The 72,089-nt window shown below is 39.5% G+C and overlaps 2 protein-coding genes and 1 long non-coding RNA gene across 5 annotated transcripts in view; 1 reads left to right on the top strand and 2 right to left on the bottom strand.

Annotated features, from left to right (window-relative positions):
• Nucleotides 1–17,468: 17,468 nt before the first annotated feature.
• On the bottom strand, nt 17,469–48,370 carry LOC131132315 (uncharacterized). 3 transcript variants are annotated; one of them, XR_009130353.1, is made up of 6 exons: nt 47,688–48,370; nt 46,643–46,703; nt 43,614–43,677; nt 40,423–40,607; nt 27,004–27,089; nt 17,469–17,856 (listed from the first exon to the last, which is right to left on the bottom strand). It is a non-coding gene; the product is annotated as an uncharacterized LOC131132315 (long non-coding RNA). The 3 variants fall into 3 exon arrangements; XR_009130352.1 differs by lacking the exon at nt 47,688–48,370 and adding an exon at nt 46,817–46,874; XR_009130354.1 differs by lacking the exons at nt 27,004–27,089; nt 47,688–48,370 and adding an exon at nt 46,817–46,874.
• Nucleotides 47,639–55,522, top strand: nrf1 (nuclear respiratory factor 1). The gene is made up of 11 exons (XM_058077832.1): nt 47,639–47,753; nt 49,140–49,226; nt 49,314–49,458; nt 49,605–49,719; nt 49,786–49,912; nt 50,083–50,223; nt 51,332–51,490; nt 52,296–52,589; nt 52,669–52,826; nt 53,639–53,760; nt 55,342–55,522. The coding sequence occupies exons 2-11, from the start codon at nt 49,158–49,160 to the stop codon at nt 55,500–55,502; spliced, it is 1,491 nt and encodes a 496-aa protein (XP_057933815.1). The 5' UTR covers nt 47,639–47,753; nt 49,140–49,157; the 3' UTR covers nt 55,503–55,522.
• Nucleotides 55,523–69,961: 14,439 nt separating this feature from the next.
• ube2h (ubiquitin-conjugating enzyme E2H (UBC8 homolog, yeast)) overlaps nt 69,962–72,089 on the bottom strand; it is a 14,697-nt gene continuing 12,569 nt past the window's right edge. The window contains exons 6-7 of the mRNA XM_058078030.1: nt 71,322–71,450; nt 69,962–71,248 (exon numbers count right to left, since the gene is read on the bottom strand). Of these exons, the coding sequence (XP_057934013.1) occupies nt 71,124–71,248; nt 71,322–71,450 (254 nt within the window). The 3' untranslated portion in view covers nt 69,962–71,123. The remainder of the gene's footprint in view (nt 71,249–71,321; nt 71,451–72,089) is intronic.

Here is a 72,089-nt window from a genome sequence, read left to right as displayed (position 1 = left end):
ACCCTCAAACTTTGGCGTTTTATGCCCTTTTTGGGTGCTTCTGGGCCCCCTGATGAGCGTGTGTGAGGTTTCCTTTGTTATTTTCACCAGAAAAGTGCATTTTCAGCCAGTTGAAAAAATTGAAAAAAACGACATACTAACCCCTTACGTTTTTTTTTGAAAATCACAAAATTTAAAACTGGTATTTTATTCCCTTTTTGGGTGCTGCTGGGGCCCCTTTTGAGTGTGTGTGAGGTTTCCTTTGTTATTTTCACCAGAAAAGTGCATTTTCAGCAAGTTGAAAAAATTGAAAAAAACGACATACTAACCCCTTACGTTTTTTTTTGAAAATCACAAAATTTAAAACTGGCATTTTATTCCCTTTTTGGGTGCTGCTGGGCCCCCTGATGAGCGTGTGTGAGGTTTCCAGTGTTTTTTTGACCAGAAAAGTGCATTTTTAGCAAGTTGAAAAAATTAAAAAAAACGACATACTAACCCCTTAAGTTTTTTTCAAAAATCAACACCCTCAAACTTTGGCGTTTTATGCCCTTTTTGGGTGCTTCTGGGCCCCCTGATGAGCGTGTGTGAGGTTTCCAGTGTTTTTTTGACCAGAAAAGTGCATTTTCAGCAAGTTGAAAAAATTGAAAAAAACGACATACTAACCCCTTACGTTTTTTTTTGAAAATCACAAAATTTAAAACTGGCATTTTATTCCCTTTTTGGGTGCTGCTGGGGCCCCTTTTGAGTGTGTGTGAGGTTTCCTTTGTTATTTTCACCAGAAAAGTGCATTTTCAGCAAGTTGAAAAAATTGAAAAAAACGACATACTAACCCCTTACGTTTTTTTTTGAAAATCACAAAATTTAAAACTGGCATTTTATTCCCTTTTTGGGTGCTGCTGGGCCCCCTGATGAGCGTGTGTGAGGTTTCCAGTGTTTTTTTGACCAGAAAAGTACATTTTCAGCAAGTTGAAAAAATTGAAAAAAACGACATACTAACCCCTTACGTTTTTTTCAAAAATCAACACCCTCAAACTTTGGCGTTTTATGTCCTTTTTGGGCTCTTCTTGGCCCCCTGTTGAGTGTGTGTGAGGTTTCCCGTGTTTTTTTGACCAGAAAAGTGCATTTTTAGCAAGTTGAAAAAATTAAAAAAAACGACATACTAACCCCTTAAGTTTTTTTCAAAAATCAACACCCTCAAACTTTGGCGTTTTATGCCCTTTTTGGGTGCTTCTGGGCCCCCTGATGAGCGTGTGTGAGGTTTCCAGTGTTTTTTTGACCAGAAAAGTGCATTTTCAGCAAGTTGAAAAAATTGAAAAAAACGACATACTAACCCCTTACGTTTTTTTTTGAAAATCACAAAATTTAAAACTGGTATTTTATTCCCTTTTTGGGTGCTGCTGGGGCCCCTTTTGAGTGTGTGTGAGGTTTCCTTTGTTATTTTCACCAGAAAAGTGCATTTTCAGCAAGTTGAAAAAATTGAAAAAAACGACATACTAACCCCTTACGTTTTTTTCAAAAATCAACACCCTCAAACTTTGGCGTTTTATGCCCTTTTTGGGTGCTTCTGGGCCCCCTGATGAGCGTGTGTGAGGTTTCCAGTGTTTTTTTGACCAGAAAAGTACATTTTCAGCAAGTTGAAAAAATTGAAAAAAACGACATACTAACCCCTTACCTTTTTTTCAAAAATCAACACCCTCAAACTTTGGCGTTTTATGCCCTTTTTGGGCTCTTCTTGGCCCCCTGTTGAGTGTGTGTGAGGTTTCCAGTGTTTTTTTGACCAGAAAAGTACATTTTCAGCAAGTTGAAAAAATTGAAAAAAACGACATACTAACCCCTTACGTTTTTTTTCGAAAATCACAAAATTTAAAACTGGCATTTTATTCCCTTTTTGGGCTCTTCTGGGCCCCCTGTTGAGTGTGTGTGAGGTTTCCGCTGTTTTTTTTACCAGAAAAGTGCATTTTCAGCAAGTTGAAAAAATTGAAAAAAACGACATACTAACCCCTTACGTTTTTTTCAAAAATCAACACCCTCAAACTTTGGCGTTTTATGTCCTTTTTGGGTGCTTCTGGGCCCCCTGTTGAGTGTGTGTGAGGTTTCCGCTGTTTTTTTTTTTACCAGAAAAGTGCATTTTCAGCAAGTTGAAAAAATTGAAAAAAACGACATACTAACCCCTTATGTTTTTTTCAAAAGTCAACACCCTCAAACTTTGGCGTTTTATGCCCTTTTTGGGCTCTTCTGGGCCCCCTGATGAGCGTGTGTGAGGTTTCCAGTGTTTTTTTGACCAGAAGAGTACATTTTCAGCAAGTTGAAAAAATTGAAAAAAACGACATACTAACCCCTTACGTTTTTTTCAAAAATCAACACCCTCAAACTTTGGCGTTTTATGCCCTTTTTGGGCTCTTCTGGGCACCCTGTTGAGTGTGTGTGAGGTTTCCCGTGTTTTTTTTGACCAGAAAAGTGCATTTTCAGCAAGTTGAAAAAATTGAAAAAAACGACATACTAACCCCTTACGTTTTTTTCAAAAATCAACACCCTCAAACTTTGGCGTTTTATGCCCTTTTTGGGTGCTTCTGGGCCCCCTGATGAGCGTGTGTGAGGTTTCCAGTGTTTTTTTGACCAGAAAAGTGCATTTTCAGCAAGTTGAAAAAATTGAAAAAAACGACATACTAACCCCTTACGTTTTTTTTTGAAAATCACAAAATTTAAAACTGGCATTTTATTCCCTTTTTGGGTGCTGCTGGGGCCCCTTTTGAGTGTGTGTGGGGTTTCCTTTGTTATTTTCACCAGAAAAGTGCATTTTCAGCAAGTTGAAAAAATTGAAAAAAACGACATACTAACCCCTTACGTTTTTTTCAAAAATCAACACCCTCAAACTTTGGCGTTTTATGCCCTTTTCGGGTGCTTCTGGGCCCCCTGATGAGCGTGTGTGAGGTTTCCAGTGTTTTTTTGACCAGAAAAGTGCATTTTCAGCAAGTTGAAAAAATTGAAAAAAACGACATACTAACCCCTTACGTTTTTTTTTGAAAATCACAAAATTTAAAACTGGCATTTTATTCCCTTTTTGGGTGCTTCTGGGCCCCCTGATGAGCGTGTGTGAGGTTTCCAGTGTTTTTTTGACCAGAAAAGTACATTTTCAGCAAGTTGAAAAAATTGAAAAAAACGACATACTAACCCCTTACGTTTTTTTTCGAAAATCACAAAATTTAAAACTGGCATTTTATTCCCTTTTTGGGCTCTTCTGGGCCCCCTGTTGAGTGTGTGTGAGGTTTCCGCTGTTTTTTTTTACCAGAAAAGTGCATTTTCAGCAAGTTGAAAAAATTGAAAAAAACGACATACTAACCCCTTACGTTTTTTTCAAAAATCAACACCCTCAAACTTTGGCGTTTTATGCCCTTTTTGGGTGCTTCTGGGCCCCCTGATGAGCGCGTGTGAGGTTTCCAGTGTTTTTTTTGACCAGAAAAGTACATTTTCAGCAAGTTGAAAAAATTGAAAAAAACAACATACTAACCCCTTACGTTTTTTTCAAAAATCAACACCCTCAAACTTTGGCGTTTTATGCCCTTTTTGGGTGCTTCTGGGCCCCCTGATGAGCGTGTGTGAGGTTTCCAGTGTTTTTTTGACCAGAAAAGTGCATTTCAGCAAGTTGAAAAAATTGAAAAAAACGACATACTAACCCCTTACGTTTTTTTTTTTGATAATCACAAAATTTAAAACTGGCATTTTATTCCCTTTTTGGGTGCTGCTGGGGCCCCTTTTGAGTGTGTGTGAGGTTTCCTTTGTTATTTTCACCAGAAAAGTGCATTTTCAGCAAGTTGAAAAAATTGAAAAAAACGACATACTAACCCCTTACGTTTTTTTCAAAAATCAACACCCTCAAACTTTGGCATTTTATGCCCTTTTTGGGTGCTTCTGGGCCTCCTGATGAGCGTGTGTGAGGTTTCCAGTGTTTTTTTGACCAGAAAAGTGCATTTTCAGCAAGTTGAAAAAATTGAAAAAAACGACATACTAACCCCTTACGTTTTTTTTTGAAAATCACAAAATTTAAAACTGGCATTTTATTCCCTTTTTGGGTGCTGCTGGGGCCCCTTTTGAGTGTGTGTGAGGTTTCCTTTGTTATTTTCACCAGAAAAGTGCATTTTCAGCAAGTTGAAAAAATTGAAAAAAACGACATACTAACCCCTTACGGTTTTTTTTGAAAATCACAAAATTTAAAACTGGCATTTTATTCCCTTTTTGGGTGCTGCTGGGGCCCCTTTTGAGTGTGTGTGAGGTTTCCTTTGTTATTTTCACCAGAAAAGTGCATTTTCAGCAAGTTGAAAAAATTGAAAAAAACGACATACTAACCCCTTACGTTTTTTTCAAAAATCAACACCCTCAAACTTTGGCGTTTTATGTCCTTTTTGGGTGCTTCTGGGCCCCCTGTTGAGTGTGTGTGAGGTTTCCGCTGTTTTTTTTTTACCAGAAAAGTGCATTTTCAGCAAGTTGAAAAAATTGAAAAAAACGACATACTAACCCCTTATGTTTTTTTCAAAAGTCAACACCCTCAAACTTTGGCGTTTTATGCCCTTTTTGGGCTCTTCTGGGCCCCCTGATGAGCGTGTGTGAGGTTTCCAGTGTTTTTTTGACCAGAAAAGTACATTTTCAGCAAGTTGAAAAAATTGAAAAAAACGACATACTAACCCCTTACGTTTTTTTCAAAAATCAACACCCTCAAACTTTGGCGTTTTATGCCCTTTTTGGGTGCTTCTGGGCCCCCTGATGAGCGTGTGTGAGGTTTCCAGTGTTTTTTTGACCAGAAAAGTGCATTTTCAGCAAGTTGAAAAAATTGAAAAAAACGACATACTAACCCCTTACGTTTTTTTTTGAAAATCACAAAATTTAAAACTGGCATTTTATTCCCTTTTTGGGTGCTGCTGGGGCCCCTTTTGAGTGTGTGTGAGGTTTCCTTTGTTATTTTCACCAGAAAAGTGCATTTTCAGCAAGTTGAAAAAATTGAAAAAAACGACATACTAACCCCTTACGTTTTTTTTTGAAAATCACAAAATTTAAAACTGGCATTTTATTCCCTTTTTGGGTGCTGCTGGGCCCCCTGATGAGCGTGTGTGAGGTTTCCAGTGTTTTTTTGACCAGAAAAGTACATTTTCAGCAAGTTGAAAAAATTGAAAAAAACAACATACTAACCCCTTACGTTTTTTTCAAAAATCAACACCCTCAAACTTTGGCGTTTTATGTCCTTTTTGGGCTCTTCTTGGCCCCCTGTTGAGTGTGTGTGAGGTTTCCCGTGTTTTTTTGACCAGAAAAGTGCATTTTTAGCAAGTTGAAAAAATTAAAAAAAACGACATACTAACCCCTTAAGTTTTTTTCAAAAATCAACACCCTCAAACTTTGGCGTTTTATGCCCTTTTTGGGTGCTTCTGGGCCCCCTGATGAGCGTGTGTGAGGTTTCCAGTGTTTTTTTGACCAGAAAAGTGCATTTTCAGCAAGTTGAAAAAATTGAAAAAAACGACATACTAACCCCTTACGTTTTTTTTTGAAAATCACAAAATTTAAAACTGGTATTTTATTCCCTTTTTGGGTGCTGCTGGGGCCCCTTTTGAGTGTGTGTGAGGTTTCCTTTGTTATTTTCACCAGAAAAGTGCATTTTCAGCAAGTTGAAAAAATTGAAAAAAACGACATACTAACCCCTTACGTTTTTTTCAAAAATCAACACCCTCAAACTTTGGCGTTTTATGCCCTTTTTGGGTGCTTCTGGGCCCCCTGATGAGCGTGTGTGAGGTTTCCAGTGTTTTTTTGACCAGAAAAGTACATTTTCAGCAAGTTGAAAAAATTGAAAAAAACGACATACTAACCCCTTACGTTTTTTTCAAAAATCAACACCCTCAAACTTTGGCGTTTTATGTCCTTTTTGGGCTCTTCTTGGCCCCCTGTTGAGTGTGTGTGAGGTTTCCCGTGTTTTTTTGACCAGAAAAGTGCATTTTTAGCAAGTTGAAAAAATTGAAAAAAACGACATACTAACCCCTTACCTTTTTTTCAAAAATCAACACCCTCAAACTTTGGCGTTTTATGCCCTTTTTGGGCTCTTCTTGGCCCCCTGTTGAGTGTGTGTGAGGTTTCCAGTGTTTTTTTGACCAGAAAAGTACATTTTCAGCAAGTTGAAAAAATTGAAAAAAACGGCATACTAACCCCTTACGTTTTTTTTCGAAAATCACAAAATTTAAAACTGGCATTTTATTCCCTTTTTGGGCTCTTCTGGGCCCCCTGTTGAGTGTGTGTGAGGTTTCCGCTGTTTTTTTTACCAGAAAAGTGCATTTTCAGCAAGTTGAAAAAATTGAAAAAAACGACATACTAACCCCTTACGTTTTTTTCAAAAATCAACACCCTCAAACTTTGGCGTTTTATGTCCTTTTTGGGTGCTTCTGGGCCCCCTGTTGAGTGTGTGTGAGGTTTCCGCTGTTTTTTTTTTACCAGAAAAGTGCATTTTCAGCAAGTTGAAAAAATTGAAAAAAACGACATACTAACCCCTTATGTTTTTTTCAAAAGTCAACACCCTCAAACTTTGGCGTTTTATGCCCTTTTTGGGCTCTTCTGGGCCCCCTGATGAGCGTGTGTGAGGTTTCCAGTGTTTTTTTGACCAGAAGAGTACATTTTCAGCAAGTTGAAAAAATTGAAAAAAACGACATACTAACCCCTTACGTTTTTTTCAAAAATCAACACCCTCAAACTTTGGCGTTTTATGCCCTTTTTGGGCTCTTCTGGGCACCCTGTTGAGTGTGTGTGAGGTTTCCCGTGTTTTTTTTGACCAGAAAAGTGCATTTTCAGCAAGTTGAAAAAATTGAAAAAAACGACATACTAACCCCTTACGTTTTTTTCAAAAATCAACACCCTCAAACTTTGGCGTTTTATGCCCTTTTTGGGTGCTTCTGGGCCCCCTGATGAGCGTGTGTGAGGTTTCCAGTGTTTTTTTGACCAGAAAAGTGCATTTTCAGCAAGTTGAAAAAATTGAAAAAAACGACATACTAACCCCTTACGTTTTTTTTTGAAAATCACAAAATTTAAAACTGGCATTTTATTCCCTTTTTGGGTGCTGCTGGGGCCCCTTTTGAGTGTGTGTGAGGTTTCCTTTGTTATTTTCACCAGAAAAGTGCATTTTCAGCAAGTTGAAAAAATTGAAAAAAACGACATACTAACCCCTTACGTTTTTTTTTGAAAATCACAAAATTTAAAACTGGCATTTTATTCCTTTTTTGGGTGCTGCTGGGGCCCCTTTTGAGTGTGTGTGAGGTTTCCTTTGTTATTTTCACCAGAAAAGTGCATTTTCAGCAAGTTGAAAAAATTGAAAAAAACGACATACTAACCCCTTACGTTTTTTTCAAAAATCAACACCCTCAAACTTTTGCGTTTTATGTCCTTTTTGGGCTCTTCTTGGCCCCCTGTTGAGTGTGTGTGAGGTTTCCCGTGTTTTTTTGACCAGAAAAGTGCATTTTTAGCAAGTTGAAAAAATTGAAAGAAACGACATACTAACCCCTTACGTTTTTTTCAAAAATCAACACCCTCAAACTTTGGCGTTTTATGCCCTTTTTGGGTGCTTCTGGGCCCCCTGATGAGCACGTGTGAGGTTTCCAGTGTTTTTTTGACCAGAAAAGTACATTTTCAGCAAGTTGAAAAAATTGAAAAAAACGACATACTAACCCCTTACGTTTTTTTTTGAAAATCACAAAATTTAAAACTGGCATTTTATTCCCTTTTTGGGTGCTGCTGGGGCCCCTTTTGAGTGTGTGTGGGGTTTCCTTTGTTATTTTCACCAGAAAAGTGCATTTTCAGCAAGTTGAAAAAATTGAAAAAAACGACATACTAACCCCTTACGTTTTTTTCAAAAATCAACACCCTCAAACTTTGGCGTTTTATGCCCTTTTCGGGTGCTTCTGGGCCCCCTGATGAGCGTGTGTGAGGTTTCCAGTGTTTTTTTGACCAGAAAAGTGCATTTTCAGCAAGTTGAAAAAATTGAAAAAAACGACATACTAACCCCTTACGTTTTTTTTTGAAAATCACAAAATTTAAAACTGGCATTTTATTCCCTTTTTGGGTGCTTCTGGGCCCCCTGATGAGCGTGTGTGAGGTTTCCAGTGTTTTTTTGACCAGAAAAGTACATTTTCAGCAAGTTGAAAAAATTGAAAAAAACGACATACTAACCCCTTACGTTTTTTTTCGAAAATCACAAAATTTAAAACTGGCATTTTATTCCCTTTTTGGGCTCTTCTGGGCCCCCTGTTGAGTGTGTGTGAGGTTTCCGCTGTTTTTTTTACCAGAAAAGTGCATTTTCAGCAAGTTGAAAAAATTGAAAAAAACGACATACTAACCCCTTACGTTTTTTTCAAAAATCAACACCCTCAAACTTTGGCGTTTTATGCCCTTTTTGGGTGCTTCTGGGCCCCCTGATGAGCGTGTGTGAGGTTTCCAGTGTTTTTTTGACCAGAAAAGTGCATTTCAGCAAGTTGAAAAAATTGAAAAAAACGACATACTAACCCCTTACGTTTTTTTTTTTGATAATCACAAAATTTAAAACTGGCATTTTATTCCCTTTTTGGGTGCTGCTGGGGCCCCTTTTGAGTGTGTGTGAGGTTTCCTTTGTTATTTTCACCAGAAAAGTGCATTTTCAGCAAGTTGAAAAAATTGACAAAAACGACATACTAACCCCTTACGTTTTTTTCAAAAATCAACACCCTCAAACTTTGGCGTTTTATGCCCTTTTTGGGTGCTTCTGGGCCTCCTGATGAGCGTGTGTGAGGTTTCCAGTGTTTTTTTGACCAGAAAAGTGCATTTTCAGCAAGTTGAAAAAATTGAAAAAAACGACATACTAACCCCTTACGTTTTATTTTGAAAATCACAAAATTTAAAACTGGCATTTTATTCCCTTTTTGGTGCTGCTGGGGCCCCTTTTGAGTGTGTGTGAGGTTTCCTTTGTTATTTTCACCAGAAAAGTGCATTTTCAGCAAGTTGAAAAAATTGAAAAAAACGACATACTAACCCCTTACGTTTTTTTTTGAAAATCACAAAATTTAAAACTGGCATTTTATTCCCTTTTTGGGTGCTGCTGGGGCCCCTTTTGAGTGTGTGTGAGGTTTCCTTTGTTATTTTCACCAGAAAAGTGCATTTTCAGCAAGTTGAAAAAATTGAAAAAAACGACATACTAACCCCTTACGTTTTTTTCAAAAATCAACACCCTCAAACTTTGGCGTTTTATGTCCTTTTTGGGTGCTTCTGGGCCCCCTGTTGAGTGTGTGTGAGGTTTCCGCTGTTTTCTTTTTACCAGAAAAGTGCATTTTCAGCAAGTTGAAAAAATTGAAAAAAACGACATACTAACCCCTTATGTTTTTTTCAAAAGTCAACACCCTCAAACTTTGGCGTTTTATGCCCTTTTTGGGCTCTTCTGGGCCCCCTGATGAGCGTGTGTGAGGTTTCCAGTGTTTTTTTGACCAGAAAAGTACATTTTCAGCAAGTTGAAAAAATTGAAAAAAACGACATACTAACCCCTTACGTTTTTTTCAAAAATCAACACCCTCAAACTTTGGCGTTTTATGCCCTTTTTGGGCTCTTCTGGGCACCCTGTTGAGTGTGTGTGAGGTTTCCCGTGTTTTTTTTTTACCAGAAAAGTGCATTTTCAGCAAGTTGAAAAAATTGAAAAAAACGACATACTAACCCCTTACGTTTTTTTCAAAAATCAACACCCTCAAACTTTGGCGTTTTATGCCCTTTTTGGGTGCTTCTGGGCCCCCTGATGAGCGTGTGTGAGGTTTCCAGTGTTTTTTTGACCAGAAAAGTGCATTTTCAGCAAGTTGAAAAAATTGAAAAAAACGACATACTAACCCCTTACGTTTTTTTTTGAAAATCACAAAATTTAAACCTGGCATTTTATTCCTTTTTTGGGTGCTGCTGGGGCCCCTTTTGAGTGTGTGTGAGGTTTCCTTTGTTATTTTCACCAGAAAAGTGCATTTTCAGCAAGTTGAAAAAATTGAAAAAAAACGACATACTAACCCCTTACGTTTTTTTTTGAAAATCACAAAATTTAAAACTGGCATTTTATTCCCTTTTTGGGTGCTGCTGGGCCCCCTGATGAGCGTGTGTGAGGTTTCCAGTGTTTTTTTGACCAGAAAAGTGCATTTTTAGCAAGTTGAAAAAATTAAAAAAAACGACATACTAACCCCTTAAGTTTTTTTCAAAAATCAACACCCTCAAACTTTGGCGTTTTATGCCCTTTTTGGGTGCTTCTGGGCCCCCTGATGAGCGTGTGTGAGGTTTCCAGTGTTTTTTTGACCAGAAAAGTGCATTTTCAGCAAGTTGAAAAAATTGAAAAAAACGACATACTAACCCCTTACGTTTTTTTTTGAAAATCACAAAATTTAAAACTGGTATTTTATTCCCTTTTTGGGTGCTGCTGGGGCCCCTTTTGAGTGTGTGTGAGGTTTCCTTTGTTATTTTCACCAGAAAAGTGCATTTTCAGCAAGTTGAAAAAATTGAAAAAAACGACATACTAACCCCTTACGTTTTTTTCAAAAATCAACACCCTCAAACTTTGGCGTTTTATGCCCTTTTTGGGTGCTTCTGGGCCCCCTGATGAGCGTGTGTGAGGTTTCCAGTGTTTTTTTGACCAGAAAAGTACATTTTCAGCAAGTTGAAAAAATTGAAAAAAACGACATACTAACCCCTTACGTTTTTTTCAAAAATCAACACCCTCAAACTTTTGCGTTTTATGTCCTTTTTGGGCTCTTCTTGGCCCCCTGTTGAGTGTGTGTGAGGTTTCCCGTGTTTTTTTGACCAGAAAAGTGCATTTTTAGCAAGTTGAAAAAATTGAAAGAAACGACATACTAACCCCTTACGTTTTTTTCAAAAATCAACACCCTCAAACTTTGGCGTTTTATGCCCTTTTTGGGTGCTTCTGGGCCCCCTGATGAGCGCGTGTGAGGTTTCCAGTGTTTTTTTGACCAGAAAAGTGCATTTTCAGCAAGTTGAAAAAATTGAAAAAAACGACATACTAACCCCTTACGTTTTTTTCAAAAATCAACACCCTCAAACTTTGGCGTTTTATGCCCTTTTTGGGTGCTTCTGGGCCCCCTGATGAGCGTGTGTGAGGTTTCCAGTGTTTTTTTGACCAGAAAAGTGCATTTTCAGCAAGTTGAAAAAATTGAAAAAAACGACATACTAACCCCTTACGTTTTTTTTTGAAAATCACAAAATTTAAAACTGGCATTTTATTCCCTTTTTGGGTGCTGCTGGGGCCCCTTTTGAGTGTGTGTGAGGTTTCCTTTGTTATTTTCACCAGAAAAGTGCATTTTCAGCAAGTTGAAAAAATTGAAAAAAACGACATACTAACCCCTTACGTTTTTTTTTGAAAATCACAAAATTTAAAACTGGCATTTTATTCCTTTTTTGGGTGCTGCTGGGGCCCCTTTTGAGTGTGTGTGAGGTTTCCAGTGTTTTTTTGACCAGAAAAGTACATTTTCAGCAAGTTGAAAAAATTGAAAAAAACGACATACTAACCCCTTACGTTTTTTTCAAAAATCAACACCCTCAAACTTTGGCGTTTTATGTCCTTTTTGGGCTCTTCTTGGCCCCCTGTTGAGTGTGTGTGAGGTTTCCCGTGTTTTTTTGACCAGAAAAGTGCATTTTCAGCAAGTTGAAAAAATTGAAAAAAACGACATACTAACCCCTTACGTTTTTTTCAAAAATCAACACCCTCAAACTTTGGCGTTTTATGCCCTTTTTGGGCTCTTCTTGGCCCCCTGTTGAGTGTGTGTGAGGTTTCCCGTGTTTTTTTGACCAGAAAAGTGCATTTTTAGCAAGTTGAGAAAATTGAAAAAAACGACATACTAACCCCTTACGTTTTTTTTCGAAAATCACAAAATTTAAAACTGTCATTTTATTCCCTTTTTGGGCTCTTCTGGGCCCCCTTTTGAGTGTGTGTGAGGTTTCCTTTGTCATTTTCACCAGAAAAGTGCATTTTCAGCAAGTTGAAAAAATTGAAAAAAACGACATACTAACCCCTTACGTTTTTTTTTGAAAATCACAAAATTTAAAACTGGCATTTTATTCCTTTTTTGGGTGCTGCTGGGGCCCCTTTTGAGTGTGTGTGAGGTTTCCTTTGTTATTTTCACCAGAAAAGTGCATTTTCAGCAAGTTGAAAAAATTGAAAAAAACGACATACTAACCCCTTACGTTTTTTTTTGAAAATCACAAAATTTAAAACTGTCATTTTATTCCCTTTTTGGGCTCTTCTGGGCCCCCTGTTGAGTATGTGTGAGGTTTCCCTTGTTTTTTTGACCAGAAAAGTGCATTAGAAGCAAGTTGGAAAAAAATGAAAAAAAAAAAAAACGCCATACTAACCCCTTACGTTTTTTGTCAAAAATGGCCACCCTCAAAAATTGTTTTTTATGCCTTTTTTGGGGGATTCTGTTGGCAAATAATGCAACACAAACTCTGCAGTTGTAGGAAAAGGGTCCTCGTGTTTAATACAGGTCACGTTTTCCTCCCCAAGTCACGTATTCCTCTTAAGTTCAACCACCCGCCGATGGTCAGCACGATGTCATCTGGAGGGACCCTTTGTGATGACGGGCTTTTTTCGTCGAGATGAGGTGGTGACTTGGCACGTCCCATGTTTGAGGAGGGCGCTCATCTCACCCCTTCCTCACTGCCAGCCTCCTGGATGGATGTCCTTCTGCTCGGTCTGGCTCCATCCTCGACTGTGGCCCCCAGGAATGGCTTGTCTCGGTTGATGCGGTCCTCCTGAATGGCTCGTCTCCGTCGGCCCCTTCTGGAGCCCCTGTTGAGTGTGTGAGTAGTTTCCTCTGTTTTTTTTTGTTTTGTTTTGTTTTTTTTTACCAGAAAAGTGCATTAGAAGCAAGTTGAAAAAAATGAAAAAAAACGACATACTAACCCCTTACGTTTTTTGTCAAAAATCACCGAATTCAAACACTGGCATTTCATGCCATTTTTGGATGCTACTGTGGCCCCTGTTGAGTGTGTGTGAGGCTTCCCATATGTTTTGGCCAGAAAAGTGCATTAGGTCAGAGTTGGAAAAAAATTTAAAAAAACGACATACTAACCCCTTACGTTTTTTTTTGAAAATCACAAAATTTAAAACTGGCATTTTATTCCCTTTTTGGGTGCTGCTGGGGCCCCTTTTGAGTGTGTGTGAGGTTTCCTTTGTTATTTTCACCAGAAAAGTGCATTTTCAGCAAGTTGAAAAATTTGAAAAAAACGACATACTAACCCCTTACGTTTTTTTCAAAAATCAACACCCTCAAACTTTGGCGTTTTATGTCCTTTTTGGGCTCTTCTGGGCCCCCTGATGAGTGTGTGAGGTTTCCCGTGTTTTTTTGACCAGAAAAGTGCATTTTCAGCAAGTTGAAAAAATTGAAAAAAAACACAAACTAACCCCTTACGTTTTTTTCAAAAATCAACACCCTCAAACTTTGGCGTTTTATGCCATTTATGGGCTCTTCTGGGGCCCCTGTTGAGCGTGTGTGAGGTTTCCGCTGTTTTTTTGACCAGAAAAGTGCATTTTCAGCAAGTTGAAAAAATTGAAAAAAACGACATACTAACCCCTTACGTTTTTTTCAAAAATCTCAAAATTAAAAACTGGCATTTTATTCCCTTTTTGGGTGCTGCTGGGGCCCCTGTTGAGTGTGTGTGAGGTTTCCTTTGTTTTTTTGACCAGAAAAGTGCATTTTCAGCAAGTTGAAAAAAACGACATACTAACCCCTTACGTTTTTTGTCAAAAATCACCGAATTCAAACACTGGCATTTCATGCCATTTTTGGATGCTACTGAGGCCCCTGTTGAGTGTGTGTGAGGCTTCCCATATTTTTTGGCCAGAAAAGTGCATTAGGTCAGAGTTGGAAAAAAATTGAAAAAAACGACATACTAACCCCTTATGTTTTTTGTCAAAAATCACCCCCTCAATGATTGGCGTTTTATGCCCTTTTTGGGTGCTTCTGGGCCCCCTGTTGAGTGTGTGTGTGAGGTTTCCCTTGTTTTTTTGACCAGAAAAGTGTATTTGAACCAAGTTGAAAAAACTGAAAAAAACGACATACTAACCCCTTACGTTTTTTTTGTCAAAAATCATCACCCTCAAAAATTGGCATTTTATGCCCTTTTTGGGTGCGTCTGGGGTCCCTGTTGAGTGTCCAAAATTGCGAGGGATTTCGTTATCGGACGATATTGCAATATTAATGTCGTATCGGGAGTCATAAAACACTGGGCTTGACTGACGGTTAATTGCCTCTAACTTCTATTTTAAGATGTGTAGTGAAGCCTGTATTTTTCCCCAAACAGACATACTACTGTAAGAACATTATTAGGAATTGTCATAGGGATTGACCATGACTGCTTAACTATATTTCCACAGCGCAGATCCCAATGCCTAAAGCACCGCCATTAAAAGTCATCACTGCGAGACAATTAAAACCCACGGAGAGCTAATTACAGTCAAAGTCAAGCTACTTCTAATGCTGCGCCTCGAGGGGGGGGAAATTTCCCAGCAAGTTAATTATACCATTATTCTATTATTCCAGGCTGACGGAAGGGGCCTAAGCTCTTCTTGACCTGGAGGACCCACAGAGCCGCCCATCACCTTTTCACCAGTAAACAGTGCAGGCTGAATAATGGGGGTCATCATCCACTCTGGTAATCTCCTCTCTCCTTGTTCTGGTTTAAATCATTTGGCAGAAGGTTTCCCAGATAGCAATGGTGAATATGGATGAAGCCAGGATCAAGAAGTTTATGGATGTGGTTTATGGATTCATTCAAGACAAGATAAGATGAAAAGAGTCTTGCATCATATTGTGAATATGTACTTCCAGACCTTCCTGCTCCAAAAATATTCGACATAAATGACAGACTTTTATCCTGACAAGCCCTCGACCCTGGGTATTCCATCAGGAATCCACTTGCCAAAGGAACCTCGGAGCACTCCCGGTGAGTGATGTCACTCAGAGACCATAATGGAGCTCTAATGAAGTCCAAATGCCATGCAAGCACATTTACGCTGCATTATCACATCCTCACCTTTGACCTCCCATTGGAGAGAGGAGCCCTCTTGTCCGCAGAGATAGAAGTCATTATGTGTGCACTTTGTACAGACCACAGCGTGTTCTACTGGGTTAGCATACGCAGACTGGAGTGTGCCATTGGCTAATATCCAGACTTCAGCATATTTATGATAATATGTCTTCTCAAGGGCCAGGAATGTCGTCATGGCAAAAATAATATTGGCATGACAAAGATGGCATGTTGTTGGCCATGGTTGTATAAATGAAGCTGATTGGGTTGTACAGTATTCATTCACTTTGCAGGCATAGCCAAAACCATTGGCATCTTTGCCATGCTAATATTTTTGGCCATGACTGTACTTTAGAGTAGTCAGCTTGTGTACTAGTACTCGTGGAAATTCACCGCAAATGAGTCAACACAGGAAAAAATGCAGAAAATCATTTTTTTGAGATGTTGATTTTCAGTTGAAATAGTAAGGGGTTAGCCTTTTGTTTTTTGGGGCTTTTTTATACTGCACTTTTCTGCTTTGGAATGTAGTGGAAACCTCCCACACAGTCATCAGGGGTCCCGTCAAGACCCAAAAAATGCTGAATTCTTTTTGACATTTTGATTTTCTGCAAAAATGGTAAAGGGGTTAGCCTTTTGTTTTTTTTTCAGCTGGTTTATACTGCACTTTTCTGCTTCGGAATGTAGTGGAATCTTCCCACACCCTCCTTGGGGGTCCTGGCAGGTTCCAAAAAAAGCAAAAAAAATTTTTTTTTCAAGATGTTGATTTTCAGAAAAATGGTAAGAGGTTAGCTTTTGGTTTTTTTTTGGGGGGGGGGGGCGTTAGCTGGTTTATACTGCACTTTTCTGCTTCGGAATGTAGTGGAAAACCTCCCACACCCTCCTTGGGGGACCTGGCAGGTTCCAAAAAAATGCAAAAAAAAATTTTTCCCAGATGTTGATTTTCAGCAAAAAATGTAAGGGGGTTAGCTTTTTCGTTTTTGGTTTTTTTTTTAGCTGGTTTATACTGCACTTTTCTGCTTCGGAATGTAGTGGAAACTTCCCACACCCTCCTCGAGGGTCCTGGCAGCTTCCAAAAAAATGCAAAAAAAAAATTTTTCGAGATGTTGATTTTCGGCAAAAATTGTAAGGGGTTAGCTTTTTTGTTTTTTGGTTTTTTTTTAGCTAGTTTATACTGCACTTTTCTGCTTCGGAATGTAGTCGAAACCTCCCACACCCTCCTTGGGGGTCCTGGCAGGTTCCAAAAAAATGCAAAAAAATTTTTTTCCCAGATGTTGATTTTCGGCAAAAATTGTAAGGGGGTTAGCTTTTTCGTTTTTTTGGTTTTTTTTAGCTGGTTTATACTGCACTTTTCTGCTTTGGAATGTAGTGGTAACCTTCCACACCATCATCATTTGGATCCCGGCAAGACCCAAAAAATGCAGGATTTTTTTTTTTTTTCCGAGATGTTGATTTTCTGCAAAAATTGTAAGGGGTTAGCTTTTTTGTTTTTGGGTTTTTTTTAGCTGGTTTATACTGCACTTTTGTGCTTCGGAATGTAGTGGAAACCTCCCACACCCTCCTCGGGGGGTCCTGGCAGCTTCCAAAAAATGCAAAAAAAAATTTTTTTCAAGATGTTGATTTTGGGCAAAAATTGTAAGGGGTTAGCTTTTTCGTTTTTTGGGGGTTTTTTAGCTGGTTTATACTGCACTTTTCTGCTTCGGAATGTAGTGGAAACTTCCCACACCCTCCTCGAGGGTCCTGGCAGCTTCCAAAAAAATGCAAAAAAAAAAATTTCCGAGATGTTCATTTTCGGCAAAAATTGTAAGGGGTTAGCTTTTTTGTTTTTTGGGTTTTTTTTAGCTAGTTTATACTGCACTTTTCTGCTTTGGAATGTAGTGGTAACCTTCCACACCATCATCATTTGGATCCCGGCAAGACCCAAAAAATGCAGGAATTTTTTTTTTTCCGAGATGTTGATTTTATGCAAAAATTGTAAGGGGTTAGCTTTTTTGTTTTTTGGGTTTTTTTTTAGCTGGTTTATACTGCACTTTTCTGCTTCGGAATGTAGTGGAAACCTCCCACACCCTCCTCGGGGGGTCCTGGCAGCTTCCAAAAAATGCAAAAAAAAATTTTTTTCAAGATGTTGATTTTGGGCAAAAATTGTAAGGGGTTAGCTTTTTCGTTTTTTGGGGGTTTTTTAGCTGGTTTATACTGCACTTTTCTGCTTCGGAATGTAGTGGAAACTTCCCACACCCTCCTGAGGGGTCCTGGCAGCTTCCAAAAAAATGCAAAAAAAATTTTTTTGTCGAGATGTTGATTTTCGGCAAAAATTGTAAGGGGTTAGCTTTTTCGTTTTGGGGGGGGGGGGGGGGGGGTTAGCTGGTTTATACTGCACTTTTCTGCTTCGGAATGTAGTGGAAACTTCCCACACCCTCATGGGGGGGTCCCGGCAGGACCCAAAAAATGCAAAAAAAATTTTTGATTTTCAGAAAAATGGTAAGGGGTTCGCTTTTCGTATTTGTGTTGTTTTTCAGCTTGCTTCAACTGCACTTTCCTGCTGCAGAATATAGTGGAAACCTCCACCATCCTCATGGGTCGGGGGTCCTTGCAGGTAAAAAAGCAAATGTCCACTTGACCGAGGCTATGTCATGGGGCATCAGAAGGATGGGCAAATCTTGGGAGTGGAAGCAGGAACAGGAACTAAAAAGAACAGCGTGGCAGCATTCAGGCAAAGTAGTACGATCCCACGTCCTCCTCTCCTGTCGTCGGGTGGCTAAATACCCCAAATGGTAATATGGCTGCAGGTGCGCCTCGTGGCACCGCCTTCTCAGGAAGATACTGGGTCTAGGGGGAAACAAGAGGGACAAAAACGGGTCACCAAGGTAAAACAAAATAGGGCAACACAACATAACACAACAGTATGTATGGGTTTATATCCTATGTATGCATTGTATATTCATGTGAATGTTCAGTTTTATATCCTATGTATATATCAATGGATTATTTCATATATCGGCCCATCAGCCAACATATCGGATATCAGCCGATATATCATTTTTTTCCTCAGTCCTAAATATCGGTATCGACATCAGCCCTAGAAATCCCATATGAACTCTTACTGACTTGAGTATACTCATTGACCTTGTAAATCCTATACTGGGACACGATTACTAATATACTCATTTCTATAGTTTTGTCCCTTGAAAAGTATACTGTCATGAAAATGCATACTGAAATGTGAAGGGTGCACTAACTTTTTGGAGCCCCAACTTAGTGGCCTCGATACAGTTTCAAGGACCTCCATTAACAGGTGTGTCACGTTGGCGCACGGAGTTTACAGAAAGCGGCACTACAAGCGCCCACGGCATCAGAGCAGCAGGGAAAAGAGGAAAGGAAATGTCAAAAAAAAAAAAAAAAAGAGAGAAACACGTCAGTCCTTTCCCCCCCCACACACACTTTCTCACCTATTTCTCAGTCTTTTACAAACCTCTGGAGACGCCATCCAAGTTTTTCACAGAAACCTGGCACTCGACAAAATATTCTTGCACCAGGGGCTGGGAGGCATGGAAGGAAAGGAAGGAAAGGAGCGAGGAACAAGAGGCGGAGGAGTTGAACTAATTGCCTCATGATGGAATTTAAGCGTCTCCTTCATTATGAAGCAGCTTCTAAGTGTTATTGATCTTAGTCTCGGAGTCATGTGGTACGAGGGAGGCCCCGACTGCTCCGAGGCCATGCATTATTCAGGCTTTCTGACAGCACACCTCGCCGGGGCCTTACAACTCCCTGGCTAGCCGAGACCTAGGTACATTTTTTCATATGTCTGTATGTATGAATGTATGTATATATATATATATATATATATAAGCTAAATCTTCAACTCCGCACATAAAAGGGTGAACACTTGCCAAAACATGCACCCTACTGTGTACTATTTTTTTCTGGCAATGTAACATTCAGGATCTTAGAAAAAAAATGCACTCCAACACATTAAGTAAGATTACCGCAATACCAACACTATCAATAGTAATACAAGTCAAATACATTACATTACTACCTAGTAATTTCAAATTAGCGACCAATTTCCAACACTTGTATTTGTAATGGTGGTGCTCAGCCAATTGTAACAAGCAGGTTTAGACAACTCTGAATTTTTACCCGATGCTGTGCCGATGTCATTGTGGGCCGGCTTTCTCGCCCCCTGATAGGTGAATCGGAAGTCTGAAAAAAAATAAAAGCACCATTGCTGTTGACGAAATGAGACAACGGCCAGCACTCCTGATTCTGAAGGCCCTGGCAGATTACATTTATGTGGCTGAAATCTAATTTGATTAAAAAAAATCTAACATGCATACTAACTCATGGGGGGGTCCCGGCAGGACCCAAAAAATGCAAAAAAAAAAATAGCTAATTGGATAAAAAAAAAATCTAACATACATACTAACTCATGGGGGGGTCCCGGCAGGACCCAAAAAATGCAAAAAAAAAAATAGCTAATTGGATTAAAAAAAAATCTAACATACATACTAACTCATGGGGGGGTCCCGGCAGGACCCAAAAAATGCAAAAAAAAAAAAAAAGCTAATTGGATAAAAAAAAAATCTAACATACATACTAACTCATGGGAGGGTCCCGGCAGGACCCAAAAAATGCAAAAAAAAAATTAGCTGATTGGATTAAAAAAAAAATCTAACATGCATACTAACTCATGGGGGGGTCCCGGCAGGACCCAAAAAATGCAAAAAAAAATGTGCTAATTGGATAAAAAAAAATTCTAACATACATACTGACTCATGGGGGGGTCCCGGCAGGACCCAAAAAATGGAAAAAAAAATTAGCTAATTGGATTTAAAAAAAAATTCTAACATACATACTAACTCATGGGGGGGTCCCGACAGGACCCAAAAAATGCAAAAAAAAAATAGCTAATTGGATTAAAAAAAAAATCTAACATGCATACTAACTCATGGGGGGGTCCCGGCAGGACCCAAAAAATGCAAAAAAAAAATTGCTAATTGGATAAAAAAAAAATCTAACATGCATACTAACTCATGGGGGGGTCCCGGCAGGACCCAAAACATGCAAAAAAAAAAATTGCTAATTGGATTAAAAAAAATCTAACATACATACTAACTCATGGGAGGGTCCCGGCAGGACCCAAAAAATGCAAAAAAAAAATTAGCTGATTGGATTAAAAAAAAAATCTAACATGCATACTAACTCATGGGGGGGTCCCGGCAGGACCCAAAAAATGCAAAAAAAAATGTGCTAATTGGATAAAAAAAAATTCTAACATACATACTGACTCATGGGGGGGTCCCGGCAGGACCCAAAAAATGGAAAAAAAAATTAGCTAATTGGATTTAAAAAAAAATTCTAACATACATACTAACTCATGGGGGGGTCCCGACAGGACCCAAAAAATGCAAAAAAAAAATAGCTAATTGGATTAAAAAAAAAATCTAACATGCATACTAACTCATGGGGGGGTCCCGGCAGGACCCAAAAAATGCAAAAAAAAAATTGCTAATTGGATAAAAAAAAAAATCTAACATGCATACTAACTCATGGGGGGGTCCCGGCAGGACCCAAAACATGCAAAAAAAAAAATTGCTAATTGGATTAAAAAAAATCTAACATACATACTAACTCATGGGGGGGTCCCGGCAGGACCCAAAAACTGCAAAAAAAAAAAAGTGCTAATTGGATAAAAAAAAAAATTCTAACATACATACTAACTCATGGGGGGGGTCCCGGCAGGACCCAAAAAATGCAAAAAAAAATTTGCTAATTGGATGAAAAAAAATTCTAACATACATACTGACTCATGGGGGGGTCCCGGCAGGACCCAAAAAATGGAAAAAAAAATTAGCTAATTGGATTTAAAAAAAAATTCTAACATACATACTAACTCATGGGGGGGTCCCGACAGGACCCAAAAAATGCAAAAAAAAAATAGCTAATTGGATTAAAAAAAAAATCTAACATGCATACTAACTCATGGGGGGGGTCCCGGCAGGACCCAAAAAATGCAAAAAAAAAATTGCTAATTGGATAAAAAAAAAATCTAACATGCATACTAACTCATGGGGGGGTCCCGGCAGGACCCAAAACATGCAAAAAAAAAAATTGCTAATTGGATTAAAAAAAAATCTAACATACATACTAACTCATGGGGGGGTCCCGGCAGGACCCAAAAACTGCAAAAAAAAAAAAGTGCTAATTGGATAAAAAAAAAAATTCTAACATACATACTAACTCATGGGGGGGGTCCCGGCAGGACCCAAAAAATGCAAAAAAAAATTTGCTAATTGGATGAAAAAAAAATCTAACATACATACTAACATACTACTGGAAGCTGTGCAACATGCTACTGAAATGAAAGTAACTGGTGTTTAGGCCAGCAGAGAAGGCTTTGCTGGCCCCGACTGCCCACCACTGCTAAGCCCACACAGAGCGATGCACTCTACAAAACATCCAATGTAATTTTGGTTGTTTAGTTTCGATCGGTATAAAATTTGGTATACACTTTTAGGGTACGGAATTTTAGCAAGATGGGTTGAAAAAGATGGCCGCCTTGAAGTAAAACGTATCAGATGGTTGCTAAGAGTACTGGTCGCTGGACTTCGAATTGACAGCTCGGGTTTGTGCTCGACGGTTAGTACTCTTAACTCGCATTTGGTGGACCGTGGTTTGAGCCCTTCCGAGTGGGGGCGGACCGTACGGGTTACATAATAATTGCAGGACCCACAGGTCCGACCTTTTTAATATCGTAGATCACTACAACACAAGCTAAAAGGGTAAAGGATAGACCACCATCGTTGTAGTAAATAATCAATTTCCCTTCCATCTTTCGCCAATAGCAGCACCTGATTTGGGTTAGAATTAGCTCCTAATTTAAGTCTCACTTAGTATCAACTTTTCGAGGGGGCAAGGTTCTATTGTAAGCTATAGAGTGCACTACTTTATATTGTCATGGATTTTGTGGCCTCGCAAGAGTAATTTAAACATTTAAACAAGCAGCCTGCAGGAAGTGAAACTTTAAATAGCAGCAAAAAGAGTCTTAAATAAAACGAGCCTCCAATCAAAGAAAGTCTAATCTAAAAGATGTTTGATTTACGGGACGATGCAATAAAGAGCATGTCAATATGAAGTTTGCAAGATAGAACCAGACAGGGGGAGCGCTTCAAAAGTCAGGGAGGCTCAAGTATATTCCCTGAAGGACACCAACGAGGAGCATCTATTTTGCAAAACCATTCATCATTGTTTAGCCCGTTCTGACAGCGTCTGATATAATGTATCTTTGTTTTCACTGACTGCAATTATCCGGGAGATCAATGACGGTTATCAATACCTTGCAGCAATTAACATTTAATATCCTTCCACAGCCACTTTACTCCATTAATGGCTGATTGATTATGGGAGGCTTGGGAATGGCAGGGATCTGTCAAATGGGGGGGGGGGGGGGGGCACATTATAAAGGAATTTCTGTTATTGCAGTCTGGACTTGTTTTGCTTGCATTTCAGCCTCATATCAAGCAAACATCCTCCCCCTCCGCCAACCACTTCATAATCTAATCAGCCGTGATGTATTTTCAGCGCAAGGAGCCGCTGCTTTCCATTTCAATCAAATTCAGCCCTTTCAGAGGGGGGGCCATAATGCAATCGTTCTGTACAAGATTCAGACCCAATTTAAGCCCTATAGACAGCGGACGGATGACTGATAAACGCTATTGCTGCACCTCGCTCTCCATGCCGAGGCCCTCCTTTGTTGCCGCCTATCATAAACAAGAATCCTTCAGGCCCGATTCTGAAGCCAAGTCCACAACCTGCTGCTGCCCTACGAGGGCAGTCCTTTTTAATCCGAATAATCACAGGGTTCAATTGAATTAATCATGATTAATCACTATTTGCCACTATATGTCTGAAGTATGCCCATTTTATCGACAGACAGATTAAAGACAGGAAACGGCCAATATGTATTAGTGCTGTCAAATGATGAAAACATTTTTAACAGATTAATAACAGTTTTCAATTGAATTAACCATGATTATTCACTATTTGCCACTATGTCTGAAGTATGCCCATTTTATCGACAGACAGGACACGGTCATATCAAGATGCATTAGTGCTGTCGAATGATGAAAACATTTTTAACAGATTAATAACAGTTTTCAATGGAATTAACCAGGATTAATCACTATTTGCCACTATGTCTGAAGTATGCCCATTTTATCGACCGACAGATGAAAGACAGGACACGGTCATATCAATATGTATTAGTGCTGTCGAATGATGAGAACATTTTTAACAGATTAATAACAGTTTTCAATTGAATTAACCATGATTAATCACTATTTGCCACTATGTCTGAAGTATGCCCATTTTATCGACCGACAGATGAAAGACCGGACACGGTCATATCAATATGTATTAGTGCTGTCGAATGATGAAAACATTTTTAACAGATTAATAACAGTTTTCAATTGAATTAACCATGATTAATCACTATTTGCCACTATGTCTGAAGTATGCCCATCTTATCGACAGACAGATGAAAGACAGGAAACGGTCATATCAAAATGTAATAGTGCCGTCAAATGATGAAAACATTTAACAGATTAATCAGTTTTCAATTGAATGAATCATGATTAATCACTATCACTATGTCTAAAGTATGCTCATTTTAACTGTATTTTGTCAACAGAAAAATAAATGACGGGCACGGCCATATCAATATTGCTGTCAAATTTTAATAAATTAATCACAGTTTTCAATTGAATTAATCAGGATTAATCACAAACATGCAGATTTTTACCGATTTTTGTTTTTATCCACAGAGAGATAAGTGACAGGACACAATCAAATATAATGTGTTAGGGCTCTCAAATTATTGATTTTTTTTTAAACAGATTAATCACAGTTTTTAAGCTAATTAATCATGATCAATCACTATTTGCACCATTTTGCATTAATTACCATTATCTGTGACTTGTTGTGTGCACCTTGTATATAAACTTATAAACTTAATGACATTAAAAATAATTTTGTTACTGCTATTAACAAGATATTTTTGGTAGCCCTATCCCCTAGAAATGGTTAGGCTTATTTGAACAAAGTATTCTAAAAAAATTAAAAAAATAAAAATACAAAAATTGCATATAATGAGAAAAATCCAAATTCTATTTCTATCAAGCCCCATCGCACCAAATAATTCTAAACTCTTTCTTGCAATTTCATAAAATAGTAGTGGTGTTAATTGGCGTAGGTTGAAAATGCCAAAGTCAGGAACCCAGTCAGGTTCATCTCGTCTCTGCTGAGTGGACGCCCCAGTCGGTGTGCAGTGAGGTGTGAAGTAGATCGGGAAGGTTTCGCTTAATAAACACTTTGTTTTCTGCTGACGATTGGAGGGCGATACGCAGACAGATCAATAAACTGATTTGTTCCGGGGGCCTCTTTCCCCTTGGTTCATCAGACTTGTGCTTCTCCCAGGGGGGGAAGGGAGGAAAGAGGATGCAGGGGACGGAAGAAGAGGACGGTGATTGGTAAGCGGAGATGAAGAATTGAGATGCAGACAGACGACGATAAAGATGGTAATATGGGGAGAAAATGGTAGAATAGAAGAAACGGAGAGGAATTAGAGGGTCAAGTATGAAAGGTGGAGATCGCCCACAACCGGATCGATGGCTTAGAAAAACTTTTTCTTCAAAGAGACAGAAATAGTTACCTGTTTTCTAAGTAAAAGCACCCTCTACCCACACCCTTCTAATCCATTTCTCAGGGCAACTTTATTCACAGAGCGGTGATAAGAGATAATAGCAGGGCAATTTTGTGTCTTTGCCACAAAAGCAAAATGGGCTGCCGGTCCATAATGGCAACAAGCAATTGTCCCTGCAAAGATTTCCACAACCATTACACCATTGTTCGCCTTTGTGGGATACATTTTCGGTCAGCGCTACAAATAACTGTCTGGACCATCGCTTCTCCAATTGGACCAACAATTACACCTCTCATCATTTTTTTCCTGACGCGCACCAATTAGCACGTTGGTTTTAAAGTTTGTGAACCGTAGGGAAGTCGCTGTGATCTCTTCAGGTTACATCTTTTTTTTTTTTTTTTAAAGAAAATTATTTGGGGCGGCACGGCGGTCGAGTGGGCGAGGAGACCAGGGTTCAATTCCACCCTCGGCTATCTCTGTGTGGAGTTTGCATGTTCTCCCCCCGTGCATGCGTGGGTTTTCTCCGGGTACTCCGGTTTCCTCCCACATTCCAAAAACATGCTAGGTTAATTAATTGGCGACTCCAAATTGTCCATAGGTATGAATGTGAGTGTGAATGGTTGTTTGTCTATATGTGCCCTGTGATTGGCTGGCCACCAGTCCAGGGTGTACCCTGCCTCACGCCCGAAGACAGCTGGGATAGGCTCCAGCATACTTGCAACGCTTGTAAGGATAAGCAGCTTAGAAAAAGGATGGATGTGGGTTTTAGGGCTGCGTGGTTAGCACACAGGCCTCACAGCTAGGAGACCCGGGTTCAATTCCACCCTCGGCTATCTCTGTGTGGAGTTTGCATGTTCTCCCCCCGTGCATGCGTGGGTTTTCTCCGGGTACTCCGGTTTCCTCCCACATTCCAAAAACATGCTAGGTTAATTAATGGGCGACTCCAAATTGTCCATAGGTATGAATGTGAGTGTGAATGGTTGTTTGTCTATATGTGCCCTGTGATTGGCTGGCCACCAGTCCAGGGTGTACCCCGCCTCTCGCCCGAAGACAGCTGGGATAGGCTCCAGCATACTTGCGACGCTTGTAAGGATAAGCAGCTTAGAAAAAGGATAGATTTGGGTTTTAGGGCTGCATGGTTTAGCGCGCAGGCCTCACAGCTAGGAGACCCGGGTTCAATTCCACCCTCGGCCATCTATGTGTGGAGTTTGCATGTTCTCCCCATGCATGCGTGGGTTTTCTCCGGGTACTCCGGTTTCCTCTCACATTCCAAAAACATGCTAGGTTAATTAGCGACTCCAAATTGTCCATAGGTATGAATGAGAGTGTGAATGGTTGTTTGTCTATATGTGCCCTGTGATTGGCTGGCCACCAGTCCAGGGTGTACCCCGCCTCACGCCCGAAGACAGCTGGGATAGGCTCCAGCACCCCCGCGACCCTCGTGAGGAAAAAGCGGTAGAAAATGAATGAATTAATAAAAACTTGTTTGGATTCTCTGAACAGTACAAGAAGGCTTTTCCTTTCACCTTGCATTGAATTTTAAATCCAGAAAGGTGCAATATAAGGACAGGGTGATTCCAGTTGACCTATACGCATGGACAGGCTTTCATGGAAGTCCATATGCTTGGATATTTCATAAATTAAACACTGCAGTAGCGTTTAAGTCACCTGGAAATTGGCTATAGCACTCAGCCGGTCGTGTACGCCATCACGACCTTCTGCTACAGTGCAAAAATTGGACCCACAGGGCAAGAAATGAATATGATAATCATAAAAGAAATAAATAAAAAGCATGGCCACAGGTGTGCAGATAAGACGCATAACACATCGACGCAAAGTATAGTCCACAGACTTCATTCGTCCCCGTAGAAAAGAATATCCACTCTGTATTAACCCATCAAATTTAGCCCCCGGCAGGTGGATTTTTGATGCGGTAATATCAGCGCGGTGGTGCCGAGCGACGACAAGGTCAGTGATGACTGGTGCGAGTGGGGGGCGGGGGGGTCGCCGGTAGCTGTGGAATGAGACGTAAAGCTGCCTAGATTATTGATTGTGGTTTCGCAAACCTAGGCTAGTGAATATTCGCATTCAGTGGTCCTGGTCCAGGGTATTGAATCCATCGTAACCGGACTGAATATGCAGTTCACACTACTCTCTTTTTATTCTCTTTCAGGGGTCCCTACTACATGGTCGTGCCATTCTCAGGGGGGGGAGAACGCAGTTGAACGAGCTGTATTTGTTTGTCTATGTGTGTGTGTATATGTGAGAGTAATTACCTTTATTGTTTTATGAGTTCTTATCTTGACACATCTGCGGGTTGCGCATCCAGGCACCTCCAGGACCTCGGAGTCGCTAGGGGTCTCTGATCAGGGACACAGGAACATTTCTTATTCAGCACATTCAAACACTTTCTATTGTCTAAGCAAATGGATATAAGGGTAATAACTAACACTATAATTCATTCTACCTACATTTTATTCTAACAGACTAAGACTAAGTGGGACACACACCGGTCGGACTATATAGAACTTGGTGCAAAATCCGATCTATTTATTCTCTCATTGGGGAGGCATGCCCAGAAAGAAATGTTTTGGCTCTTTAGTGGTGTTGATGGTTGTTAAGGTACACCGGAATGAGGACTATGCCCGCCAAAGATCGTCTTTGGGTGGTTAGCCATTGGTAAACATCCCATTCAGATGTAATCATGGTCATGGAGCCAACTTTATTTGTTAGCGTCACTGGGGGTCTCTGATCAGGGACACGGGAACATTTCTTCATCAGCACATTCAAACACTTTCTATTGTCTAAGCAAATGGATATCAGAGTGATAACTAACACTATAATTTATTCTATCTACATTTTATTCTAACAGACTAAGACTAAGTGGGACACACACCGGTCGGACTATATAGAACTTGGTGCAAAATCCGATCTCTCAATGGGGAGGCATGCCCAGAAATAAATGTTTTGGCTCTTTAGTGGTGTTGATGCTTGTTAAGATACACCGGAATGATCGTCTTTGGGTGGTTATCCATTGGTAAACATCACATTCAGATATAATCATGGTCATGGAGCCAACTTTATTTGTTAGCGGCTAATAGGATGTGGGGAAAAGGGTGGTGTCGTAGGTACATGACTTGCCTCACTCCGGGTTTGACACCACTAAAGATCCAAATCATTCCTGTCTGGACCGCCCTTTAGCTGTCCTAAGCGTCTTCGAAGACTCCTGGTATTAGACCACTGCCTTCGATGCCCGTCACAATAATGGACAGACAAATACGTTAGATTGCGCGGATTGTATCCAACACAACCGTCATCTTAAAAAAAAAATGGGGAAATTGAGGTTTAATCTTGTCAAACGCACAACATAGCAATCACGAGGGCTGATCTGGAGGAGATGGATTATAACCCGATAGTGTTGCCGCGTCTGGATATCATCATGTGGCTCATCTGAAAGATGACAGCTAAAAAAAAAATTAAAAAACAAAGGCAATGTACGAGGACGACAATACGAAGGATGTATAAAAGTTATTTCGGTGTATTACAACTCATGGCATTCTGTTCGGACGGATGCGAGCGAGAAACCGTTGACAAAAAATGCCAACTACGACGACAAGACTTGGGTTTGCGACAAAGCAGGCGTTTTGATTGAGTTTCGCTCCTCGATAAAAGGTGTCTTGCATTATTTATGGCCGCCTGTAGAGGCCATTCATTACTCACCCTTCAATAGCTGACGCAGATTGTTGGATAGTTATCTTGTTAGAGGAAAAAAAATGTATTCAATAGGCACCCCGCGCGATTTTAATGGGTGGTTAGGTAACGCCGAAGCTGCTACCAAAGCGGACGCTCTAATTAACATCAATACGGGCGTCTGATTGCACGGTGTTGACTCAGGAGGGCTGATTTTTACATACAGGTACAGCGCAAGGCATATTTCCATAATAAGACTGTGCCATGAATGTACTTATATTACACTGTGCTGTATATAACGTGGAGAATAAAGCACGTGACAATTGACGCCTCGACTTAATTAACCGCCGGGTGCGTGGTCCACAAAAAACATTGCCATTGACAGCTATAGGGCTATAGGGCTAATGTCCAAGGTTTGGACATTAATTGAATTAGAGCATTTGATCCTGACTTGGCTGCACGGGGGTCTAGTGGTTAGCGCGCAGACCTCACAGCTAGGAGACCTAGGACTCCAAAAACATGCGATTTAATAAATAAACATTTATTTAAATGTTTCAGTTTTACAAATCAACATCCTAAATGTGTATATAAAGTACATTTTGCAGTTAAAGTTCAATAATGATGTTGCTTTATTCAAATTAAGGCTACCTACACCTACCAAAAATGCTAATTGGTTTGTTCCATCTGGCAGGGGCCAACTTTAAGTGCAGCTAGAAAACACTAGCACTCAACACGTGTTTGATTCTAACTTGGCTGCACGGCGGTCTAGTGGTTAGCGCGCAGACCTGAATTCAATCCCACCCTGTGCGGAGTAGTTTCCTCCCACATTCCAAAAACAAGCTAGGTTAATTAGCGACTCCAAATTGTCCATAGGTATGAATGTGAGTGTGAATGGTTGTTTGTCTATATGTGCCCTGTGATTGGCTGGCCACCAGTCCAGGGTGTACCCTGCCTCTCGCCCGAAGACAGCTGGGATAGGCTCCAGCACCCTCCACGACCCTTGTGAGGAAAAGCAGTAGAAAAGTAATGAATGAATGAATTAGAGCATTTGATCCTTACTTGGCTGCACAGGGTTCTAGTGGTTAGCGCACAGACCTCACAGCTAGGAGACCTGAGTTCAATCCCATCTCTGTGTGGAGTACTCCGGTTTCCTCCCACATTCCAAAAACATGCTAGGTTAATTAGATATTCCAAATTGGGCATAGGTATAAATGTGAGTGTGAATGGTTGTTTGTCTATATGCCACCAGTCCAGGGTGTACCCCGCCTCTCGCTCAAAGATAGCTGGGATAGGCTCCAGCACCCCTAGCAACCCTCATGAGGATAAGCAGTAGAAAATGAATGAATAAATGATCCTAACTTTGTATTCCTACTGCATCCTCAGGAGAACACACTAAGTGATGACACCTATCTTCATTGAACAGCAGGCCTCTTTGAGACGTTTTTGGGCTGATTTTGACATTAAAACACGGCAAGGGCGCTCTAGAAAGCAGCGGTCCTCGAGAGGAAGAGGATGCCGCGGGATTTGCTCCCGGTAGATGCAAGCGCTTTGAAGATCAGGCAATCCCACGGTCACAGTCTGGCCAAGTTTTGATCACTTCCCAGGAAGGGCAGAGAAGAAGAAGAAGAAAAAAAAAAAAAAGTTCCAAGCTTTGCAAATTCTGTCTGAACCGAGTTTGTCAGCACTCAGCTGGTCTCCATCCATGACAAAGTACTTTAAATCAGAAGCGCTCGTGTTTACTGAGGTGTTTGTGCATTATATATCAGAACACATCAAGACAAATCCTAACCTGCATGCGCTAAAAAACCCACTTCTCCCTTCAGTGCACACACCTAGAAGCAAAAGATGGAGAGCATGTTTGTGAAATTGGGTTTGAGGCTGTCAAGTAAGTTATGGGTCAAGTCAAGAGATTTGACTTTGTCGAGGTAAATTTATATACATTTAAAAAAAGAGCGCTGAGTGATCTGCGTTTAGGGTTCATTACTCTGCAGATGCCGGGTGAGGCCGAGCCGGAGTTAATTCCTACCATTAACTGAGGCCTATCCATCTTCTCGACGCCTCCATTTAAATTTTCTTTTAAAGGATGTATGGTCTGTATGAGCCCGTGGCTTTGCGTGCAAATACGCTGAAGAAAAAAATCTTTCATTTTGATACTTTCATTAAAAAAAAAAAAAAAAAACGGGCTCACATTCCCGGCTAAGTTGATGAATTAGTATGAAGCATTAATGTCAGACATGTGCAAGTATATCTGTAACGCAAATAGGTGTGTTTTCATCTGCTTACCAATGGAAAAACATGTGATTTAAGAAATAAACATTTATTTAAATGTTTCAGTTTTACAAATTAACATCCTAAATGTGCATATAAAATACATTTTGCAGTTAAAGTTCAATAATGAGGTTGCTTTATTCAAATTAAGGCTACCTACACCTAGCAGTGGCCAACGTTAAGTGCAGCTCGCAAACGCTAGCGCTCAACACATGCTTGAAAACGTTGTCAAAACTCACCACTGTGCATTCATCAGCGTTTGGGAACAAGGATGAGGTGAATTCAACAAGAAAAAACAGCAGAAAAATGGAAACAGGAAAAAGTATTAATTTTATGAGAATAATATATATTATTATATACAATAATATATTAATATTAAGAGAAAAATACATTGAAATGTTTATTTTTAATTACTTTAAGTCATATTAAAAATGATTTTAAAAAATAAATATTTTTTTTTAAATTTCTGGCGAATTAGCTTGGAAAAAGCTGTAACATTATGAGAGTGAAGTCAAAATATTGTTGCAATAAAGTCATAACATTACTAGAATAGGAAAGTGGAAACTGTTGGAAAATGGAAAAAAAATACAACAGCAGAAATAGAAAAAAAACATTATTTTTGTTTATTGTTATTTTACCAGAATAAAGTCAAAAAGTTAAGAGAAAAGTCCTATTTTGTAATATTATGAGAAACAATAATGTAATTTTAGTAGCATATTGTTGAAATATTAAATAAATAAAAATACTAGTTATATTTAAAAAGTATTATTATGAGAAGCAAATGAAAAATAAAGTAATTAACAAAAAAAATAAGTAAAAACAGGCCAAGGATTTATGACAATAAAGTCAAAAATATTAATATGAAGTTATAATAATATGAGAAAAAAATAAAAAGATTATTATATAAATGAAATTATTTAGTCATGAATTATTAAAATGAAAAAAATTGTGAAAATATTGGATAATACAGGATGAAGTTGATATTAATCATAGTCTTTGTCACCTATATTATACCACAAAGCTGATATAACTTCTTAGCATGTTACTTTACAAAATATCCAAGTGGCAAATAATAATAATAATCATCATAATAATAAACATGTGCTTGTCAGTCCCTTAAAAGTTCATTCATTCATTCTTTCATTTTCTACCGCTTTTTCCACATGAGGATCACAGGGGGGTGCTGGAGCCTTTCCCAGCTGTCTTCAGGCGAGATGCGAGGTACACCCTGGATTGGTGGCCAGCCAGCCAATCACAGGGCACATATAGACAAACAACCATTCACACTCACATTCATACCTATGGACAATTTGGAGTCGCTAATTAACCTAGCATGTCGGAGAAAACCCACGCATGCACGGGGAGAACATGCAAACTCCACACAGAGATGACGGAGGTGGTGGAATCGAACCCTGGTCCTCCTAGCTGTGAGGTCTGCGCGCTAACCACTCGCGTGTGTAGCAAATTCTGTGTCGATTCAGCAAAACACCCTAAAGTAACCGCAAGGTGTGCATGTTTTGACTAACTATCACCCTTTTGTATGCAGCACTTCAGGAGTGGAAGCGTTTGGAGACAATTCCGTGTGGTGTCATGGAAACCGTTGTTGACTACTATTTTTCTCCCTAACAATAAAGAACACTTTCAATCTGCCTTCCTACAAAGTTCAGTGATCTAGTGCTACATGTAGCTCAAACTGTACGCCACCTGCATTGGATGTAACCTTCAGCAGCCTAAGTAATTTCCAATACATATTAATGAAGCGGACTGAATCGATGCCCTTGGAACTTTATGTGAGCCAACAGAATGCAGTGACAGCAGCACAGTGCGTGTTTGTGTGCTTTTGGTCGGGGGGGGGGAGAAAAAGGAGGGGAGGGGGAGCCATCATCTATCGAGTGAGTGCAGTGACTATGAAGCCTGGATGGACGAGCCATCATTGCTCCATTGCCTCATTATAGTTTGTGTAAGCAACTCTAAATGGACGATCAATGATGTAAAACGCACAGATGATGTTTGCAATCACTCTCGAGCGTGCATAAATGTGGAATTTGCCCGCAATATAACTCCTGCTTCATCGAGGAAAAAGGCCCGGCTTGTTCATCAAGGGCGGTGTGGAGCACTCACACGCGACGGGGGCCACTTGCAGTTTTGACCAATAAGCCACTCGGTGAATTCCAAAGTTAAACACACTCACAGTTTCAGACCTCGGCAGCAGGGGCGAAGCTTGTAGGTATTCCTGTGCACGATCACGCTGACACCCTGGGGCCATTTATTATGGACATCAGCGTCAAAGGTCGCTAAGAAGACAAAGTGATAGCCGCTGCTGATTCAGCAGACTAAAAAGGACGAAAAGGACGAAAAGATATATTTCAAACGGTGAAAATTAGAGCCAAGGCCAAACAGTACTTAGTGTGGACTAAAATACACTAAGTGTATTTTGCTGTGCTTATTTTTTTCATTCATTCATTTTCTACCGCTTTTCCTCACGAGGGTCGCGGAGGGTGCTGGAGCCTATCCCAGCTGTCTTCCGGCTGGTGGCCAGCCAATCACAGGGCACATACAACCTAGACAAACAACCATTCACACTCACATTCATACCTATGGACAATTTGGAGTCTCCAATTAACCTAGCATGTTTTTGGAATGTGGGAGGAAACCGGAGTACCCGGAGAGAAAACCCACGCATGCACGTGGAGAACATGCAAACTCCACACGAAGATGGCCGAGGGTGGAATTGAACCCTGGTCTCCTTGCTGTGAGGTCTGCGTGCTAGCCACTTGAACGCCGTGCAGCCCCTAATTTTATTATTAATTTTGTTTCATTCATTCATTCATTTCCGCTTATCCTCACGAGAGTCGCAGGAGCGCTGGAGCCTATCCCAGCTGTCTTCAAGCGAGAGGCGGGTTACACCCTGGACTGGTGGCCAGCCAATCACAGGGCACATATAGACAAACAACCATTCACACTCACATTCATACCTATGGACAATTTGGAGTCGCTAATTAACCTAGCATGTTTTTGGAATGTGGGAGGAAACCGGAGTACCCGGAGAAAACCCACGCATGCACGGGGAGAACATGCAAATTCCACACAGTGTGTGTGGGATTGAACTCGGGTCTCCTCGCTGTGAGGTCTGTGCGCTAACCACTCGACCGCCGTACAGCCAAGTATGAACATCCATCCATCCATTTTCTACCGCTTATCCTCACGAGGGTCGCGGAGGGTGTTGGAGCCTATCCCAGCTGTCTTCGGGTGAGAGAGTACACCCTGGACTGGTGGCCAGCCAGCCAATCACAGGGCACATATAGACAAACAACCATTCACACTCACATTCATACCTATGGACAATTTGGAGTCGCTAATTAACCTAGCATGTTTTTGGAATGTGGGAGGAAACCGGAGTACCCGGAGAAAACCCACGCATGCACAGGGAGAACATGTAAACTCCACACAGAGATGGCCGAGGGTGGAATTGAACCCGGGTCTCCTAGCTGTGAGGTCTGCGCCTAAATTACTTTTACACATTTTGTAAAAAAAAATTAAAAAAATTAAAAAGGGTGTTGTAAACCCAAACAAGGTTTGCCTTGGGTCCCCAAATGACTAAATACGCCCCCCTAACAACACGCGTCGCCCAAGAAGCACTTCATCCACGTGTTAGTGACTTATTTTGGGCTAAATATCCCACAGAAGCACAAGAAGCATTCAGGTAGCTTTAGATTTCGACTTTTAGCCTCTACTTGATTGGGTGGCTCGGGGAGAAAATGGAACGCTGTCCCGCCAGGTGCTTATCTCTGACCGGAGCTTATTACCACTGCCACCACACTGCTTTTTACTCGAACACCGACGGACGGGGACGGGGACGGGGGAGTGAGGATTTCCAATCAGCCTTTGAAGCGTGATGTTTAGAAAAGTTAGTGGAACTTTAGAGAAGTTCAAGCAAGAGAACAAAAAGGGACGTTTCTGGCACAGCAACCAAAGACCTTGTTGATTAATGTCCCAAGATGCGGAGACTGTTGATATATTTTTTTAAAAAGATTAAAGACACACCTTTTTAATCAGGCTTTTAACTAATATTTTTAAACTTTTCTTATGTTTTTATCTTTTTAGTCCTATTTTATGCTCTTAGTCTTCAGCTTTTAACTCCAGTGTTATGTTTTTATCTTTTTAGTCCCATTTTATGCTCTTAGTCTTCAGCTTTTAACTCCAGTGTTTTGTTTTTGTTTTTTTAGTCCTATTTTTTGCTCTTAGTCTTCAGCTTTTAACTCCAGTGTTATGTTTTTATCTTTTTAGTCCCATTTTTTGCTCTTAGTCTTCAGCTTTTAACTCCAGTGTTGTTTTTATCTTTTTAGTCCTATTTTTTGCTCTTAGTCTTGAGCTTTTAACTCCAGTGTTATGTTTTTATCTTTTTAGTCCTATTTTTTGCTCTTAGTCTTGAGCTTTTAACTCCAGTGTTATGTTTTTATCTTTTTAGTCCTATTTTTTGCACTTAGTCTTCAGCTTTTAACTCCGGTGTTTTGTTTTTATCTTTTTAGTCCTATTTTTTGCTCTCAGTCTTCAGCTTTTAACTACAGTGTTGTGTTTTTATCTTTTTAGTCCTATTTTTTGCTCTTAGTCTTCAGCTTTTAACTCCAGTGTTATGTTTTTATCTTTTTTGTCCTATTTTATGCTCTTAGTCTTCAGCTTTTAACTCCAGTGTTTTGTTTTTATCTTTTTAGTCCTATTTTTTGCTCTTAGTCTTCAGCTTTTAACTCCAGTGTTTTGTTTTTATCTTGTTAGTCCTATTTTATGCTCTTAGTTGTTTTAATTCTGTAAAGCACTTCGTGTTGCATGTCTTTGCAGGAAATAAAGTTGATTTGATTTGATTCGATTCAAGGAATGATGACTATAACGTGGACGTTCTTGTGTCCAAGCTGCAGATATAATCGAATGGAAAGTGCATGGCCATGGCTACCATCCAGTGGGAGAGGAGGAGCCTGGCTGAGATGGTAGCAAAAAAAAACAACAACAAACGAAAAGTTTGAAACCCACAAAAAAAAGCAAGCTTGTGTCCTGCCGAGGATTACAGATGGCTCTCAGAACTAAATGAAGCCGACTGCCAAGGAATTGGACTTGCAACACATCAGGTGATGCATGAGAGAATGGGGCGGCAATATGCTGAAAATGGCTTTCAAATGAGTTTTTAAAAAAAAATATATCTAAAAATAAATGGAGAACGCTCAACAGACAGCGTCCCCATATGCCAGCTGGATGGGGGCCAAGTGAGGAGTTGCCCTCTGCCTCCATTTCTCATCATCTCCGCCTCCTCTGTACCTTGGCATCGTTTATTTTCGCCCCCCCGTCTCATTCCCAGTGGCACCCTCACGCCAGTACACAAACATACACACAATACACATTTATTCATATCACTCTGAGGACCGAGGAACCAAACAGTAGAAGTAGTCACAATTTGAAGGTGCCTTTCATGCCCAATGGATATTTTTCTATAAGAATTATTAATTATTATCGCGAGAACCGACATAGGCAAACTAAGTCCCTTTGAACTTTTTTCTATTTTTTTTAAATAAACCCTTAACATCAACCCCCAACATCACTATATTGACACTTACTATGGTACCCATTATGTCATTGGATGCTCATATCACCTCGTACTTCGGTACAAGGTACATTATTAAAAAAAAAACTTAAACTGTATTATGGAAAGCAGGAAGTGAACAAATGTAACAGTTACTGATTGTAAAAGTACCAGATGGAGGGGTAGGATTTAATAAGCTTTGCTTCTTCCTACTCCTTTTGGACATGTGGAACTGTGAACTGATTATGTGATGCATTCAATTGTAATCTGATGCATGTTCAAATGAAATTAAGCCATTACCATTGCCATAACATTAACAAAAACAATCAATCATCGGTTTTATGCGATGTTTGGGGAGTCTCTGGAAATCTCTGTTTAAATTCCAGAATCAAGACCGCAATGCACTATTGCGGGCCCTCTGACACTTTAATAAAATAAAAAAAAATCCAAAATTACAGGACTTTTAACCAGATGGACCGATTAAATACACAAAATAACACTCAAAGCCATTGGTCTTCTAAAAGCAGGCTTCGCTATACATCTGAAAATAAAGCTGTTCCAACTATGAAGTGACATTATTTAAAAAATCTTAAACTGTATTATGGAAAGCAGGAAGTAAACAAGTGAAACTGTTACTGATTGTAAAAGTAAACTGTATTATGGAAAGCAGGAAGTGAACAAATATAACAGTTACTGATTGTAAAAGTAAACTGTATTACGGAAAGCAGGAAGTGAACAAATATAACAGTTACTGATTGTAAAAGTACCAGATGGAGGGGTAGGATTTAATAAGCTTTGCTTCTTCCTTCTCCTTTTGGACATGTGGAACTGTGAACTGATTATGGGATTTACTAAATTGTAATCTGATGCATGTTCAAATGAAATTAAACCATTATCATTACTATTATTATTATTATTAGAAATTGATGTGAAACAGTAAAGGGTAGGATTAAATAAGCTTTGCTTCTTTTGCCTTCTTTTTGGACATGTAACACGTTGAACTCAACCATTACCATGGGTAATTATCGTTTTGTACACATACTACCATACCCGTGTGATATACTACAAAAATCATGTCACTTTTTACCATTAGCATGCTAAAATATGATCAATGTATCAATGTAAAATCGTCTGATACTAATCGGTGGCTGATCTGTCTCCAGTGGAGCTTTTCGAAAAGCACTTTTAAAGTGTCAAAATTTCCGCCTCAAGGCTAGAAGGCCGACACACAATTGTGGTACCTCTGAGGTGCATTTTAAAATTGGTGAAAAATACCCTAATACAGTCAAATAACAACCGAATGCACTTTTCCCTCACAGTTTTAGCCGTTTCTGCACTTTCACATAACCGTCACTGATATGCCTGCATGAGCTGAGTGGACTTCAAAATGGAAAATGGAATGGTTTCTTTTTTGGTCTGTCTGAGATGATGATGATGATGATGATGATGCGCGCATTGGAGAATCCGAGCAGTTTATGAGGCACTTTATGCGGTGTCTTAATGTGCTCCACTTCAATGCAGCTCCTCGGGAAAATAGGCTATTAAAGTTGATCATGAAAGCATGTCTGCCATCAAAAATGTTCCCTTTTTTTTGTGCGTGTGGTATTTGCCTAAGAGGGATGTTCCCTTTCTCATTTAAATGACAACAATGATTCCCACAATGCAAATTGACAAAAACTGAACACGCGCTGAGCATCTCTACGCTGTGTATTATCTAGTACACTATGTCTGGCTTTGCAGGAGACAAATCAGGAATTACAAAATGGCGGGATAGCAGGACGGAAGACCTTGCTCTCACAGCCCAGATGTCCAGATACTAAACAGCTCAAATGTATTTAATCCCGAGCCTCCTTCTGGTAGATTAATTTAAACTCGCAGATGCCTTGGCAAATCCACAACACTCTAAAATCAATCGTCGGCTATAGAAGGAACGTGCGCTATTGTTCCAAATCCCTGCGGCACCATTTGGCACCACCGGTAGCGCTAAAAAAGATGCAAAGAGACGGCTGTGTCCAAAACGCTTGCAAAATAAAGTCGGTGTCGTTTATTGGAGAGTTGTCGCCGGGGCCTTCGTACAAAACGGCATAGCGAGAACATCACAAAGATGAGAGAGCGACACGCTGTTTGCCACTGGCCTTTTATTAAACATGACAGCTGGGGGGGCTCGGCATCGGGACAGCCCCCCTCCCGACAAAGACAAATGGGAAAAGGTCAGTCATTTGGCGCAGGATGACACACTGAGGGTGTATGAAAAGCAGTCATGAGCCGCTATCAATTCCGTGGATGCACATCTTGGCGAAGGGATGTGGCGTGGTCGCACGCTCGCAAAGTACCGGTAGTCAACACGATTATGGTAACGGTAATGGTTTAATTTCATTTGAACGTGCATCAGGTTACAATTGAATGCATCACATAATCAGTTCACAGTTCCACATGTCCAAAAGGAGTAGGAAGAAGCAAAGCTTATTAAATCCTACCCCTCCATCTGGTACTTTTACAATCAGTAACTGTTACATTTGTTCACTTCCTGCTTTCCATAATACAGTTTAAGGTTGTTTTTTTTTTTAAATAATTAGTTAATTATAGTAATCGTCTGGTCGTCTTGTATTTGTGGTATAGACATTTATACATGTAAACAAATCTACATCTCAGAGCTTTTCTTCCTGTCGCTCATACAGGTGACAGGAAGAAAACGTTACGGTTACCTTGTACCTCAGAATCAGTCCCCAGGGATCTTGGTCAATTTAGTCGAGACTTTCCACGATGGATGGCGAGTTCATTCATTCATTCATTCCCAACCGTCTTCAGGCGAGAGGCGGGGTACACCCTGGACTGGTCAGCAGCCAATCACAGGACACATATAGCCAAACAACCATTCACACTCACATTCATAGCTATGGACAATTTGGAGTCGCTAATTAACCTAGCATGTTTTTTTGGAATGTGGGAGAAAACCGGAGTACCCGGAGAAAACTCACGCATGCACGGGGAGAACATGCAAACTCCACACAGAAATGGTTGAGGGCGGAATTGAACCATGGTCTACTAGCTGTGAGGTCTGCGCGCTAACCATTCGATGGATGGCGAGTTCATTCATTCATTCATTTTCTACCGCTTTTTCCTCACGAGGGTCGCGGGGGCGCTGGAGCCTATCCCAGCTGTCTTCGGGCGAGAGGCGGGGTACACCCTGGACTGGTGGCCAGCCAATCACATGGCAAATATAGACAAACAACCATTCACACTCACATTCATAGCTATGGACAATTTGGAGTCGCTAATTAACCTAGCATGTTTTTTTGGAATGTGGGAGAAAACCGGAGTACCCGGAGAAAACCCACGCATCCACGGGGAGAACATGCAAACTACACACAGAGATGGCCGAGGGTGGAATTGAACCCGGGTCTCCTAGCTGTGAGGTCTGCGCGCTAACCATTCGATGAATGGCGAGTTAATATGTCTATATCAGGAACCAGCCATAAAACCCATTTCATCAGGATGAACATGCATCATGTTCTCATTTTCATTTATTTGGGGGTTTAGGGACCCCCCTCCCAAAAGATGAGAATTATCATATATAATTATTTTAAACAACTTTCTCTAACTTCTGGTAATGCCACGTCATTTGTTATTGTTTAGAACTCTATCCGACTGTTAACAGTCGAAAAAACGAGTGGCGCCACATCGTCCTCAGTCTACTCTGTATCTGGATCGAAAAAGATGCCAACTTTCAAAAACAAGTCGATTGTGAATGAGTGTTTCATTAAGCATGAAATCCCAAGGTGATGATCCATCTAACATGACCCGAGGCTTTGTCATAACATTGTCACGGCATCCCATCAACACGAGGGGGGGCACTAATAAAAGCCGACACGGTCTCAATTACTCGGTCCGCACATATATACATATCCAAACTATCACTGGCGACATGAATACTACATTAGAAGTGCATTTGGGTATGAATAAGCTGCGAGGCGCATTCATTACGCAAACCTGATTAAAGCACCGGACCCCTCGGGCGTCGGCGGGCCTAATGATCCTGCACTGCCTTTTGTTATTTATGTCAGTAGAGAGCCAGGCCACTCAGCAGCGGCACGAGGTGTCTTGTTGCTGCCCGATGAGGCCTCATTAATAACGGAGGAGAACCTCTCGATATTAGAATGAAGCTTACCTGTGCTGCAGATGAGTCCAGGCGCTATTTGGCGTTATGACGTCCACTTGTGCGTGACAAGATGATGTATGTTGCACAGCGTCCGCCGCTTAATTGCCATGTTTGCCGGCTCTCGCCCTCCCTGGAGATGTTCAATGTAGATATTTGCATAATGCCGGGGAAACAGATGAGTCCAGGTGCTGCGACTGGAATCGGAGAGGGAGAAAAGAGAAAAGAAAGACATCATTCTGATTTTTTAACAATGCCTCAGAGGTGCCGCAATAGTGTTGTTGTCCGAAATCTCGCCTTATGGTGGTAGAATTTAGACAGTTTTACAGGGCTTTGAGTAACTCTGACTGCAAAGTGAGTCTATTCGCTGGAGAAAATCACACTTACTGCTCTCACGTTCTTTGCTCACAGAGTAAAGTTAACCCCCCCACCCCACAGAAAACTTTGGTAAAATAGTCTCATTTGTTTGTGCTGTCATACTTTTTGAGTTATTAAAGAATCCGCCACCATGGATTGAAATAAAAACATTTGCGCTCTTTTGTGCCATTAACAACTGTTTGGTAATGCTTTAATTCCATTTGAACATGCATCAGATTACAATTGAATGCATCCCATAATCAGTTCACAGTTCCACATGTCCAAAAGGAGTAGGAAGAAGCAAAGCTTATTAAATCCTACCCCTCCATCTGGTACATTTACAATCAGTAACTGTTAAATTATATTAGGAAAGCAGGAAGTGAACAAATGTAAGTTTTTATTTTAATTTAAATATTTATTATTAATATTAATATATTATAGTATTACATATTATTACATAAAATATATTTATATTTTAATATTAATTTACTTATTAATTTGATTATTAATTTATTGTTATTATTAATTATATTTTCATTTATAATTATTTAAATTATTAATTTATTTGATATTTTTTATTTTTATTCTTTGTCACATACCGAAAATTAATATATTATATTATTATAGATATTTATATAGTCATATTAATTAAATTATTAATTTATAATATTTGCGGTCATACGGAACAGTCCATTGCATGAGAATATCAGCAAGTTGAAGTATTTGTGATTTTAGAGTTAGTATGTTCTCTGCAGGCGGCATTATGAATTATCCTTACCGACCTTTTTTGCAGTACATTTAGCGAGTGAAGATTGCTTATATTATTTATTAGTTATTAGCCCATATTGTGCTTTCATAATTTTTGATTTTCCCAAAATGAACCCAAAATAGTCTCATCTTTTTCCACCTTCTGCTGTTTTGTCCAAATAAAATGTATTTGCTGAAATTTATAGTTTTAACAATATTCACCGGCAATTACTCATCAGAGAGCTGAGCTTTGTTTTAAGATATGTAGCGAAGCCTGGTGAAGTTGGGGGTTTCATGACATCCTAAAAACCCAGAACTCGTCTCTCGGGACACATTTAACATCATTTAAAAAGTCTATTTTGCATCATGGGGACCTTTAAAGTCCAATAAAGCTGCAATGACTCTACCACCGAGATGTCCTCTGATAGCATGTTTATAAACTCCACCCAATCAATAGTACACAGAGTGCTACTACATGCACTTTCCCACTAGTTCAAACTTCCTGTGCTCCCTGCGCCCATCAGATAGATTCCGGATCATCCCTGCTGCTGACCAGGCAATAAATTATTCAGTTGAAAATAAGTCCAGCATTAAAAATGCAATGACTCGCCAAGCCAGGAGTAACTCACTGCAGCGCTTAACATGTAGGGAAAAAGGGGATTGATTTGTTGGTTTTTTTCTTTTAAGTGTGCATTTCTAATGTTGATTGTGTTTGTTTTGGGCGCGGGGCGGGGGGGGGCTGGGGGGGGGGCATGATACAGATGCAGAAGGTTTACAGTTAGTGCCTAAAAAGTTTCTGCGTACTTGTCGGTAATGCATGCATCAGCAGGGATCATTGCTGTATAAAGACAAAGTCGGCATGGTCGCTGACTCTTAATTCTGCTGACTCCAGACTAGTGGGGGGGGTGAGCAGCATCCTATTATCATGCAGCTTTAATGGCCTTGACCCTTGGACGCAACTCGGAGATGATTCCTCGGGGGGAAGGCAGGTCAAAGTTTGTATAATACGAGAGTAAAACCCCTCGGTGAAAGATGGCAAGGTTCCATTTTTTTTTTACACTGCCACCCTCACATTAACGGTTAACAGTACAAGCTCCGGCTACAGGACTTGTTCTTTAACCGCCATGGGGGGGGGGGGAAATCGATGGTGTTAGAGAGGCCGAGCACGTACAGGAGCCTCGGCTGCTAAATTAGAGAAGCGCACAAGTGCAACACACAAACAGGCGCGCTATAAAAGTAACTTTTCATCCTTCGTCAGCTCTTTTTCCACTCTGGCTTCAAATGGTTTAGCACCAGGGACTCTTGTCTGGGGAAAATGCAATTGAGGACCAAGCTGAAAGGACGCTACTCTGTTATTTACTGGAGAAAAAAAAAAAAGCCTTCTGCGGTTAAAGTATCTCTGAAAAGCGCCAACACACACCAAACACTTTATTGTATCTTATCGTGGGACAATACTATAATGTACTTTACAATAGTCAGTGTACATTTGTATAGCGGTATCGATTTACTATCCACTCATTTCAGTATGTGGAATCAAACTATGGAATGGACCTCAAACAATGCATATATATATATATATATATATATATATATATATATATATATATATATATATATATATATATATATATATATATATATCACTATATTGACACTTACTATGGTACCCATTATGTCATTGGATGGTCATATCACCTAGTACTTCGGTATGTGACAAAAAATAAAAATTTAATTTTTTTAAATAAAAATAAAAAATACAAAATAAATTAATAATTTAATTAATTATGAATTAAAATATTATACATTAATAATTTAATTCATATGAATATATAAATATATAATAATATTATAATAATATAATATATTAATAATAAATATTTAAATAAAATAAAAAATAAATTATATTAGGAAAGCAGGAAGTGAACAAATGTAACAACGACTGATTGTAAAAGTACCAGATGGAGGGGTGGGATTTAATAAGCTTTGCTTCTTCCTACTCCTTTTGGACATGTGGAACTGTGAACTGATTATGGGATGCATTCAATTGTAATCTGATGCATGTTCAAATGAAATTCAACCATTACCATTATCATACACACCTCCAAGATGATCAAGTGCCTCGCCAAGGAAGACGATGCAGTGGCCAAGTATGTCTCCTCACACCTGAGGGAAAGAAGGTAGAGGAACACAAGGTGTCAAGGAGCACATCCACCATGGAGGAGTGGAAGAGGATTCCAGCTCCAACCTGTACAGCTGTGTTCAATTCCACGTCCAAGAGGATTAGTGATGGGAAGACAGCCATTGTGCTCACACTTAAATATTCACACAATTTCGACATGTTGACTATCAGGCATACTCACTTGTTATGCAAGTTGTTTAGACAATAGCGTTTCCCTCAATTAACCGCTGCTCCCCAGCGCAGCCAGCACTCATGCATGTATTGCCCCTCGAGACATTGGATGTCAACTTTTGACATCCAATTACATCAGTTTTTTTTTTTTTGCTCACGAGGCGCAATGCCGCCACAGAGCTTGCACAATTGCGGCGACCCCACGTTTGGCAGGTGTTGAAACGACTTATTGGCGGCACAACACAAGGCGAGCCGAGGCCCAATTATCTTGGTCAAAACAATCAGCATGTGTGAAGAGGCATGGCGGTACACCTGCGACATCACTTGTTGTGTCAAAGCACGCAAGACACCCCCCCCCCTGCTTACACGTTTGCCATGTGTTTATCCTCATATATTCATTTCTGCCTGTTTGGTGTGTTGTTCTTTTAGGTTGCCATACAAGGATATTTACTCAATAGACGATGGTACTACAAGGAGATTGTTTACCTACAACAAACACTGTTGATATTCCGAGTCCAGAGATTTCGACATGCAAACCAGCAGTCGGCGTCAAATAAATTTGCCCCCTCAAGCATGTTGCAGCTTTTCTTCCTGTCACTCTCACACACACCAGACACCTGCTGGAGAAGCGTCTCAAAGGTTGTGAGCAAGTCAGCAAACTCGAATGATGCTAATTTAGGAAATTAGACATGCAAAAAATGTGTGAATATTTCTAAATTATTTTTTAAAACATTGAAATATATTTAAAATAAATTATAATAAAATTAGTGAGGTTAATTAATTAATAAAAATAATTAATAAAACAATAGTGAATGTTGGACAAGTGTCTCAAAGGTTGTGAGCAAGTCAGCAAACAACAAAATCGAATGATGCTAATGAAATTAGACATGCAAAAAATAATGTGTAAATATTTATGAATTATTTTTTAAAACATTGAAATACATTTTTTAAATTATAATAAAAGTAGTGAGGTTCATTAATTAATAAAAAAAATAATTAATAAAACAATAGTGAATGCTGGAGAAGCTTCTCAAAGTTAGCAAACAAAACCGGATGATGCAAATTTAGGAAATTATGTGTGCGTAAATATTTATTTTATATTTTATTATTTTATAATTTTATATTTATATATATTGATTTTTTTAACATTGAAATACATTTTAAAAACTATAATAAAATTAGTGAGGTTAATTAATTAATAAAGAATTAATTGATAAAATGATAATGCGCTTAATTGTGTTGTTTTAGAAAACAATATTTGGGAGAAATAAATAATGGCTTTTAAATTATTTAAATTACTTTAATAAATTCTTTGGGGGAAATTAAAATATAGAATAAAATGATCTAAAATTTTTATTTTTTAAAAAAACTTACGTAACTTTACATTAGCGTTAATTTGATTCACCTAATTAATTCATTAATTTTATCCATCAACAAATGTTAGAAAACTATATGTTGAAGTACATACAATTAATTTTGATTGATTTGAATATATTTTTTACATAATTTCCCAAGGGCTGCACAGCGGTCGAGTGGTTAGCGTGCAGACCTCACAGCTTGGAGACCCGAGTTCAATTCCACTCTCGGCCATCTCTGTGTGGAGTTTACATGTTCTCCCTGTGCATGCGTGGGTTTTCTCCGGGTACTCCGGTTTCCTCCCACATTCCAAAAACATGCTAGGTTAATTGGCGACTCCAAATTGTCCATAGGTATGAATGTGAGTGTGAATGGTTGTTTGTCTATATGTGCCCTGTGATTGGCTGGCCACCAGTCTAGGGTGTACCCCGCCTCTCGCCCGAAGACAGCTGGGATTGGCTCCAGCACCCTCCACGACCCTCGTGAGGAAAAGCGGTAGAAAATGAATGAATTAATTTAGAATAAAAATTTAGAATAATATAATAATAGCAGCATTAAACGCTACCAGCTATTGTTCATACTGCGTACAGGAGCAGCAGAATCATGCACTGTAAGATGGACACAAAAGCCCCAAACCCTTTACTACTACTACTACTACTACTTTTCTTGCACTGTATCCACTTCCTGCCTCACTGAGGGACGTATAATACAGACGTAATCCACACAGAAGGACAAACCCAGCTTGCGTAACTTTTGCACAAAGCCAAGCAAAGCAAAGCAAGCTACTAGAGAGGAGTAATCCTCAGCATGAAATATGCATCAAAATGTCATCTCATTTACTGGGCATGACTCTGCAGCTCAGCAGTAAACTTTTACTCCATGAGGGTAAAAGCATGGAGCTGCAGCGCCCCCTACTGACCACACAGTGCATCTAAATCATTGGTATTCTTGCTGTGTGTTGAAATGGATGACACAGCGTTGACCCAACAATCACACGATCTTGGCTAACTTGACATTTAAACCAGCGCAACCCTGCGGTGAATATTAAAAAAGTGTGTTAAAAATGATAATCATGCATAAAAAGTGCACATTCATGGCCGCGAGCACGTGCATTGCATTAGATTGTTTGTAATATTTTGCCGTTGCCTTCAAGAGACTTCAGACCTCAGCATTATAGTATTGATTGCACACCTCCCAGGTTGTGAGCCTTATCTACATTGCATAATAATTAACGCTGCAGTGCCCTTGGTGGCCCAAAAGTTGAGTTAACTATTCTTAAAAAAATATATTAATAACGCCACAGGAAAACAACCTGCTGTATCAGGATGTGCAATGCAACACTGTCCCCTGGAGGCATGCGGTATTCTTAGCATGATTGATGGTGCGTTTAAAGTTATTGTGTAGCTATGTAGATTTACTTACCCATTTACCGTTTTAGTAAACGGCTCGGAAATAAAAAAGACTTGTTGTTTGGACACGACCTCTGCAACCAAAAAAAACATGAAGGACAGTATGTTAGCAGCAGAAAAGTTATAAAAAATTCAACTATCACTTTAATGCGACATATTTTCTAATCGGTGTGCTAGTGTTGTTTACTTATCAATGGTACTTCCTCTGCCTGCAGAAAAAAACAAGCAACGTAAATGTGTCGTGGTTTTTAAACCGCCTTTTTGAAATGGCGCCTTCCGGGTCTTCTTCTTCGTCTTCGTCTTCTTCTTCTTTTTCTTCTTCTTCTTTGGTTAAGGGGTTGCAACCGTGACGTTAAGGTGCATATCGCCACCTACTGTATCGGCGTATGTAACATGGAGGAAAACTCATTTTTTTAGTAAAAAAAATGAAAACTAAATGGTATTATAACATCTCTGTGTGTGTCTTTAACCTCATCTCGCATTGTTCTGATAAACACCATCAATATTCAACTTCGTTCCTACCCAAATTACATCCTCCATTATACCTTAATCGTCCGTACCAATATTCCCTATGATATTACAATATAACTTCTATCCATAAGAGTTGTTTAAGCCTTTTCACAATAAAGACCTGTACAACATTAACATAGAATGGAAATAGAATTTGTGGATTTAGGATTCCAGATACAATTAAAATTCATTTTTAAAAGCAATTATGTTTTTAATTTGTTTCGATTTCTGGACATAATGCTACATTGCACGTGCCAAACAGACGACGTGACTGTTGACAGTAGCACCATGAAGCAATAAAATGGTGCCTTCCTGGCTGTCGGACATACGGCAACCAACAGAGAACGATGGCGTTCTGTGTATGTATGCGTTATATGGGAATCATATTAAAGTATCGTAATATATCTGTGGAAATGATATTTGAGGATTAACGAATAAGCATATGGTATTTGCATTGTGTCTTATTGTGTTTCTTAGCCCGATACACTGTGTCAATGAGTGATCGCAGCCAGGAGGAAGCCCTTGAATGCGTCACCAGTGCCGCTCACCCAGCCTGTGTTGTCCTCCATTGTTGTCAGCTCCGCGCAGGCCCGAAGCAGCGCAGCCGCTCTGAGGTAAGGACCCTACCGCGCAATCTCCATCTATTTCAGCCCTGGCGCAGCCGCATCATGGAACCCGGCAGCGTTTTGGACTGGAAAGATGCAGTTGTCTGCATGTTGACAGCAGCCGTGTTGTGAAAGCTGCGTTGCTTCCATTGTGTTGACGTTTTATTGCAGCAGGGAAAAAAAAAGCTCGAAGACGTCAAGATTGGCGGCTACAACAGGGCCGCTAAGCCTGTTCGAGCTGCTGCCTTTTTCTGCATTATTGTCATGCTAACCTCCCCGCTAACGGTAGCTTACATTCTAACGCCCACTTAACCTACGATTGTCAGAATGGAATAACAACGTTATTACAATACTAGCTCCGTATCTTTAATAAAACCACTATTGAATGGTTAGCAAGTCACCCGGTAAGCTAAATGTAGGACATAGCTAGCATAGTTAGCTTAGCTTAGCAGTAAACAGGCAACCGGCGGGTCGCACAGTAATCGTTTGGCGCGCTTAAAAGCAACTAAGTTTTATAAACATATTGTCTAAATAGAGTAAAATTTGGAATTGCTTTAGTGGCTAATTTAACCGGTTGGTCATGTAAACATCGACGATAACATTAGGTACACTCCATCAGTACTAAACGTCAGCTATACTACCTGTACAGATACATTTTCAAAGATCGTTAATTTATTGATTATGAATACAATTACGATTAGATATAGGACACATGTTTTGGATTTTTTAGTATCAACACACTGTAAAAATAATATGAGAAAATGTCACAATATCATAATATAAAGTAACGTGATTCAATTTCAATAGACACCAATATTTAAGTTACACATCAAAACACAGATATTTGAAAATAAACTATCCAATACAGATCAATAATATCGATTTGGATAACCATCACAAGCACTGCAATAAAAATTGCACTGTAAAAAGCTCATTTGTGATTGAAATAAAAGTCATATTGTTTGCATATTTGATGGTATTTTTCCCAATCACTTGCAGATGCATTCTCCTGAGCAAAATCTTGAAGCGGATATTATGATGTTGTTCAGGAGTTGTTTACAGAATATGCTGTGAACACGCAACTGTTCACTGCTTTTACCATATGGGAATTATTCTGTGGGGATATGAGGGAATAATTGGTCCTTCAAATAGCTAAAATCATGCACAAAGCCAACGACAACCCGCTCCATCAATATATGTGGTCTCAGTAAGAAACTCATGGACTAATATGAGCCAGTTAAATTATTTTGTGTTTATAAGATACCATGTGAGTCCATTTATTTTATGCATTTAACCACTACAATGACTCCTACACATACTATGATGCACATGTATGTGGTTATCTGTTCATTTATCAAATTTTCCATGTTCTTCTATTATAATATACATCATCAGTTACTATAACCAGCTGTCATGGAGGATCACGCCGTTCACCAGACAGAACACATGACCACCATTGAGACCAGTGCTGTCAGCCAACAGGTTCGTCTCTTAAAAAAAAAGTAAATAACCAAAAAAACGCCAAACATGACACATTAAGTCAAATATCTCACTCCTGCTTGCGCTTAGGTGCACGTGACAACCTTTGGCGACGCATCCATGATGAGCGCCGACGACGACTCCACTTCCTCACCTGACGAGGACCCCTATGACGACACGGACATCCTCAACTCGGCCGGGAACGATGAGGTGACCGCTCACCTGGCTGCAGCAGGTTAGTATTGTTTTAACTGTCCTAATAATAAAGATATTGTCGTTTCTACAAGTGGTCAACACATCAAGGTAGTGCATTTATTAAATTCTAGTTATTTATTTTTGACACTGTTTTAAGCATTAATCAAGATACTAAAATCCTTTTAGGTCCCGTCGGCATGGCCGCAGCTGCCGCCGTGGCAACCGGCAAGAAAAGAAAGCGACCCCACATCTTTGAATCCAACCCTTCCATCCGTAAGAGGCAGCAGACACGCCTCCTCAGGTGAGCAACATTTTTTAAAAAAAGGAATATTTAGCAGTCTAAATTGTCCAACTGTTTGTTGAACAGGAAGCTGAGGGCCACGCTGGACGAGTACACCACCCGAGTAGGCCAGCAGGCCATCGTGTTGTGCATCTCGCCATCCAAACCCAACCCGGTTTTCAAGGTGTTTGGTGCTGCTCCTCTGGAGAATGTGGTGAGTGCCGCAGACCTTTTTTACGATAACAGACCCTCACGTTTGTAAAAGAGGTGTGCTCTGAACCTTATAGTAATGTAATATTAATATAATACTGTTTGTTAAAATTGTATGTTATTATTTTTACTTTAAAAATACAACACATCTTTTTTTCGTTGATGTTCCTCCAGGTGAGGAAGTACAAAGGCATGATGCTGGAGGACCTGGAAAACGCCTTAGCGGAGCACGCCCCTGCCGGAGGAGAGCTGGCCTCCGAGCTGCCCCCCCTCACCATCGACGGCATCCCCGTCTCTGTGGATAAAATGACCCAGGTGAGTCAACACAGTCTTTATTAAGCATATGCTTGAGTTTGACTGTGAGTAGCTCTACATCAGTGACTAAGACATGTAGTATAATGTACTAACCAGCAGAGGGCGCCAGATGACAACACCAACAAGCCACACAGCATAATTCAGTTAAGATGTTCGGTTATTGTGTTTTCAATGCATGGACTCTGTGAGATAAAGAACAATGTAGCATCTAGCATACGTGTCACAAGCTCCCGTGAGAGCCTAGTTTGTTTACGCTGTACCGTCGTCAACGCAGCATGCCTGGGGGGGGACTATTAAAACAAGTCTTGTGGGGCTTGTTTTTCTGCTAAGACTATCAGCAATAACCTGTTGCCTCGCTCAGGTTCTAAAGAAAGGTGTAGGGGGGGTTAATATATGGAGCATATGCAGCAGGTGAGTCCGTAATTACCCCCACTCCACCACACACTCGCATCACAGCCATGTTAGCAAGGGGCAACATCGGCGAAGCCCCGCTAAATAGTGAGGATTAAGCTGGGCGGGGTTGCTGGTAAGGTCATGCCACTTAACTCACTGCAACTGTAATTAGACCATCTGGCTCTTAACAAAAGTATTGAGACACCTAATGGAAGGAACTGTGGCGGGGGGGGCGGGGCGGGGGGGTGCTCGCATATGCTTAAAAAAAAAAAAAACAGCCTGCCAGGAAGTGATGACGTGACGACAAATGGCTTAGCAGGGCCCCAAACCAGCACATTCGTATGCTCAGCAATGTCCGCAATCTGTCCACACAAGGCCAGAGTGTTGGCACCTTTATCTAGATCTGCACCATCACGTAGGAGTTTAGCTACCAAGCAATTAGCATCCCATATCTGCTGTGTTTCTTAATTGTTTATGTTAATGAACAGCAATAAAGACGCTTCATGACGTTTTCCGCCATGTTAAAATCTTAGCCGCCAAGGTCTTGTCTGAAATGTCCGTCTGGTGCCACGCTCATAGATTAGACCCTTTTCGGCGCTGCTATTTGCAGGCCCCCGACCGCCTCAGCAGCACGTTCATGATCAATACTCACCTCAAGGGCGTCATGCTCACATCCTCACCCATCTTCTCCTCCCTCACACGCTCCACCACACAGGCCCAGCTGAGAGCCTTCATCCCGGAGATGCTGAAGTACTCGACGGGCCGAGGCAAGCCCGGCTGGGGCAAGGAGAGCTGCAAGCCCGTGTGGTGGCCCGAAGACATCCCCTGGGCCAACGTGCGCAGCGACGTGCGCACTGAGGAGCAGAAACAGAGGGTGAGATCATGTGACAGCAGGAACTGTGTTCCCAATCACCTTTGCACAAAGGGGTTAAAAAAAAGTAATGGTTAAAATCAAAAATCAAATAAAATGAAATACAATTGTTCATGCAATATATAATAAAATGTATTTATATATTTTTTTAAATAAAAAATATATATTTTATACATATATATATATTATTTTCTATATATTTTTATATTTTATTTTGTGGCCAAAAAAAAATATATATATACTATATATATTGCATAAAAATCATAAATCAACAATGGCCTGTTTTTGTGGCCAAAATAAACTATTAATATATATAATATTATATATATACAATATATAATATATTAATATTTTTGGTCATGCAATATATAATAAAATGTATTATATATATTAATATTTTAATTTGGCCACAAAAACATAAAAAAATATATAAAATACATTTTATTATATATTGCATGACCAAGAATATTAATATATATTATATATTTTATATATATTATATTATATATTAATATTTTATTTTGGCCACAAAAACAGGCCATTGTTGATTTATAATTTTTATTTAAACTAATAAAAATGGCACATCTATTTTTAAAAAGCGCTGAATAATTAAAGACAAAAATAAATTAGTTACAAAATATGTAAATTGGCAATAATATAAATATATTGGTAGTTAAATACATTTTATTTTTGCTACAAAATAAACGTCATAATTTTTCATTTTTTTAAAAAGAAAACATTAGAAACAAATAACTCTCAGCATACCTAATAAAGTGCCTCATTTAACTATTCTGTGCCCCCCCTCAAGGTGTCCTGGACGCAGGCGCTACGGACCATCGTGAAAAACTGCTATAAGCAGCACGGCCGCGAGGATCTGCTCTACGCCTTTGAGGACCAGCAGATCACCACCACGACCACCCAGCACCACCTGGCCACCGCGCAGAGTATCGCACACCTGGTGCCGGCACAGACGGTAGTGCAAACCATCAACAACCCCGACGGGACCGTGTCGCTCATCCAGGTCGGGACGGGACACACGGTTGCGACGCTGGCCGACGCCTCGGAGCTGCAAGTCAACTACTCAACGGTGGCGGACGGCGAGGTAACGACACAGATATCGCACTTAAAGTACGCGCGTCGACTGATTACGATAAAACCGCCTGTCTCCTCATCTCGTCTAGGTGGATACAAACTGGGCCACCCTGCAGGGCGGCGAGATGACGATCCAAACCACGCAGGCCTCGGAGGCTACGCAAGCGGTGGCGTCATTGGCCGAGGCCGCCGTCGCCGCCAGCCAGGAGATTCAGACAGGAGCCACCGTCACCATGGCGCTTAATAGGTCAGCAACAGACGCCGCTCGTCAAGTAGTACTCTCGCTTTTCACAAGTCTGAAAAAAGCCATTCCTTTTATTTACACTGTTATACTATTTGTAATCAATGCTAGCTAACAAGGTGCTATTTGTACATGCTATATTTGCTCAGGCAAGGCAACCAGTCCCGCCATCTGCAATGGCGCTCTTAGTATATTTTTACAGCTTTTTCGGAAATTTGGGAAAAATGTAAGCTTCACTTTCCCTGTGAAATGGAATATTATTTGGCCGGAGCAGGAGGGGATAGACAAGAAGAAAAAAAAACATGTGTATGTACATGTACAGTATATACCGCGAGAAGCCTTGTTTGCACGTTGTCTATATACCGTAACGTTTTGAACAGTCAGACTGTTTTTGCGTCGCCAAGCTAGCACGCTGACACATCAGCTACTTTCCCGGCGCCACAGCAACGGCTCACCTGTGGCACGGTCCCAGCGGGGCTTGTTACCTGCACCCACCTGAGCCCTCGCACTTGTTTTCCCGTACCCGCTTAGTCTCTATTAGCTCATAGCCGTAGCCGCCGCGCCAAGAGGCTCCAGCTAATTCAGTCGGCCATGATCTGGTTAATAAAACTGCTTTGTTAGACCCCCTCAGCACCTGCCACCTTTGGAAGTCCAGACTGGAAAAGCCTCTTAAGACCTCCTACCAACCCCCCTCCACACACACACACACACACACACACACACACACTTGCTAATAACCTGGTGTCTCAAATGTGCTTATATATGAAATGTCTATAATGCATGAGTTACTTATCTATGTGCTTATTTATCACGTACAGCGAGGCGGCAGCCCACGCGGTAGCAACACTCGCCGAAGCCACCCTCCAAGGCGGGGGTCAGATCGTCCTGGCTGAGACAGCGGCCGCCGTTGGGGCTCTAGCAGGCGTTCAGGATGCAACAGGTAAACGTTTATGCTAATCGTATTGTTTTTATCGCCATTTATATGCTCAAGCTAACGACTCGTGCGGCCTCCAGACCGCTAGGTGGCAGCACATCCGTGCGACGCTCGCATTCATGCTAGCAACTAACCCAATTACACTCCTAATCGGCGTGACAAAGTTTAAGCGAGCGCCGGCGAGGCTAATCTACTCCGTGCTGATGCAACAGATGGTCGGGTTAGCGGGTACGCAACTTGTGGCGTCACCGCCTTAATGCCACGCTGGCGTCGTAACCGTATGGACCGTATGCTACGTTGCTTAAGAACTCGCAATTAGTCTTTTCCAGCGAATTTTATAAAAAAAAAAATTTAAAAACCCCAGGATTTTCGTTTTTTGTTTTTTTTTGTACTTTAATAAAATTATTTCACACCAAAAAAAAAAAAAAACAAGAATAATGTTTTGAGCTTCTCAGCACCAATTATTAGCAGTTTGCTTCATGCATGGGATGGAGCGTTGCACCATGATTAAAATGAAGAAAATTATTCTAAATATGCATAAAATCTGGCGTTTTTTGCTGAAATAAAATAAAAATGTGTTGCATTAAGTGGGGTGCTGTTAATATTTTGTTTATTAATATATTTATTTTTTTATATATATAATATATTTATATTTATTTTTTCTATTAGCATTTTTTTATGTGCATGGGACTGAGGGAATTAAAGTAATTATGCATTAAAAAATGGCTATTTTAACTGAAAAAAAATCAAATTAATTCCCTAAAATTCCCATAAAAATCAATTTAAAAAAATTATGGATTTCCGTTTTTATTTTTAATTTTTTTTGCACTTTAATCAAATTATTTCGCAAATTACTGCGATTCTTCAAATCAGCTCCAGACCATCACACTACCTCCACCATATTTTACCATCGGGGTGATGATTATATAATAATTACCTGGCATGTAATCAATTGTTTAACACTTCATTCACTCGCGTGTTCTTATTACGAAATGTCCATGTCCGACCGACCAGTCAATGCAACAAATGAGCTCTCGGCGCCGAGTCAATCAATCCAAGTAAAACCGTCGCCAGTTCACGTCCCTCGGGAAGAGGAGGGGAGGGGCCGAGTGGCTGGAGGGCTTTGATCCTCTCCATTCCGAGCGAAGCCGACTTTCATGTTGCCTGTTGTGGAAGTGGTACACATGTACTTTCACTTTGTATTTCATCAAAAAAAAAACACTGAGGACAAAGCCAAGGAGCACTTGCCTCTACTGACCTTGGCTAATCACTGAAGTGGAGAGGAGCGTTAAAAGTGATTGGCCACAAGCGCTCTTAGTAACCATGTTGTGGAGTGGCCAGTAATTATAATTATATTGTCGCTAATCAACCATAATTAGCCTCTCAAAAGCAGGGAATTTAAAAAAATAATAAATGAACGTTTACGAGAAGCCTACTTGTGACGCTGACAGCTGGTAAGGCGGAGCCCCAACTACCCACCTACCCCCCCGCCCACGACATAGCAACGGTAATCCCAACCCCAAGCACACACAGCTGTGGGGCGGCCATTTGTTGCGCAATTAACCAACCCTGGGAATGTTCTTCCAGGTCTGGTCCAGATCCCCGTCAGCATGTACCAGACGGTGGTGACCAGCCTGGCGCAGGGTAACCGACCCGTGCAGGTCGCCATGGCGCCGGTGGCAACGCGCATCGACAGCACGGTGACGCTCAACGGCCAGGCGGTGGAAGTGGTGACCCTGGAGCAGTGATGCGGCCATTTTTTTTTTTTTTTTAAAAACCCCGGCGTCATCCTCGTGTAGCTATTTATTTTCCTCCTCGACTTAAAACGGAACCAAAACTGCTGAATCTGCACTCCTTTCCATGTGTGCTTGTCGTCATAATTATCATCATCATCGCAATTGCGACACGATACAGCGTTTTTACGTGTACTCAGGAAGTACATGAGCTATTTTTTTATGTCAATGTTATGTTTATTTGCAACACGCAGACAGCAATACATATTTTCACATTTAAGTCTCGTATTTTCAACTTATTGTGAACGATCCACGTGTTGTACAGATTGTAATGAGGAATATTTGTCTTTTTTTTGTTTAGATGCAACATTAAATATACAATAAAATTTAAAAAAAAAAAAGAAAAGGTGATAGTTGGGGTTTTTATACCCGTTTCCTGGCTACAAAAAAAAAAAAAACACCATAACCTCCACGTTCTCCTCCCTGCCGTGACAGTCAGATTACATCATAAGCTGCCACAACCTCCTCGGCTTTAAAGCCCGGGATTTGCTGGCCGGCGGGGGCCCTTCTGTTACACACACACACACACACATATGAGGACAGAGGCGCTCGGACCTTAATCTATCAGGCATCATCCTACATCCCCGCTTCCTCCAGATTAAAAACCCTCAGGCACTGATGAAAACGCTCATATTTTAGACAGAATATGACCCCAAAAAGCAGCAGGAACATCCAATGCAAAACTAAAACTGGAATAAACTGGCTTTTAGCTCCACTTAACTCAAAGCAAACAAGAACCTTTTCTGTATTAAAAGTCATTGTTGTAAAATATGGCTTTTTTCCTATGGAGTTCTTCATAGGTTGTCATTAAAAAGGATCCAATCTGTGCAGTGAAGGTGCTGGAGGATTACTGCATGCCTATTGATTGTTGGGGTGGGGTTGGGTGCTCGGGGGGGAGGGGGGGGGGGGGGGTTGGAGTCGTGCATGCGGGGCGAGTAGAGCTTTAATCTCCACTAATCGTTTCTTAATACGTGCATCCCGGGCCCGGCACGCATGCAGGGACACAAGCTGGTGCTGATCTGAGTCCCGCGGAGGAGACAACGCTGTCATGTCAACTAGAACCATTTTATCATGTACAAAATGGCCCTTAGACCGCAGGTTGCCTACCTGTGATTCTCTGTTTTGACACAAGACTATTAAAATAATGTTTTTATGACTTTTAAGCATAGTGTTATATATATTTATATAGCAGTCACTATTGATGCTGGGCCAAAAGACTCATCCAGGCATGCCTAAATGGTCTATGGCAATTATTTTGATTTATTTTTTTTAATAAACACAAAGGACCTGTGGCCTCAATATGCCCCGCATTCGGTAGAGTACTGCTAATAATAATAATAATAATAATAGTTATAGCCTATGATGATATAGAAAACAAAATACAAAAGAGAAATTAATTAAATTTGAATAAAATCTGTCTTTTTTACACCTTTAATCTCCTTAATAATCTTTGGTTTATTTCTGAATTGTATTTCAGTTTCACTCAACAATATAAATATGAATGTCAAAAGGAATAAACATTATTTTTCTTATAAGCGCCAATTATTAGCACCTTGGTACATGCATGGGATGAAGCGATGCACCATGATTAAAATGAAGAAAATTATTCTAAATATGCATCAATTTTAGCTGAAATAAAATTAAAATGTGTTGCATTAAGTGGGGTGCTGTCAATATTTTGTTTATTTTTTTTTTTTTTTAAGTCTATTAGCATTTTTTATGTGCATGGGACTGAGGGAATTAAAGTAATTATGCATAAAAATATGGCTATTTTTACTGAAAAAAAATAAAATTTCCTAAAATTACCATAAAAATAAATTTTTTAAAATTCCTGGATTTCCGTTTTTTTTTTTGTACTTTAATCAAATTATTTCACACACAAAAAAACAAGAATAACGTTTTGAGCTTCTCAGCTCTTTTTGCTGCAATAAAATTAAAATGTGTTGCATTAAGTGAGGTGCTGTTAATTTGGGTGCTGTTAGTTTATTAATATATTTATTTATTTATTTTTAAAGTCTATTAGCATTTTTTATGTGCATGGGACTGAGTGAATTAAAGTAATTAAAGTAATGCATTAAAAAATGGCTATTTTAACTGAAGAAAATTTCAAATAAATTCCCTAAAATTTTCATAAAAATCTATTTTAAAAAATCATGGATTTCGGGGTTTTTTTTGCACTTTAATCAAATTATTTCGCAAAAAAACAAGAATAATGTTTTGAGCTTCTCAGTGACTGTAGTGTCTGTGTACCGCACATTTTAACTGAAAAAATTTCAAATGAATTACCTAAAATTACCATAAAAATAAAATGTAAATCCTGGATTTCTGTATTTTTATTTTCATTTTTTTTCACTTTAATCAAATAATTTCACCAAAAAAAAAAGAATCATGTTTTGAGCTTCTCAGTGACTGTACTGTCTGTGTATCGCACATTTTAACCGGCTATTTTAACTGAAAAAAATTCTAATTAATTACCTAAAATTACCATAAAAATAAAATTCTGGATTTCTGTATTTTTTTTTGCACTTTAATCAAATTATTTTGCAAAAAAAAAAAAAAAAACAATAAAGTTTTGAGCTTTTCAGTGATTGTACTGTCTGTGTACCCGCACGGACTGCACCAAAATGGATCGATTCCCATGCAGGTGCGTCCCAATACTTTAGCGCACCCTTGCTATCATAACGACAGTCATCCTGGCCTTCCCATCCCAACAGGCCAACGCTGCTAATCTCATTGCACTAATGCTGCCAGCACAGGCGGCGCTCTGTCTCAATGTGTGTGAGAGATACTGAGGTGGGTGGGTGAGGGTGGGGGGGGTAGACAGGGTACTGAAAAATGCGGTGTAACCCGAGCTGCACGGCCCATCTGGAGTAATGGCCCACAATGCACTTTGATGCAGGGAGGGGATGAGTCTTTTTTTTTGTGTGTTTATTCACACAATACGAGTACACCGCCGCCTTCGCCACGGAGCCTGAAGGCCGCACGGCGAAACAATACAAATCATATTAGCTACATCTCAATCGGAGCCTATAGAGCCAGGGATTTATACCCAGGCAGGCAGATAAAGAGGCTTTAATCCGGCCACATCCCGCTGTCACCTACATTAGCAGACCCTGACCCACATGTAGGGAGCGCCTGAGCGATCATGGCACCAAACACAGGAAGGTCTTTTCTTTAGGGAAGAGGAGGGCGGAGAAGGCCGCAATGAAAGGGGACTGGTAAGATGACACCCGCACACTTTGCCAATTACGCCAGCGAGCTAAAAGAGCTGAACAAGTGGACCAGTCTGCTGCTTTTTTTTTTTTTTTTTTAAACCCGGAACGTTTTTAATAATGGTGCCTACTCATATCATTGTCACCATGGCAACCATCTACATACTATTACATGTCACTTCACATCAAAGTATACATGCAGTACATCCAGCAGTATTTTCTCCCATAATTCTGTACTTTAGCCAAAATATTCTAAAAAAAAATATTTGGCTTCAATTTTTATTGTAGTCATTCATTTATTTTATTTTATATACAGTATAAAGAGAATTTTTTTTACCACATTTACTACTGTTACAGGGCCAAAATATAATGTTTAATATTTTTATTTATATTATGTAATTTATTAGCATTTTTTCAATTATCATTCATTGCCTTATTTAGTAGCACAAGGGGACCAAAATATTATTCTATATTTTTATTTCTATATTATAGCAGCATAAGCAATAAAATGTACAAATAATACAAATTAATAATATAATCAAATTTAATATTTATTTTACACTAATATTTTGGTCAACATTTTTTTGGGGGAAAAAATAGTCATTAATTTTCATTTTATATACAGTATAAAAATAGAAATATGTTTTATTCCATGGTTGGTTACCACATTTACTACTGTTAAAGGGCCAAAATATGTTTCATATTTTTATTTATATTATGCAGCTTTTTTTTCACTTTGTCATTGCCGTATTTGGTAGCACAAGGGAAGCAAAATATTATTCAAAATTTTATTTCTAAATCATATATTATAGCAGCTTAAGCAATAAAATAATAATACAAATTAATAATATAAATATTCAAATTTAACATTTATTTTACACTAATATTTTGGTCCAAAATTTTTTGGGGGTAAAAAAAACAACTTAATGGTGATAAAATACAGAAATAAAAATATTCCTCGTTCATTATAGATTCATCTTTATTACTTCATTATTGATTCCCCCCCCCCACCCTGAAACAGGTGGTTGCTTACCTGATGGTAATGGGAGGGCCAAAATGTCAGGCTGTACATTTTAGTATTTATTTTAGTTTAATTAATTGAATTACATTAAAATTAATGTAATTATATTTATTTTAATTTAATTTATTTTTTTTTTTTTACTGATTTTTATTTATTTTTGGATGTACACGTAACAACAACAAAAAAAGTTTTTACCTGTTATGTCCTTGTTTGTGCCGTGTTGCGTTCACTGTCACCTGATCCAAGTCGTTCTCTGGAGCTCTGAGGCTGTGGTGTGCAGGGGAGGAACATTGCATCACCTCCACCCTTCACCACCATCAGCCACTCACTCATTTATCATCTTCCACTTGGGATCGGAGGGTCTCCAGGAAACGGTGTGTGGGGGGGGGGGGGGCAGTCTCTGCTTCTTTGGTCCTCCGTGTTGCGTTTGTGCGGGTGGGGGTCTCTCAAGCAGTAGTTGGCAAGTCTAGAACCACCGGATCCTTGTAGCTCACCAGTGTGAGTTCTACCATTGCCAAACACCACCAGAGAGCGGCCTGGAGGGAACGAGGGGGGGCGGGGGGGGGGGGGGGGGGGGGTCGTCGGGATGAGAAATATTTTAACCCATCAGTGATGCGAGCCTGTCTCCTCCCATATTGGCACTACACATAATTGCTCAAAGCGTATATACAGAAGCAAAAATGTGCTAGTGCCAAAACGGGCGCAAGAAGGAGGCGGAATGGGGCTGCCGAGTGCGACCCCGAAAAGAGACGACGCCCACCTGAGCGGGGTTCTTTCTCTGCTCTGTTTATGGCCCTATGGTAATTCACTGATAGCCAGCTGTCACAGTGAATTCTACCAGTGCCATACACAGAACAGGAGGCAGTGTCAACACGCTGGAGACAACCTGGGGAGCAGAGACAATAATAATGGACGCCAGGGCGGAACAATGACTTGATGACGCTCCGCTATGCAATCATTGGATGAGGAGTCAAGACCGCAGAGATCTTTTTTGGCCTTTAAAGTCCAAAATTTCGGATATTTACTCGAAAACTAGCACCAAAACTACCACATTTTCATTAAAGGTTCACATTCTAAATATAATCAAATACGCTGATGTCGGAAAAAATTTTTTTTTTACATTTTTGCACCTTAAAGTCAAAATGAAACTCAAAATTTCCAGTGAAACCTCGAAGGAAGCGTCGATACAAACAAAGGAGACAGGTTGCTATGTCACAGCACAGGACGCACACGTGAAGAAACCTGATTGGACGCAGCTACGTATGAGCATCCTTGGTCTTGGTAGCTGCCTCCAAAACTGCCGAGAAAGAGCAAAACAAAAACAAAGCGACTGAAGAAGACATCAAAGCAAACATCCCGACGCTACGCAAAGCGGTCCCCTAGTGGCAAAAACAATCATAGCTAACACAATGGACAATATTGGAGCCGAAATGGCCAAAAAACGATGTGAATCAAGGAGACCGGTAACAACAAATTGTAGTCAGTGTCCTGATACGATTCAAATACGCCCTTAACAATTAAAAAACGTCTTGGAGACGATAAAAAAAAAAAGTAAAAATAGCTCTGGTACTGCTTTGACATGACCGAATTGCTAAAGAGTCAAAGCGAATCAAAGAGACAGGTCACAACACATCAAAGCAAACAAGTAACACGACGCAAAAATGTCCTCTAGTGGTTTAAAGAAAATAAAAATACAAAACCGTACTCATAATTGACGCTAAAACTACTATGAGTTGTGTAGGAATGCGAGTCGAGTGCCAAAGCAAATGAAAGAGACAGGTCACAGCAGTCATGTGGACACTACATCAAAGCAATCGACAAATAGAATAAAAGCAAAAAAATACTGAATTGGCACCAAAACTACGAGGGTTCGATAGAAATGCGAGTCGAACGTCAAAGCGAATCAGGGAGACAGGACACAGCACATCAAAGCAATCGTGTAGATACTGCGCAAATTTGTCCTCTAGTGGCTTGACAAAGATAAAAATAGCACACGATGCTAATAATTGACGCTAAAACTACTAGGAGTGTTGGAGAAATACGAGTAGAGAGTCGAAGCAGTTGAAGGAGACAGGTCATGGAACTTCATAGCAATCATGTAAACACATCAAAGTAATTGTGTAGACATAGGGCAAATATTTTCTCGTTATGTCGCAAAGAAACAAAAAAAATGCTAAATTGAGGGCTAAACTACTTTGAGTTGACAAAAAGGAGTGGAAGTGAATCAAGGAAACAGGTCACAGTACATCAAAGCATCGTGTCGACACAAGGACATTACGTATGTATGACCTCTAGTGGCTCAAAGAGGCTAAAAATACGAAACTCATAACGGATGCTGAAATTACGATGAGTTGCGTGTCGAGAGTCGAAGAAAATCAAAGAGACAGGCTACAGGGCGTCGAGGTAAAAAAACAAACAAACAATATGGACGTGGCTATGGTCAAATCGAGACGCAGTATTTTTTTTTGCAATATCGACGTATGACCTCTAGTGGCTCAAAGAGGGCTAAAAATACGAAACTTGTGCGTGTCGAGAGTCGAAGAAAATCAAAGAGACAGGGTATCGAGGTAAAAAATAAAAAAAAAAGCAATCTGATTGGACGTGGCTATGATCATCCTGGGAGCAAAACAAGCAAAAATACGGAAAATGGGCAATGACCTGACGAGTGGACGAGAATGAAGGAAACAGGTCACATACTTGCTATCTATTGCCTTGGATTAAGCTATGATGAAAAATTCTTATATTATGGAAATCGTATCATGCGGCACAAGTACGGTAAAGTCGAGACGCAGCATTTTTTTTTAGCGATATCGACGTATGACCTCTAGTGGCTCAAAGAGGGCTAAAAATACGAAACTCAAAACAGATGAATGCGTCTCGAGAGTCGAAGAAAATCAAAGAGACAGGCTACAGGGCATCGAGGTAAAATAAAAAAAAAAAAGCAATCTGATTGGACGTTGTTATGATCATCCTGGGAGCAAAACAAGCAAAAATACGGAATGAGATGACGAGTGGACGAGAATGAATGAAACAGGTCACATATTTGCTAACTATTGCCTTGGATTAAGCTATGACGAAAAAATTCCGATAATTTGGAAATCGTATTGTGCGGCACAAGTCGAGACGCAGCATTTTTTTTTTTTTAGCAATATCGACGCTAACACGAGACACAATTCCCTGCGTTAAAACTACAACTGCCCGCCATTCGCGACGTCATGCGTCAGCCGACCACCCGTCCCAGAAAATGGCCGCCCACAGGGGTCAACCGAGGACACTGCGGCAAGTGGGCGAGAAAAGATCACCAACTCCCAACGATGATGATGATGATGCACAACCTTGTAGCGATCATCCTGATATCGGACACGCCGCCGTCCCCAGGCCCCTCGGCAGACGCCGCCCCACCCTTTGGGCCATTAGCGGGCTTCACCCCTCGGCGGGGCCCCGTAGTGCTCATTGATCCCAAGTAAAGGAGGTCTAAGTGATTCCTCAGACGGGCCAAATGGCTCCTATTGCCATTTCCTGGACTGATCAATATTATTAATAACACTAAAAAAAACACTTGAACGCCTCTTTTGTTGTTATCTTTATATAATGAGACTTTTTACAGTTTTTTTCATAATTTATTATTTATATTCATCTTTTTTTTTTTTTACTATACCGTAATGTAGAGCTATTCTGCCTAGATTGGAAATGCGTATCTCCCATGGCCTTCAAAGGCACCACTCCTATTCGTTATTGTCCGGAAAATGGACGATAACTTCAACATTTTTAATGTTTGTATTTTTTTTTTCGAATCAATTCCTCTTCTGAAGCAGTAGTGGATTTTTCTACATTTTTTAAAATATTTATACATTTTTTTTATTTTACCGTTTGGTGTATACACCAGCTCTAAGCCCCCCCACCCCTCCTCCCTTCTCCAGCTTTTAATCCCCATCTGAACTTCATGTTTATTTCTGGAGGATTTACCTCCCATGTCATGCAACATTATTTATACACGGTCATGGCTTCTTCACTGTCATGGCCGCCATAAATAAAACTTTATTTGAACAAATAGCTGATACAAGTGGAATAAAATAAAAAAAAGCATGGAAGTTGCCAGATGAGATATTGTTAATAAATTCATTCATTTCTTATCTACTCTATTGTAAACTTTTAAGACATATTATAGATTTTTAACACAGTTTGATCACTTAAATGTTGCAAATGTGGACTTCAAAGTGCAGAAGAAAAGGATTGTGGGTGTTTTACAGGTGCAAAGACAGGTGCCGTGGGGGGAAAAAACATCCACTTCAACCCAAATAAAAGTCATTCGTACTACTTTTACGCACAATTTACGCATTCATTTGACAGTTTTGTCACCTCCAAGAACTGATTTGTGCTTTTTTTTTTACATTTTAATCCACGCGCGTGTTTTCGTGGACTAAGATGGATCCCATAAAGATAAAAGAGAAAAAGAATAAGAAGTGTGTCATACCGTATTGAGGATCCACGGTCGTGCGTCACCAGGCGAGGCTGCAAAGTGCGCGCAAGTGTTTTCAATCAAGGTGATGAAGGAAAACAATAAAAATTGTTTTTTTTTGTTTAGTTAAGGAAAGAAAAAAAAACACACAAAAAAAGTTGTCGCAGTGCAGTTCACGCAGCATCATCAACGTCACGGAGCCGCCGCACAATTCCAAGCAAACAAAAGAAGAATCCGAGCAGCGTCCTCAACTTCCTGAGTATCAAATGTCAATTTGGAGGCTCCTCTCTCTCTTTTTTCTCCCTCCTCCTCCTCCCTCTTTCAACCCCCCCCCCCCTTACCTGGGCCTGCAAACCGTACAGGAGCGAACCATCCCAGCAGGTGGCTCTTTACAGGAAAACGGGAATATCGTTTCCCACTTCACGTGCTTTTTATTCCTCTATTTCATGCACCACCCTCCACCACCCTCACGCCCTCCCCCTTTTTACAGGATTAAAGGTTTTCCTCGCAGAGGTCATTAAAAGGCACACACCCCTACTCTTTATTTATTTGGTTCATTCCAACAGCAACAGAGAGCTCTTTCTTTTTTTATGTAAATTATATATATATATATAGCTGCAAAGACAGGTTTTCATTAATTTGGTCATAAAATATGAGGTATAAATTCATAATATAATCAGCTAACATTCATATTATTATTATTATTATTATTATAGCATTTTTAAAAAGAAAATCTGCCTTTGCGTGTGTTTATTTTTATAGCAATATTAAACACTCTTTTAATCCATATTTGATACATTTTACACAATTTATAGCAATACTAAAAGAGGTTTTAATATTAATATATATTATTTTAGGCTTCAGCCTTGTAGAAAATTCATAATACATAATTATCATTTGTCAACATATTCCCATATATTATTAGATTTGTTTTGGTGTATATTTGTGCATGTATATTTTATTTCTATGTATTTAAAAAGAATGCCCATGTAAAAAAATAATATCATTATTATTATTTAATTATTATTTAACAGATTTATTTTAACAGATTATTTTTGACAGATTTCTTATTTTTATTACAACATTAAACACTATTTTATTTATTTTAGCATCATTTATCACAAAACCAATGCATAGTGCTCTTATGTAATATACATATCATTTTTTTTACAATATTCGAGTCCATATTTTAGGATATTTATATTGTTACAGTAAAAACAAAAGCCTCTGACTTTAAATTTAAATATAAAAAAAAATAAAAATGTCTTAAAATATGAGGTATAAATTCATAATATGCTCACCTAACATTCATATTATTATTATTGAAGCATTTTTAAAAAGGAAATCTGCCTTTGTGAAGCTGAATTATAGCTTGCGTTTATTTTTATAGCAATATTAAACACTGTTTTAGTACATGTTATATATTGTATTATATATATATTTTTTTTTACAATATTTAAGTACATATTTTAGGATTTTTATATTGTTACAGTAAAAACAAAAGCCTCTGACTTTAAATATAATTTTTTTTTAAATCTCTATAATTTTCTGCATGTTCTAAAACATGTAATTATTATAAAATATTATATTCCATCCGCTACTTCTAGCAGAGGCCTTAAGGTGGATGAGGCCTGCATGCAGGCCTTTCCTTGCTGCTAACCGGAATATTAGCAATAAATCGCAGTTTATGATAGCAATATGCAAAAATGAGCCTCTTTAGCACCCTATCTGGCGCCCCTCGCCCCCCACCCCCACCATGGAGGCTTGTGGGCCCTCGCATGCACGCATGGATCAAATAACGACGTCCATATGGCGAATGATGACCTCCGTAATAACACACAGAAGACATACAACCTGCATGATGGTGATGATGATGATGGTGATGATGATGGTGATGACGCTCCCCTCAGCCCCAGTGGGATGATTCTGGCGGCGGATGTAGGGATGCTGCATTTATACACCAGCACCTCCCTTCTTCCTGCATTCACCTGCTGCTCTTAATAATTAAGATACCTGCACATGCGGGAATAATGCAATATTTAAAAGCTGATGCGTTACCAAAGTCAGCCAATAGCGACACCTGAGCCGAGCATCACCTGGTGGGGGGGGGGTGAATATTTCAGACGCATGTGGATCAGATGACGGGACATGATCGTGGTCATTACGATGCTATCAAATGGAATCATTAGGTACAACAGAGCATTAGGGCCACATTGGGAAAAAAAAATATTCCAGAATAAAATTGTAAATTAACGAGAAAAAGTCACACATTTACAAAAAAATAGTTGTACATTTACGAGAAAATAGTTGTACATTTACGGGGGAAAAAGTTGTAAATTTATGAGAAAAAGTCGAAAATTTGTGAGAAAAAGTCGAAAATTTGTGAGAAAAGAGTGATAACTCTAACTAAAAATTTTGCAACTTTTTGAGAATAAAGTTGTAAGGATCAAATGTTGTATTAGGGCCTCATTGAAAAATAAAATAAAAATCTGACATTTTGAGCACAAAGTTGTAAATTTACAAGAAAAAAGTTGCAAATTTATGAAAAAAAATGGGAAAAAAGTTGTACATTTACGAGAAAAAAAGTTGCAAATTCATGAGAATAAAGTTGAGAATTTGCGAGAATAAAGTTAAATAAAATATAAATAAATAAAATGGAATATTACATTTGCCCAAGGGCGAAGGTCACATAGTTGTTACATAATGCCTGTTTCCAACATGCTAACCACTAGACCACCGTGCGGCACGATTTTGATAATAAACTTGTAAAAAAAAAAAGAAAAAAAGTTGTAAATTTAATAATAAATTTAATTAATAAAATTTAAATAATAATACTAATAATTTAATAATAATTAGCAACTTTATTCTCAAAAATCTACGAGGAAAAAAAAGTCGTACATTTACGAGAAACAAGTCATAAATGTACGAGAATAAAGTCGTAAATTCGTACATGAAGTCGTACATTTACAAGAATTTTTTTTGCAAATTTACGGGAATAAAGTCATAAGTTTATGAGAAATTTTTTTTAATATATATTATATTGTGAAAGATATTATATATTATAATTTTGTGTCAATTTGTAAGTATTGATTATATGACTATATCATATGATAAAATCATGAATAACAATAATCACTAGATTTTATTAACAAATGGACCATATAAAAAAATGTCAAAAAATAAGACTGATCGTTCTAATAATAATAATAATTATTATTATTGAATGAAAGAGAAGCCAGATAAGTTCTACAATAGAAAAGTCAACTCAATTGATTTTAATCCCATTTCTGCCAACAAAAAAACAACATAGTCGAACGTCTTTTCCACGCACGATGCACCTGCGTCATCAATTAGTAACGACCCGTCTCCACTTGACCTCCACGAGCCGAACCTGAGCTGATAAAGCCAACAAAGCCTTCACGCTCCCAACTTGATACTCTTCACTTATGAAGATGCATTAAAAATGTACGTCGTCGCAATAGATCCATTGATTCCATGGCGGCGGCTCATACCTTAAAAGGAAGCAGCAACAACAGCAGCAGCAGCAGCGGCGTGGGTCACATAACCGGCGTCCGGCTCCACCGAGACCAATCAGGGCGTGGCACGATATACGTCATGGACGTCCTGCACTGCGGATAAAAACGAAGGCTTTTAAATATTTCATTGAGCTCGTCTCGTGTTGCTGATCCTCTGGAGGTCAGCGTTGCCTCTTCAGCATCGTCGTCACCTCATGCGGTGGAAGGAGACGTTCTTCTCAAATTAAAATACAAAAAAAAGCTAAACAAATAAATACTATTTAATGTACTAAGGCGGAAAAGTGACTTGGAATCGTCTTAAACAGGAGCGGTGTTCCCCAGGGCTCTATTCTAGATACCTTGTGGTTTACATTAGGTTACATTTCACAATATGCTGCATCATTTTAAGACTTCTTTCTCATATTTGGACCTTCTCCTGTTGCAAAATAAAGTAGAAAACGACAACATCAACAACTTCAACCTACCGACCCCCTGTAGTTCATTCTTAATTGCATAGTACTGTAAAGTGTAAGTAATTAGTAGTAGTACTAGCAGCTGTAAGCGACAAAAAAACTAAAAAAAACATACAAAAAGCATCAGTGATGTCATGTACCAGAAGATACGGCAGATTTATGCGTGACAGAACGACAGAATACATTTTTTTTCCGGAAGAGAGGGGATTAAACTGCCTTATGTCACATTTCAACTATTGGTGTCATGCTGATGTTCAAACTTTGCACATAGGGCGCCACTCTGTGGCTAAAAGCTGAAACTGCACCTAAAAGGGGTACCAATGACAATAGAGTTCAAGTTAATCAGATTGAAAAAAGTAATCAGAAAATACAAAAAAATAAAATAAAAAATAATTTAAAAATTAAAATAAAGTCATATAATTAATTTAAAAATACATTATATACAAATAAATAATTAAAAAATAAATAATTAAAAAATAATATAAATTAATATTCATTCATTTTCTACCGCTTTTCCTCACATAAAAATGAAAATAATTTAAAAATTAAAATAAATTCATATAATTAATTTAAAAAATACATTATATAAAAAATAAATAATTTAAAAAAATAAATAATTTAAAAAATCATATAAATTAATATTCATTCATTTTCTACCGCTTTTCCTCACGAGGGTCGCGGGGGCGCTGGAGCCTATCCCAGCTGTCTCTGGGCGAGAGGCGGGGTGCACCCTGGACTAGTGGCAATCACAGCCAGCCAATCACAGGGCACAAACAACATAGACAAACAACCATTCACACTCACATTCATACCTATGGACAATTTGGAGTCACCTAAAATATGTTTTTGGAATGTGGAATCAAACTCGGGTCTCCTCGCTGTGTGGCCTGAGTATTAAGCAATTAACCTAGCATGTTTTTGGAATGTGGGAGGAAACCGGAGTACCCGGAGAAAACTCCACACAGAGATGGCCGAGGGTGGAATTGAACCCTTGTCTCCTAGCTGTGAGGTCTGCTTGCTAACCACTCGACCACCGTGCCTATAAATTAATATAATATAAATAAAAAATAAACAAAAACAATGTAAAGCAATACTAGCAGATGTAATACAATTATTTGGTATTCAATCAAATATGTCATAGAATAATAATTACACATATTCAAACCTCTAGTATGGCCTCCAAATGGGTACATAGAGAAACACTGACACCTAGTGGCCAAAAGGGGAAGTTCAACGTCACCTAAAAAAAAGGCTCCATGGAAAAAGACAAAAAGCCTCTTTAAACACATTGAATGTTTTATTAAAAAAGGAAGTTATAACAGTATTTTTTACACCACTATGAGGTTATAAGCCTATTTCATGGAGAGCATTTGTCTTTTTTTTGTTGTTTTGACAAAGCATGCCCAACTTTACAATGCAAATGGAAATAAAAATAAAATATATAAAAGAGGGGGCGTGGTGTGAAAATTCATAAAACCAAAATGTGCATGTTTTTTTTTTTTTAAGGGGCGGAGGGTAAATGTCTAAAAATGAAAAACATGCTGTGTGTGATAATGGATCCACACTAGCACAACAGACCGTTGGGGAGAAACGAACGGGGGCCCCTGAAGGCACCATCATTCACTTCTAAACCAGGAGTTTTATTTGGTAAATAAATGTATCTTGAATTAAGATATTCTAATGTGTTTTTTCCACGTTTACGTTAATTCTCCACAGCAAACTGCAGTCCGAGGCTGAGTATACCATCACTTTATTACCCAGCAGGTGCACAAAGCTTCATTTAAAAGCAAAACCTATAGGCGTTTTAACAAAAAGAGCCGTTTGTTTGCTTTTTTTTTTTCCTCCAAGAGGACACAAATTAGCATATCCCGGTCTTTTTTTTTTTTTTTTTTAAATCCTTTAGAATATTTTTTTTTCATGTTGGATTACAAGAGTCCAGCACAATACTGCACAGAGCAAGAATTCCAATCTGGATTACCAAAAAAAAAAATGGTGTAATTCATGAATTTTACACCAGTAGTGACTGAATGGGTATTGTGGGCGGGTTCCAACGTTTGTCGGAAGCTTCTGTGAAGCTTATGTGTCCTGAGTGGGGCTTGGAAAAAGATAAACGAACACTGGATATGGGAGAAAGAGAACCAAAGGAGCCTCTTGAAGGAAGTGACACTAGGCTAGGGAACACCTGTACAAACGTAGCATCTTTTACATATCATCACACCACAGACGCTAACTAACTACGTAGCCGTGAGCGCTAGTATCTATTTGTCGGATGTGCGCTAGCTCGCTTCCCAAAAGTCTTGTCAAAGATTGTCCAGGGAGGGGTCACATGACAGGATGCGGAGTTTAGAAATGTGCTCTTGTACTCCATTTGCTTTTTCGTTGAAGAGGAAGAGGAAGTCCACAAGGCAACTACTCGGGTCCTCTTCATATATTTGGACTGCCATTTTTGTATTGAAGAGAGAGAGAAAAAAAAAACACAGAATCCCAAGCCAAGGGAGCCATGTTGTTCATTCAGGTGTTTTGTTCAAAATGAAAAAAAAAGAGGGCTCATATTATCCTGCGCGGTACCCTGTGTGTGATTGTGCGTCTCAAATACTGTCTTTGCCTCGTCCTGGAAGCCATGGACGCACACAAGGGAGCAAAAAAGACCTTGCTGGGAAAATGCAGGGATGATGGTAAAGGGGAGCTACACGCTAGATAATTCATAAAAATCCTTGTTTAGTAATAATAATAATAATAATAATAAAAATCAAAGGTGTTTAAATATGAACATTATAAGTCTGCTTTGTCTTGGTTAGGAAATCAAATATAGTCTCTGTAAAGGAGGAGGAGGAGGAGGCGGGGCTTATCAAGGGGAGGGAGATGGAGAGGGTCGGGAATGGGGGTGGGGGGTCCACTACAACTCCATGTCCTGGGCCTCGTCTTCGGAGAAGTCGGACATGGAGCTTTCGGACGAGGAGTCGCCGGCGCCTTCCTCTTGCTCCTTGAGCGCCTCCTCTGTTGCATATTTCTGGATGTACTCTGTGGAGACACAAATACTTCAATGGAGGAGATAGAAGGTGGGGAACTCTCTCTTAGGTTGTCGTGTGCGAACCTTTGATTTTCTGCTTGTACTCCTCTGGCCTGTGCAGGTACATGGCGGCGGCGTCTCCGTTCAGAGGGTCGATGGGGTTGGGGTAGGCCAGCAGCTGAGGCAGGAACGACTCAAAGATGTTGGTCAGGTCTAAAAAAAAAATAAAATAAAAAATAAAACAGGCTTCACTACACATCTTCAACACATCTAGCTGTCAGTCAACTGCAGACGTGGGATCTGTAACCGTGAGAACTGCTAACTGAAAACGTTAGCGTTCGCCGTGAGAACTGCTAACTGAAAACGTTAGCGTTCGCCGTGAGAACTGCTAACTGAAAACGTTAGCATAACTGAAAATGTTAGCATCTTGTCAGTTCGCCAGGGAACTGAAAACGTTAGCGTTCACCGAGAGAACTGCCAACTGAAAACGTTAGCGTTCACCGAGAGAACTGCCAACTGAAAACGTTAGCGTTCGCCGTGAGAACAGCTAACGTTCAATGTTAGCATTCGCCGTGAGAACAGCTAACGTTCAATGTTAGCGTTCACCGTGAGAACAGTCAATTTTCAATGTTAGCGTTCACCGTGAGAACAGCTAACTTTCAATGTCAGCGTTCACCGTGAGAACTGCTAACTGAAATTGTTAGCGTTCACCGTGAGAACAGCTAACTGAAAATGTTAGCGTTCACCGTGAGAACTGCTAACTGAAAATGTTAGCGTTCACCGTGAGAAACTGCTAACTGAAAATATTAGCATCTTTTCAGTTTTCAGGGGAACTGAAAACGTTAGCAATCA

This window comes from Doryrhamphus excisus, chromosome 7 (genome assembly GCF_030265055.1).
Source record: "Doryrhamphus excisus isolate RoL2022-K1 chromosome 7, RoL_Dexc_1.0, whole genome shotgun sequence".
NCBI lineage: Eukaryota > Metazoa > Chordata > Actinopteri > Syngnathiformes > Syngnathidae > Doryrhamphus > Doryrhamphus excisus.
This window is presented reverse-complemented; position numbering and strand designations above follow the sequence as displayed.

Coding starts and splice junctions, on each gene's coding strand:
- nrf1 (XM_058077832.1), top strand. CDS start 49,158: ATGGAGGATCACGCCGTTCACCAGACAGAACACATGACCACCATTGAG. Junction 49,459..49,604: donor CGCTCACCTGGCTGCAGCAG/GTTAGTATTGTT, acceptor AAATCCTTTTAG/GTCCCGTCGGCATGGCCGCA. Junction 52,827..53,638: donor GTCACCATGGCGCTTAATAG/GTCAGCAACAGA, acceptor TATCACGTACAG/CGAGGCGGCAGCCCACGCGG.